The sequence below is a fragment of the Neoarius graeffei genome, chromosome 6 (assembly GCF_027579695.1).
Source record: "Neoarius graeffei isolate fNeoGra1 chromosome 6, fNeoGra1.pri, whole genome shotgun sequence".
Lineage (NCBI taxonomy): Eukaryota > Metazoa > Chordata > Actinopteri > Siluriformes > Ariidae > Neoarius > Neoarius graeffei.
In genome coordinates, this window is record NC_083574.1 from 40,840,446 (window position 1) to 40,912,534 (window position 72,089).

Consider the following 72,089-nt stretch of genomic DNA (forward strand, 5'->3'; position numbering starts at 1 on the left):
TTACGGCTCAGAAAACAGCAGGAGAATCAATAAAACCTTGCGGTAGGCATGTCCAAGTATACTGCTTCCCCCTGTGCGTGAATGCAAACAAAGGCTGTGTGTTTTCTTCAACAGGAACGCTGAAAAAGGCAGAACAGAGATCAATAACGGAAAAATAGCAATGATGAGCAGGAACTTGTGACATTACAGAGGAAACGTCAGGTACAATGGGTGCCACAGGGACAATCAGTTCATTAATCTTACGCAAGTCCTGCGTAAAACGCCAGGTACCATCAGGTTTAGGTACTGGATTGACAGGTGTATTGTACGAGCTGGTACACGGTCTCACCACGCCTTGCTCAAGAAGAGACTGTAGGATGACATCGATTCCTTTGGCCTTGTTTTCAGAGAGAGGATACTGTTTAACATAAACAGGAATCACGTGTTTAAGCTTAGCTTCATAAGGAACACAATGAACTAGGCCAACCTCGTCCTTGTGTTCAGCCCAAAGGGAGGAGGGGAGATCATTAAAAGGATCTGTAGAAGAAATAACAGTGTTTACAGAAGCCATGCAAACAGCAGAGATATCTGGAACGGTCATATGTGAAGAAAGATAAGATAAGGTGGGAGGCAGAAAGTCAGGAGTGCAAATAATCATTTTTGATCCCTGAAACGAAATGGATAAATGTAACAGAATCATTAGATCCCGCCCCATTAGATTAAAAGGACACTGTGGCATAAACACAAAAGAGTGATGTTTACGAAGTGCTGTGTCAGCGGGACAGGTTACCAATAACGGAGGAGTGCAAGGGGAGGAGAAAGGGAGCCCATCAATTCCCACAGAGCGAACAGTTTTGTTAGAAATAGGGCCCTCATAGAATTTTCCCACAGAGGACATCGTAGCACCAGTATCAATTAGAAAAGAAAGCGCCTTTCCATCTATGGACCCTTTTCACGTGACGTCATGACAAATGCGGCCGCCATTTTGGACATGTACTACCAGTAGTTTACCACAGCCAACACTGAGGAACGGCAGCAAAGAAAGTTTTTACTTTCAGCAAGACTTCCATCATGCCACTATATTGTTGTGCACCTGGATGTAGTAACCATCAACAAACAAGGCAAGGTTTATCATTTTATCGGATCCCGACGGAGAAGATGGATAGCGGCCATTAACAGGAAAGATTGGCAGCCCTCGGCATACCAACGCTTGTGTAGTGACCACTTTGTTGGAGGTAAGACGAATAAAATTAGCCAGAAAAGGCATTACATTGCTGTTAACATTCTGTGGCGGCGAATGTGTAACCAAATAGGTTAAAATAACCCATTGTAACCTCTTTGTTCTTCTATAGTAGCTATTGTTGACTAGCTAATGTCAACAACATATGTTACTGTAGCAATGTTTACGTTCAGTCATTTGGATGACTGTTAAAACCTTTCAGTCTCAAGTTTTTCCTTTACTGTATTTACTAGTTTACTGTAATTATGATCCGGCAGCTATTTACACCGGATCCAGTGTAAATAGCTGCCGGAGCCAACGTCCGAGGTTCCGGAGCGTGCTCCGGCTTGCTCCCCCTCAAATTAAGCAGCGTGCTCCGGAAGCTGGAGCGCGCTGCTTAATTTGAGGGGGAGCAAGCCAGAGCGTACGTCAGTGAACAATCCTGGTGGAAGCAGGTAAACGTCGTTCTCTAAGCCTGCTAACCTCAATTTTTGCAAATACCTCTCCCTCTGCTCGCCCTGTAAATGCCCTACGTCGCTGGATAGTGAAGGTGTTTTCTGCATCTCGCTCGTTTTTCTTTTATGTTTTTCGTTTGTCGCCTTCCTTGCATTCAAACTGATTCGAGCCGAAGTCCACTACATGTCCAAAATGGTGGTCGCGTTTACGAAGGTCACGTGACTGAAAAGGGTCTATAGCTAATTCTACGATAGGCAAATCATTGGCTAGATAAGAGTCGAAAGAACAATGTAGCATCACAGGGTCACAGCTCTGTAGGCGGCTCTAAGTTTCATATGGGCCTGTGGGACATTGCTGTGAGAAAGGGTTTGCCGTAGGGGCAGACAGATTAGGAGGAGGAAGGGGAAACATATCAGAAGACTGATGCTGCTGAAGATTAGGAGGAGGAAGGGGAAACATATGCTGTGAATTGTCTTCATCCGCCTTTTTCTTTCGACACTCATGTTGCCAATGTCCTTCTTTGCCACAATAGTAGCACGCTCCAGGGCGTACCCTATTCCAGGGTACCCTGGCTTGCAGGTGGGTGCTCAAATTCTGATTCCTTTGTTGTCTATTCATGTCCTCACGGGGCTGTGAGTAGCCACCAACCACAGAAAGGCAGGCTACCTGCTTACTATCCAGAATACCATCTCCCTCCATAGTTATAAATTTTTTCCCCTAGGGTTCTCACTATCATATTACTACGGTCACTTAAATGATATTTCAGAACCTTCTGTATATCAGGACGACAATTATTCAAAAATGTTGAAATAAAGAGTGGATTGGCTTGCTGCTGATTTAATTGCATGTTTCCCAGACAAGTCCACGTCTCGCTAAAACGCGTCAGAAACTTTGAAGTGAGTTCAGCCTTCTCCTGTTTACAATTAGTAACCTGTGAAAGATCACGGTTAGCCTGTTGTTGTGAGAGCAGATAACGCGTCAATTGTTCCTTTAATTCACTCATGGCTCTATTGGTATCTTTCCAGTAGAACTTAAGCTCATGCTTTATGGTGGTGCTGCCGTCTTCTTCTGCCTTAGTTTTACCTACTTCGTAGTCATCATTCTTAGGGTCTAAGTAGGGCAATGCAGCTAATAATGCAGCTTCATCATAACTATCGCTTAGAACGGCATGCAGGATAAAACGGTAATCTGCTCCGACCAGCTGGGAATGTCGACACATTTTTACGAGCATGTCTACAAAGCTAAGTGGTTTGTCTACCGAAGGCAACAGCTTAATAATATCTTTTAGGTCTGATGCCGAAGGCGGAGTGATCTTAAGTCCTCTTCCCTTCCGAACCCATACACAAGCGGCATTCACGGGGCGAGGCAACGGAGGGGAACCCACATTATCATCGTTATCATCATCAGAGTCATCGTCTGTATTGGAATTGTTAGTCTCGTTTTTTTGTAACAGCGTGTTTGAGCTTACAGAGGGTTTTTCTTTATCTGCTTTAGGTTTATGAAGTTTAGCACCTGTGTCAAGAGATACAGGCGCGCTAGGAACGCTATCAGCGGGACATGAAGTATTAGTTAACTCCGGATATAGTTTTGCAGGTGTGTATGCAGGAACGTTTTTTGATCCCTCGTACATCAGCGGGAGAGCAGAGGCTGTATGTGTAGATCTAGACAAAGCAGGTTTTGCTTTATCGTCAGGCTTAGGGCATGGTAGTGACTTCTTTTGCTCTTTAGTTTCTTTAATTCCCTGAAAATCGTCCTATATTGATTTCATTTTGACCCATTCTAAATAGCCTTTTGTCATGTAATCATAATCCCATTCTTGGTTGCCAAATCCTTCATATATCTGTTTATGTGCCGAAGCGAGGTAGTTTGATTTAAAAGTTCCAGCACGAGGATAAATCAAAGACTGAGGCTGTGATTCTGTCCAGCTGGCTAAATTATCTAACCATGGAGTGGTGTATAATTCTAAATCACATCGATTCATCTAATCCTGTGGAGTTTCTTCAGGGTCGGGTCTGAATACTTTATCACAATTAGCCCCCATAATGGTTGCACGAAGGAATCAGTCTCGAGATTAATTATTATGTGTTTAACTCATAAAGCGCGCTCGTCCCGTGACAGCCTATTCACAAGGATAAACAATCTTCCCGTGGCTCTCCACGAGGATAAACAATTTTCCCGTGGCTCTCCACGAGGATAAACAATCTTCCCGTAAAACCAGTCACGAGGATAAACAAATCAATCTTCCCATGAAACCAGTCACGAGGATAAACAAATCGATCTTCCCGTGAAACCAGTCACGAGGATAAACAAATATAAACAACTCGTCCCATGGAACTATCCACAAGGATAAACAAATAAACAAATCGTTCCGTGGCAACTTCACTCACACACGGAGATAACTGGGTTTTTCGGATACTACCAACCAGGCGGAAGTCCCTTTTAAAAAAAATAAATAAAAGAGATTTCTTACCTGATTGAAAGTATTCCCCGTATGGGCCACCAAATTGTAAAGGTTCCCTCAGCCGGAACGGTCAACCTCTCGAGATCAATGCCTTCGTGCCACCTGCAGAATTCTGGGGCAAAAAAACACTGCGAAAAACAGACCAGAAAAAAACAGAGATTGGTTTCACCGTTGTTTATTCACAGTTTTTTCACCAAAGATAGAGCATCCAAAAAACCCTTTATAATTAGGGCCCGAGCACCGTTCGGTGCGAGACCCTATTGTTTTTCAAAGGATTATTATTATTATTATTATTATTATTATTATTATTATTATTATGGCCCGAGCACCGTTCGGTGTGAGACCCTATTGTTTTTCGAAGGATTATTATTATTATTGTTATGGCCCGAGCACTGTTCGGTGCTAGACCCTATTGTTTTTCGAAGGATTATTATTATTATTATTGAAAGTTGAAAGTTTATTTATTTAACAAAGGGACAGCATATATTAATGACATTTAAAAAATGCAAAATATACAAGATTGTAGCCAAAAGGCTAATTTCCATCTTTTGTCCCTAGACAGGTTGATGGTCCCTAAGAAAATAAAAACAAGTATTGCACAGATTGTTAAAATAAATAAATAAAAAATATTGCACACTTTGATTAAGTAAATAATGTAAAATTAGTTAAAAACAAACAAAAAGAAAAAAAAACAAATGCAAATACAGACTATGCAGAGTTATGTTTGGCAGTGTTGATTATCCAATAGCCATAATTTTACCTGTTTACTAAATGAGTTGAACGTTTGTAGTTCTCTAATTGTGCTAGGAATGGTGTTCCAGGTGTGAGAAGCTCTGTATGAGAATACAGCTTGACTAAAAGCGCTCTTCCTAAGTGGAACAGAGCAATCACCCCTGGAACTGGCTCTGGTTGCCCTGTTTGTGCTTTTCGTAATAAATGTCTGTAGGGGAGGAGGGGCCAAACCATGAAGGATTTTGTAAATTAAAACAGCGTCATTGTATTTAACATTTAACATAGTTATTCCAGTCCAATAGTTTGTGTTTTTTCAATATATGACAGTGATGGTATGTTTTGTGTTTTCTGTCTAAAATTTTCAGTGCTTGTTTGTATAATGTTGTAATGGCTTTTAAAATTGTGACATTAGCTGATGCCCAACTGGTTAAACAGTAAGACATATGTGACATAATCATTGCATTAAAATACAATTTAGCTGACTCAATTGTTAAATTGTTCCTAATATACCTAAAATTAGATAAATAAAATTGTATTTTGGCAATAGTTTTCTTCACATGTTACCTAAAACCAAGTTGTGAGTCAATTATTACTCCAAGGTATTTAAATTCTTGAACAACGTCCAGTTTCTCACCATGCACCATGACGCTGGGATCAAGGTCAGTGCTAACTCTTTTTGAGAAATACATACAGACAGTCTTTGACACATTAAGATGAAGGTGTGAGTTTTGCAACCATGTACACACATTGTTCATGACTGATGTTAACTGTTGTGCTGCTACAATTTTGTCTTTTGCATGGACATACAACACTGCGTCATCTGCATATAACTGGCAGGTTACTGATGCAGGACAGCAACTTGATAGGTCATTAATATACAGGCTAAACAATAGTGGGCCTAGTATGGACCCTTGTGGTACTCCAAGATGGTTTGAACATGTTGTTGATGTTGTGTGTTACACTCTAACACACTGTGTCCTTGATGTTAGGTATGACTCCATCCATTTCAATGAGTCACTAGAAAAGTTAAAATGAGTGAGCTTTTGTAACAGTATCTGATGGTTGACTGTATCAAAGGCTTTTCTAAAATCGAGGAAAACAGCCCCAACAACAGCACCTGCATCAAGTTTATATTTAACATTTTCCAGAAAGAAGCAGACAGCTGTCTCAGTTGAGTGATGTTTTCTAAACCCAAACTGCAAGCTGTTAAGCATAAGACTATTATTTAGGTGCTGAATGAGTTGTTCTGCCACCAGTTTCTCAATTATTTTAGATATAGAGGGGAGTATACTAATTGGTCTATAATTACTAGTTATTATTGGATCACCAGATTTGAGGATTGGAGTAATTACTGCACTTTTCCAACAGTCTGGAAATACCTGCTGGATAATAGAGTTATTAATAATATTTGTAATCGGTGAAAGGAGGGGTTGCTTATAAGTTTTAATAAATAATGTGTCCATACCATAGGCATCTTTAGCTCTACAGCTTTTTAGCCCACAGATCACCTTGTCGACCTGTGACTGCGACACCATATGTATGTTAAAAATTGGTGCTGTGGTGCTGATGGGCATCTGGCTTATCTGACAAATTTCAGGACCTGAGCTCTGTATTAGATGTGTTATAGAATCAATAAAATATACATTTAATGCTGTTGCAATATCCTTAGGATCCTGGACTACAGTGTTATTTATCAACAACTCTTTAATTTCTCTGTGTGTGTTACTGTTATTTGTCATTTTTTTAATGTTAGTCCATATTTCTTTAGCATTCCCCTTAGCATTACTGATTACATTGATGAAAAAGTTTGCTTTCGCAACTCTGAGAGCCTTCACCACCTTATTTCTCAGTGATACAAATATCTGTCTGTCATGCACAGTTTTTGTTTTAAGAGATGTCTTAAAGGATATGCATATGTCTTCCGATATGCATTTTTTGCAACCGGAAGAGCCGCTGTCACGTGATCATACGTAACAAAAACTTTCGGGCACAGCACAAGCGGGTAGATGAATGGAGAAGTGGATGACAAGAAAATTGTTTTTATAGTCTTTAAAGTACATTGGACATCATGGTGTATTGTGCTGCTTATGGTTGCAATAATTCCAATGGGAAATGCCCTGGAGTAAGTTTTTTTGCATTCCCCAAGGACCCGAAGCTGAGGAAAGTGTGGGCTCACCTGCGCATGCGCAGTAGGCTTTGCACATGCGCAGTAGGCTTGGTAGGACAAATCCAAGAGGTAGGATAACTTTACAGAACACCTGTTGAAAAAACTTTGCACCTACTGTTTCCCACAGACTGTGTTCGGACCATTTCATTGAGGATTCTTTCAACATTAATACTCAGGTACTGAGCGATATTAATTCATGAAACATGAAACAGGAAGTATAAGGATGAGAAAAACAAAAACAGTTTAAATCGGGAAGCTGCGCACATTTGCGCCAGGTTGCACAAATGTGCACAGCTTCCCAATTTAAACTGTTTTTTTCTCATCCTTATACTTCATGTTTCATGAATTAATATCGCTATTTTTTTTAAAAAAATCGGATCTGCGCGATTCAGCCGCGAAAAAGGCGGCATCCGCCGAAAGGCGCGCTGTTTGCATCCCTGCACGGAGGCCAGGGGACAGGGCAGGAATATTTTTGTTGATATGAGTGATCCGGTGCGATTTCACGACCCCCCTGTTGAAGACCTCTGCGCTAAGCGACTGAAAGCCGAGGTAAGAATTAGTATTATAATTTTGGGTGTATCAGTTATTGATTATCATAATTCTGACTCGTTTCGCCATTTTGAATGTTTTCATCTTGGACTCTGGAAGCATTGTATCTCAATCGATCTCGAAAAATATCAGCAAAAAAAAAAAACTAGCTTGCAACGGACTTTAGCTAGATCTGTGATGAACTTTCAATGTATGATACAAAAATAATACTTCTTTCAACAGATCATTAGCCTTTGAGCAGAATTGTTTTTAACTTACCAGGAAGTGTTATCGAGCCGACCACTTTCAGTTTCATGAGGGCTGAATGAACTCTCACTCTCAGAATCATCTGACCCGTCAGAGTAAAGACAAGATCCATGTTCATGTGAATTTCCAGCTATCGGTTCGAATTGATAGGGTCTAACTTCACATCTCTGTGAAACATCGGGAATGTCACTGTCGATGGTGTCCATTTCGGTAACCTGTTTACATTAGATTCCCAAGCGCTGGCTCCTTGAAAAGTTTTTGTTGCGTCACGGGTCACGTGACCACCTAGCTCATTAACGAATCCTTGTTTTACGCTGATGTATAAAAAAACTTGAATAATGTGATGATTTTCACATTTTTGACGCCCTGCAGTGATTTAGATGGCATTTCTTATGTCCTTTATACATAATTATGCCCAGATAAAAATCCATGTCCCATATCCTTTAAGTGTGTAGTCTCTCTGTTTCATCAGTGTCCATATGTTTTCATCAAGCCATGGTAGATGGTTCTTTTTGTGAGGTTTTTGTTTAACCTTTTTCATAAACTGCGCCATAGTGTCCTTTATCACCCTCATAAACTCCTCACAATTTTTGTTTGCATCACTATTGACCAGATGGTCACACCAGTTTATTTGATTTAAGGCTTGTTTTAGGTTTTCAGTCTCACTCTTGGGTATCCTTACATGTCCATTCATTTGAGTGGGTGGGCGTAACAGTCTGTTTTTAGACAGTTTCCTTGAAAACAGAATCAGGTTGTGGTCTGACAAACCTGTAAGCAGACTGTATGTTTTCTGAATCCTATCACATTTATTACTAAAAACCAGATCTATACATGTTTGTGTTGTGTTAGTTATTCTACTAGGACATATTATTAACTGAGACAAGTCAAACTTTGCTGCAAGAGTTTTCAGAGGCCTTCGTTTCGCTTTGTCAAACCAGTTTATATTAAAATCCCCAAGTAAAATAGTTTCAGTTTTTGAATTGCATTCTTTCAGTATGTCCTTTAGTTCATCATAAAAACCATTGCAGGATGATGGTGGCCTGTAGATTCCTACCAGTACAACAGACATTTCTGGAGAGAGGATTATTTTCAAGCCAATACATTCCAGGTTGTTTACAGAAACCCATTTTAACTGATTGTATTTGAGGTGTTCCTTCACATAAAACATTACCCCTCCACCCCTTCCCACAGTCCTGTCCAGTCTGAAAATGTTGTATCCTGGTATATTTAAGCCAGCCATTGGAGAGTTGCTGTGTAGCCACGTTTCAGAGATAAATAAAAAATCCAAGTTTGAGTCACTTAACAAATGCTGAACTTGATCACTTTTTGGTATAATGCTTCGGATGTTTATGTGACCACCGAGTAGTCCCTTGGGCTTACATTTTGGGTCCCAAATAATCTTGGCATGATTGAGAGTATGATATAGCTTTATAGAGTTCTGTTTTTTAAAAATGATCTTAAGTGAAACTCTAGGTGTAATGCCATTATCATATAAACATTCTGACCTGATAGGATGTGCTTGATCTGGAGTCACAGTGCGCTCTGCTTGGAATTCGCTGACACGATAATCCATTTGCTGATATGTGGAGAAATGTTGGGCTTGGTGACTTACAGGGGAGCACATAAATCCTCCAAGTACTGGAGCTTGGTTGTTGTCATTCACCGACCATGAACGCCTCAGGTGTCCAGTCCGATGCTGCCGCTTACTCCCCCTCGCCTGTGAGACAGCTGGCATCCCGGTGCCAACCCGCGCCGTTCCTGCTTTGATGTTCTCTGGTTGTGGAAATCTCTCCACCGGTAGGACTAATTGCACCACCTCGCCTCCACTCCGTGGCCCCGGGTCGCTGCTGGTTTGCCTCCCCTCCACTGCAAGGGAATACCACTTCTTCTAGCATCCTAGCTGCCAGCACTTGAATGTTTTGGCCAAGTTGTTGTACTGAGCTGAGACCCAGTGACCCGCCGGTCTGAGAGATCCCCACAGGCATACCTCCAATGCCATCCGATAGTCCCGGGTTTTCAGCTGGTGGTAATGGGCCCAGGTTTAGCTCCGGGTCACTGTTGGTTAGCCGTCGTCTGGTTACCAGCTGAGGTCGCCTGATCTCCGCTGCATAGGAGGCCCCAGCTAGCATCCTGGTTGCTAGCGCTTGAGTGTTTTGGTCTGGTTGCTGTAACAAGCCATGTCCAAGACCCCCGCCCGCCGGATAATTCACCTCAGGTATTCCACCCCCGCCATCCGATAGTCCAGTGTTACCAGAAAAGGTAAAGGGCCCGGGTTTAACTCCACATCGCCAGCCAGAAGCAGTGTCACCACAAAATACACATTTCTGATAAAAGTCCGGTTTGGGCCGGTGTCCCATTAGATGGTGGGAACCCTGGCACTGCCATTTTTCAGAAAAGTTGAGTATAGTAGATGTTGACTACCATTCGCAGGAGAGCAGAGTGAGGTGCCGTTACCGGTGGTAACTCGATGTTTGGTAGCGCACACGAGTACAGCTATGCACAAACCTACACAAAAACTGAAAATTATTCGCTGGTTAAGTTTCAGTTTTTGTACCCCTGTTGAGTTATTAGGAGGCTGACAAGGCAGCTTTCGCGGTGCATTCTTAGCACCTGTCCAACTACGAACGCACCGACCCTGGATACCTGCCGCCATCTTGCTCTCACACACCCCAAAAACCAATTTTCGAAGGATTATTATTATTATTATGGCCCGAGCACCATTCAGTGCTAGACCCTATTGTTTTTCGAAGGATTATTATTATTATTATTATTATTATTATTATTATTATTAGGGCCCGAGCACCGTTCGGTGCGAGACCCTATTGTTTTTTGAAGGATTATTATTATTATTATGGCCTGAGCACCATTCGGTGCTAGACCCTATTGTTTTTCGAAGGATTATTATTATTAGGGCCCGAGCCCTATGGGCGAAGGCCCTATTGTTCTTGTAAGAGTTCACTATTATTATTCTTCCGTCTTCTTCTTCTTCCGTCTTCTTCTTCTTCTTTATTTTTCTCCGCTGTTGGGACATTTTCGGGGCGCTTGCCATGGGCGAAAACGCACGAAATTTGGCACCAGTTCCAAGAATTGCCACCGCTACTCAGAACCAGAAGCCCAAACTTGGCCGGGGCTCAGGGCCTCCATAGCGCCCCCTAAGTCGTTGTGATTTTGGCCTCCCGCATTAAGGTGCCTGGTTGCCTTATAGTTTGTATTAGTGGCATGCAATTTGGTACGCATATGTATCTCACTAAGCCGGACAAAAATGTAATGCCAATGCATTAGCCACGCCCAACAGGAAGTGAGGTAATTTCACTTTTGTGTGAAATGCATGGCCACGAAGACGGCGCAACTCCTCCTAGACCGTTCATAGGAATGTCACCAAAATTGATACACATCATCTACAGACATGGCTGACAAAAGTTACTAAATACGTTTCACGTAGGATTAACCGTTCAGAAGTTATACGTCAATCAATTTTCGATGCAAAATTTTACATGCTTAAAAATTCATACCAAATCTTCTGATTGCTCAAAACTGCTCATACTTCACACGCAAATCCCTCATTGGGCTTCTGACATGTTACCCAATTTCTGTGATATTTCGCCACTGGGGGCGCTATTTTTGGGCAAAAATTCCACTCTTTCCTCAATTTTGGTCAAACTTCACGGCCACCCTCTTACTACCTCCCATGTCATGTATACCACGTTTTGGAAATTTTCGTCCATGGGGGGCGCTCTTTTTGGCCGACGCAATTGCTCCAAAACGGGTTTTTGGTAAATAATTCCATAATGCTTTTCCTTCACACCACTTCCTTGTGATAGTACGTTGCTGTTGTAGACACTTATTTTTCCTACTCATAATCGCTCATGTACAGCATAGCGCCACCTACTGACATGGGAAAAACCAAAAAATTTATTCTTCAAAAATCTATATCTCATCTTCTATTTACTCAATTGTCATCAAACTTCATACGCAAACTCTTCATAGCTCACCTGACGTCTACGCCAAATTTTGTGCACTTTCGCCCCTGGGGGTGCTGGTTATGGCAAAAATGATATTGCAGCTTCTGATTTGTCAAACTTGGCAAGCAAACTCTTTACAAGACCCTTATTGGGGCGCTTGCCATGGTCGACAACGCACGAAATTTGGCTCCTTTTTCTTAGACTGCCACCGCTACTGAGAACCAGAAGCCCAGATCCAGGCGGGCCTCAGGGTCTCTATAGCGCCCCCTAACTCGTTGTGATTTTGGCCTCCCGCATTAAGGTGCCTGGTTGCCTTATAGTTTGTAGTAGTGGCATGCCATTTGGTACGCTTATGTATCTCACTAAGCCGGACAAAAATGTGATGCCAATGCATTAGCCACGCCCAACAGGAAGTGAGGTAATTTCACTTTTGTGCGAAATGCATGGCCACGAAGACGGCGCAACTCCTCCTAGACCGTTCATAGGAATGTCACCAAAATTGATAGACATCATCTACAGACATGGCTGACAAAAGTTACTAAATAGGTTTCACGTGGCATAAACTGTTCAGAAGTTATACGTCAATCAATTTTCAATGCAACATTTTACATGCTTAAAAATTCATAGCAGATCTTCTACTTGCTCAAAACTGCTCATACTTCACAAGCAGATCACTCATTGGGCTTCTGACATGTTACCCACTTTCTATGATATTTCGCCACTGGGGGCGCTATTTTTGGGCAAAAATTCCAGTCTTTCCTCAAATTTGGTCTAACTTCACGGCCACCCTCTTCCTACCTCCCATGTCATGTATACCACATTTTGGGAATTTTCGTCCATGGGGGGCGCTGTTTTTGGCCGACGCAATTGCTCCAAAATGGGTTTTTGGTAAATAATTCCATAATGCTTTTCCTTCACACCACTACCTTGTGATAGTGCGTTGCTGTTGTAGACACTTATTTTGCCAACTCATAATCGCTCATGTACAGCATAGCGCCACCTACTGACATGGGAAAAACCAAAAATTTTATTCTTCAAAAATCTATATCTCATCTTCTATTTACTCAATTGTCATCAAACTTCATACGCAAACTCTTCATAGCTCACCTGACATGTACGCCTAATTTTGTGCTCTTTCGCCCCTGGGGGTGCTGGTTATGGCAGAAATGATATTGCAGCTTCTGATTTGTCAAACTTGGCAAGCAAACTCTTTACAAGACCCTTATTAGGGCGCTATTATTATTAGGGCCCGAGCACCGTTCAGTGCGAGACCCTATTGTTGCCATGTGTCCAATTCTGTTCTTTGTCGCCATTGCGGGAGTAATGTCTCTTGCCGAAGAAGCTGTGGAAGGTATTTCGCGGGGACGCATGCCCCCGCCCCCCTTGGCCGCTGGCGCGAGGGCCCGTCGAGGCCGCTTGCGGCTTTAATTATTATTATTATTATTATGGCCCGAGCACCGTTCAGTGCGAGACCCTATTGTTTTTCGAAGGATTATTATTATTAGTGCCCGAGCACCGTTCGGTGTGAGAGCCTATTGTTTTTCGAAGGATTATTATTATTATTATGGCCTGAGCACCGTTCGGTGCTAGACCCTATTGTTTTTCGAAGGATTATTATTATTATTATTATTATTATTATTATTAGGGCCCGAGCACCGTTCGGTGCGAGACCCTATTGTTTTTCGAAGGATTATTATTATTATTATTATTATTATGGCCCGAGCACCGTTCGGTGCGAGACCCTATTGTTTTTCGAAGGATTATTATTATTATTATTATTATTATGGCCCGAGCACCGTTCGGTGCGAGACCCTATTGTTTTTCGAAGGATTATTATTATTATTATTATTAATATTATGGCCTGAGCACCGTTCGGTGCGAGACCCTATTGTTTTTCAAAGGATTATTATTATTATTATTATTATTATTAGGGCCCGAGCACCGTTCGGTGCGAGACCCTATTGTTTTTCGAAGGATTATTATTATTCATCTCATGTCATCTCATTATCTCTAGCCGCTTTACCCTTCTACAGGGTCGCAGGAGAGCTGGAGCCTATCCCAGCTGACTACGGGCGAAAGGCGGGGTACACCCTGGACAAGTCGCCAGGTCATCACAGGGCTGACACATAGACACAGACAACCATTCACATTCACACCTATGGTCAATTTAGAGTCACCAGTTAACCTAACCTGCATGTCTTTGGACTGTGGGGGAAACCGGAGCACCCGGAGGAAACCCACGCGGACACAGGGAGAACATGCAAACTCCACACAGAAAGGCCCTCCCCGGCCCCGGGGCTCGAACCCAGGAACTTCTTGCTGTGAGGCGACAGCGCTAACCACTACACCACCGTGCCGCCCGAAGGATTATTATTATTATTATTATTATTATTATTATTATTATTATGGCCTGAGCACCGTTCGGTGCTAGACCATATTGTTTTTCGAAGGATTATTATTGTTATTATTATTATTATTATTATTAGGGCCCGAGCACCGTTCGGTGCGAGACCCGATTGTTTTTCGAAGGATTATTATTATTATTATTATTGCTCGAGCACCGTTTGGTGCGAGACCCTATTGTTTTTCGAAGGATTATTATTATTATTATGGCCCGAGCACCGTTCAGTGCTAGACCCTATTGTTTGTCGAAGGATTATTATTATTATTATGGCCCGAGCACAGTTCGGTGCGAGACCCTATTGTTTTTCGAAGGATTATTATTATTATTATTATTATTATTATTATTATTATTATTATTATTATGGCGCGAGCACCATTTGGTGCGAGACCCTATTGTTTTTCGAAGGATTATTATTATTATTAGGGCCCGAGCACCGTTCGGTGCTAGACCCTATTGTTTTTCAAAGGATTATTATTATTATTATTATTATTATTATGGCCCAAGCATCGTTCGGTGCAAGACCCTATTGTTTTTCAAAGGATTATTATTATTATTATTATTATTATGGCCCGAGCACCGTTCAGTGCTAGACCCTATTGTTTTTCAAAGGATTATTATTATTATTATTTTTAGGGCCCAAGCACCATTCAGTGCTAGACCCTATTGTTTTTCAAAGGATTATTATTATTATTATTATTATTATTATTATTAGGGCCCGAGCGCCGTTCAGTGCTAGACCCTATAGTTTTTCAAAGGATTATTATTATTATTATTATTATTATTATTAGGGCCCGGGCACCGTTCGGTGCGAGACCCTATTGTTTTTTGTAGGATTATTATGATTATTATTATTACGGCCGGAGCACTGTTCAGTGCTAGACCCTATTGTTTTTCGAAGGATTATTATTATTATTATTATTATGGCCCAAGCATCGTTCGGTGCAAGACCCTATTGTTTTTCAAAGGATTATTATTATTATTATTATTATTATTATTATTATTAGGGCCCTAGCACCGTTCGGTGCGAGACCCTATTGTTTTTCGAAGGATTATTATTATTATTATTATTATTATTAGGGCCCTAGCACCGTTCAGTGCTAGACCCTATTGTTTTTCGAAGGATTATTATTATTAATAGGGCCCGAGCACCGTTCGGTGCGAGACCCTATTGTTTTTTGTAGGATTATTATGATTATTATTATTACGGCCCGAGCACCGTTCAGTGCTAGACCCTATGGTTTTTCGAAGGATTATTATTATTATTATTAGGGCCCAAGGATCGTTCGGTGCGAGACCCTATTGTTTTTCGAAGGATTATTATTACGGCCCGAGCACCGTTCGGTGCGAGACCCTATTGTTTTTCGAAGGATTATTATTATTATTATTATTATTATTATTATTATTATTATGGCCCGAACACCGTTCAGTGCTAGACCCTATTGTTTTTTGAAGGATTATTATTATTATTATTAGGGCCTGAGCACCGTTCGGTGCGAGACCCTATTGTTTTTCGAAGGATTTTTATTATTATTATTATTATCATTAGGGCCCGGGCCCCGTTCGGTGCGAGACCCTATTGTTTTTTGAAGGATTATTATTATTATTATTAGGGCCCGAGCACCGTTCAGTGCTAGACCCTATTGTTTTTCAAAGGATTATCTCATCTCTCATCTCATTATCTGTAGCCGCTTTATCCTGTTCTACAGGGTCGCAGGCGAGCTGGAGCCTATCCCAGCTGACTACGGGCGAAAGGCGGGGTACACCCTGGACAAGTCGCCAGGTCATCACAGGGCTGACACATAGACACAGACAACCATTCACACTCACATTCACACCTACGCTCAATTTAGAGTCACCAGTTAACCTAACCTGCATGTCTTTGGACTGTGGGGGAAACCGGAGCACCCGGAGGAAACCCACGCGGACACGGGGAGAACATGCAAATTCCGCACAGAAAGGCCCTCGCCAGCCACGGGGCTCGAACCCGGACTTTCTTGCTGTGAGGCGACAGCGCTAACCACTACACCACCGTGCCGCCCCAAAGGATTATTATTATTATTATTATTATTAGGGCCCAATCATCGTTCGGTGCGAGACCCTATTGTTTTTCGAAGGATTATTATTATGGCCCGAGCACCGTTCAGTGCTAGACCCTATTGTTTTTTGAAGGATTATTATTATTATTATTATTATTATTATTACGGCCCGAGCACCGTTCAGTGCTAGACCCTATTGTTTATTGAAGGATTATTATTATTATTATTAGGGCCTGAGCACCGTTCGGTGCGAGACCCGATTGTTTTTCGAAGGATATTTATTATTATTATTATTATTATTATTATCATTAGGGCCCAGGCCCCGTTCAGTGCGAGACCCTATTGTTTTTTGAAGGATTATTATTATTATTATTATTATTATTAGGGCCCGAGCACCGTTCAGTGCTAGGCCCTATTGTTTTTCGAAGGATTATTATTATTATTATTATTATTATTATTATTAGGGCCCGAGCACCGTTCGGTGTGAGACCCTATTGTTTTTCGAAGATATTATTATTATTATTATTATTATTATTATTGTTATTAGGGCCCGAGCACCGTTCAGTGCTAGACTCTATTGTTTTTTGAAGGATTATTATTATTATTATTAGGGCCCAAGCATCGTTCGGTGCGAGACCCTATTGTTTTTCGAAGGATTATTATTATTATATTATTAGGGCCCGAGCACCGTTCAGTGCTAGACCCTATTGTTTTTCGAAGGATTATTATTATTATTATTATTATTATTATTAGGGCCCAAGCATCGTTCGGTGCGAGACGCTATTGTTTTTCTAAGGATTATTATTATTATTATTATTATTATTATTAGGGCCCGAGCACCGTTCAGTGCTAGACCCTATTGTTTTCGAAGGATTATTATTATTATTATTATTATTATTATTATTAGGGCCCAAGCATCGTTCGGTGCGAGGCCCTATTGTTTTTCTAAGGATTATTATTATTATTATTGTTATTATTATTATTAGGGCCCGAGCACCGTTCGGTGCGAGGCCCTATTGTTTTTCTAAGGATTATTATTATTATTATTGTTATTATTATTATTAGGGCCCAAGCACCGTTCGGTGTGAGACCCTATTGTTTTTCAAAGGATTATTATTATTATTATTATTATTATTATTAGGGCCCGAGCACCGTTCGGTGCGAGACCCTATTGTTTTTTGAAGGATTATTATTATTATTATTATTATTATTATTATTATTAGGGCCCGAGCACCGTTCAGTGCTAGACCCTATTGTTTTTCAAAGGATTATTATTATTATTATTATTATTATTAGGGCCCAAGCATCGTTCGGTGCAAGACCCTATTGTTTTTCGAAGGATTATTATTATTATTATTATTATTATTATTAGGGCCCGAGCACCGTTCGGTGCGAGACCCTATTGTTTTTCGAAGGACTATTATTATCATTATTATAATTATTATTATTATGGCCCAAGCATCGTTCGGTGCTAGACCCTATTGTTTTTCAAAGGATTATTATTATTATTATTATTATTATTATTAGGGCCCGAGCACCGTTCAGTGCTAGACCCTATTGTTTTTCAAAGGATTATTATCATTATTATTATTATTAGGGCCCTAGCATCATTCGGTGCGAGACCCTATTGTTTTTCGAAGGATTATTATTAGGGCCCGGGCACCGTTCGGTGCGAGACCCTATTGTTTTTCGAAGGATTATTATTATTATTATTATTATTATTATTAGGGCCCTAGCATCGTTCGGTGCGAGACCCTATTGTTTTTCAAAGGATTATTATTATTATTATTATTATTATTATTATTAGGGCCCGAGCACCGTTCAGTGCTAGACCCTATTGTTTTTCAAAGGATTATCATTATTATTATTATTATTATTATTATTATTATTATTAGGGCCCTAGCATCGTTCGGTGCGAGACCCTATTGTTTTTCGAAGGATTATTATTATTATTATTATTATTATTATTATTATTATTAGGGCCTGGGCACCGTTCGGTGCGAAACCCTATTGTTTTTTGTAGGATTATTATTATTATTATTATTATTATTAGGGCCCGAGCACTGTTCAGTGCTAGACCCTATTGTTTTTCGAAGGATTATTATTATTATTATTATTATTATTAGGGCCCTAGCATCGTTCGGTGCGAGACCCTATTGTTTTTCGAAGGATTATTATTATTATTATTATTATTATTAGGGCCCTAGCATCGTTCGGTGCAAGACCCTATTGTTTTTCGAAGGACTATTATTACGGGCCGAGCACCGTTCGGTGCGAGACCCTATTGTTTTTCGAAGGATTATTATTATTAATAGGGCCCGAGCACCGTTCGGTGCGAGACCCTATTGTTTTTTGTAGGATTATTATGATTATCATTATTATGGCCCGAGCACCGTTCGGTGCGAGACCCTATTGTTTTTCGAAGGATTATTATTATTAATAGGGCCCGAGCACCATTCGGTGCGAGACCCTATTGTTTTTTGTAGGATTATTATGATTATTATTATTATGGCCCGAGCACCGTTCGGTGCGAGACTATTGTTTTTCGAAGGATTATTATTATTATTAGGGCCCGGGCACCGTTCGGTGCGAGACCCTATTGTTTTTTCCAGGATTATTATTATTATTATTATTATTATTATTAGGGCCCGAGCACCGTTCAGTGCTAGACCCTATTGTTTTTCGAAGGATTATTATTATTATTATTATTATTATTATTAGGGCCCTAGCATCGTTCGGTGCGAGACCCTATTGTTTTTCGAAGGATTATTATTATTAATAGGGCCCGAGCACCGTTCGGTGCGAGACCCTATTGTTTTTTGTAGGATTATTATGATTATCATTATTATGGCCCGAGCACCGTTCGGTGCGAGACCCTATTGTTTTTCGAAGGATTATTATTATTAATAGGGCCCGAGCACCATTCGGTGCGAGACCCTATTGTTTTTTGTAGGATTATTATGATTATTATTATTATGGCCCGAGCACCGTTCGGTGCGAGACTATTGTTTTTCGAAGGATTATTATTATTATTAGGGCCCGGGCACCGTTCGGTGCGAGACCCTATCGTTTTTTGTAGGATTATTATTATTATTATTATTATTATTATTATTATTATTAGGGCCCGAGCACCATTCAGTGCTAGACCCTATTGTTTTTTGAAGGACTATTATTATTATTATCATTATTATTATGGCCCAAGCACCGTTCGGTGCGAGACCCTATTGTTTTTCGAAGGATTATTATTATTATTTTTATTATTAGGGCCCGAGCACCGTTCAGTGCGAGACCCTATTGTTTTTCGAAGGATTATTATTATTATTATTATTATTAGGGCCCGAGCACCGTTCGGTGCGAGACCCTATTGTTTTTTCCAGGATTATTATGATTATTATTATTAGGGCCCGAGCACTGTTCTGTGCTAGACCCTATGGTTTTTCGAAGGATTATTATTATTATTATTATCATTATTATTATTATTAGGGCCCGAGCACCGTTCGGTGCGAGACCCTATTGTTTTTCGAAGGACTATTATTATTATTATTACTATTATTATTATTATTATGGCCCAAGCATCGTTCGGTGCTAGACCCTATTGTTTTTCAAAGGATTATTATTATTATTATTATTATTAGGGCCCGAGCACCGTTCAGTGCTAGACCCTATTGTTTTTCAAAGGATTATTATTATTATTATTATTATTAGGGCCCTAGCATCGTTCGGTGCGAGACCCTATTGTTTTTCGAAGGATTATTATTATTATTATTATTATTATTAGGGCCCTAGCATCGTTCGGTGCGAGACCCTATTGTTTTTCAAAGGATTATTATTATTATTATTATTATTATTAGGGCCCGAGCACCGTTCAGTGCGAGACCCTATTGTTTTTCGAAGGATTATTATTATTATTATTATTATTATTAGGGCCCGAGCACCGTTCAGTGCGAGACCCTATTGTTTTTCGAAGGATTATTATTATTATTATTATTATTATTATTAGGGCCCGAGCACCGTTCAGTGCTAGACCCTATTGTTTTTCGAAGGACTATTATTAGGGCCCGGGCACCGTTCGGTGCGAAACCCTATTGTTTTTTGTAGGATTATTATTATTATTATTATTATTATTATTATTATTAGGGCCCGAGCACTGTTCAGTGCTAGACCCTATTGTTTTTCGAAGGATTATTATTATTATTATTATTATTATTATTAGGGCCCTAGCATCGTTCGGTGCAAGACCCTATTGTTTTTCGAAGGACTATTATTATTAATAGGGCCCAAGCACCGTTCGGTGCGAGACCCTATTGTTTTTCGAAGGATTATTATTATTAATAGGGCCCGAGCACCGTTCGGTGCGAGACCCTATTGTTTTTTGTAGGATTATTATGATTATCATTATTATGGCCCGAGCACCGTTCGGTGCGAGACCCTATTGTTTTTCGAAGGATTATTATTATTAATAGGGCCCAAGCACCATTCGGTGCGAGACCCTATTGTTTTTTGTAGGATTATTATGATTATTATTATTATGGCCCGAGCACCGTTCGGTGCGAGACTCTATTGTTTTTCGAAGGATTATTATTATTATTAGGGCCCGGGCACCGTTCGGTGCGAGACCCTATTGTTTTTTCCAGGATTATTATGATTATTATTATTAGGGCCCGAGCACTGTTCAGTGCTAGACCCTATGGTTTTTCGAAGGATTATTATTATTATTATTATTATTATTATTATTATTAGGGCCCGAGCACCGTTCGGTGCGAGACCCTATTGTTTTTCGAAGGATTATTATTATTATTATTATTAGGGCCCAAGGATCGTTCGGTGCGAGACCCTATTGTTTTTCGAAGGATTATTATTACGGCCCGAGCACCGTTTGGTTCGAGACCCTATTGTTTTTCGAAGGATTATTATTATTATTATTATGGCCCGAGCACCGTTCAGTGCTAGACCCTATTGTTTTTTGAAGGATTATTATTATTATTATTATTATTATTAGGGCCCGAGCACCATTCGGTGTGAGACCCTATTGTTTTTTGAAGGATTATTATTATTATTATGGCCCAAGCATCGTTCGGTGTGAGACCCTATTGTTTTTCGAAGGATTATTATTATTATTCTTAGGGCCCAAGGATCGTTCGGTGTGAGACCCTATTGTTTTTTGAAGGATTATTATTATTATTATTATGGCCCGAGCACCGTTCAGTGCTAGACCCTATTGTTTTTTGAAGGATTATTATTATTATTATTATTATTATTATTATTATTAGGGCCCGGGCCCCGTTCGGTGTGAGACCCTATTGTTTTTCGAAGGATTTTTATTATTATTATTATTATTATCATTAGGGCCCGGGCCCCGTTCGGTGCGAGACCCTATTGTTTTTTGTAGGATTATTATTATTATTATTATTATGGCCCGAGCACCGTTCGGTGCGAGACCCTATTGTTTTTCGAAGGATTTTTATTATTATTATTATTATTATTATTATTATTATCATTAGGGCCCGGGCCCCGTTCGGTGCGAGACCCTTTTGTTTTTTGTAGGATTATTATTATTATTATTAGTGCCCGAGCACCGTTCAGTGCTAGACCCTATTGTTTTTCAAAGGATTATTATTATTATTATTATTATTATTATTATGGCCCGAGCATCGTTCGGTGCGAGACCCTATTGTTTTTTCCAGGATTATTATGATTATTATTATTAGGGCCCGAGCACTGTTCAGTGCTAGACCCTATGGTTTTTCGAAGGATTATTATTATTATTATTATTATTAGGGCCCGAGCACCGTTCGGTGCGAGACCCTATTGTTTTTCGAAGGATTATTATTATTATTATTATTATTATTATTAGGGCCCAAGGATCGTTCGGTGCGAGACCCTATTGTTTTTCGAAGGATTATTATTACGGCCCGAGCACCGTTCAGTGCTAGACCCTATTGTTTTTTGAAGGATTATTATTATTATTATTAGGGCCCAAGGATCGTTCGGTTCGAGACCCTATTGTTTTTCGAAGGATTATTATTATTATTATTATGGCCCGAGCACCGTTCAGTGCTAGACCCTATTGTTTTTTGAAGGATTATTATTATTATTATTATTATTAGGGCCCGAGCACCGTTCGGTGCTAGACCCTATTGTTTTTTGTAGGATTATTATTATTATTATTATTATTAGGGCCCGAGCACCGTTCAGTGCGAGACCCTATTGTTTTTTGTAGGATTATTATTATTATTATTATTATTATTATTAGGGCCCGAGCACCGTTCAGTGCTAGACCCTATTGTTTTTTGAAGGATTATTATTATTATTATTATTATTAGGGCCCGAGCACCGTTCAGTGCTAGACCCTATTGTTTTTTGAAGGATTATTATTATTATTATTATTATTAGGGCCCGAGCACCGTTCGGTGCTAGACCCTATTGTTTTTTGTAGGATTATTATTATTATTATTATTATTATTAGGGCCCGAGCACCGTTCAGTGCTAGACCCTATTGTTTTTTGTAGGATTATTATTATTATTATTATTAGGGCCCGAGCACCGTTCAGTGCTAGACCCTATTGTTTTTTGAAGGATTATTATTATTATTATTATTATTAGGGCCCGAGCACCGTTCGGTGCTAGACCCTATTGTTTTTTGTAGGATTATTATTATTATTATTATTATTATTAGGGCCCGAGCACCGTTCAGTGCTAGACCCTATTGTTTTTTGAAGGATTATTATTATTATTATTATTATTAGGGCCCAAGCATCGTTCGGTGCGAGACCCTATTGTTTTTCGAAGGATTATTATTATTATTATTATTAGGGCCCAAGGATCGTTCGGTGTGAGACCCTATTGTTTTTCGAAGTATTATTATTATTATTATTATGGCCCGAGCACCGTTCAGTGCTAGACCCTATTGTTTTTTGAAGGATTATTATTATTATTATTATTAGGGCCCGGGCCCCGTTCGGTGTGAGACCCTATTGTTTTTCGAAGGATTTTTATTATTATTATTATTATTATTATGGCCCGAGCACCGTTCGGTGCGAGACCCTATTGTTTTTCGAAGGATTATTATTATTATTAGGGCCCAAGGATCGTTCGGTGCGAGACCCTATTGTTTTTCGAAGGATTATTATTATTATTATTATTATTACGGCCCGAGCACCGTTCCGTGCAAGACCCTATTGTTTTTCGAATGATTATTATTATTATTATTATTATGGCCCGAGCACCGTTCAGTGCTAGACCCTATTGTTTTTTGAAGGATTATTATTATTATTATTATTAGGGCCCGGGCCCCGTTCGGTGTGAGACCCTATTGTTTTTCGAAGGATTTTTATTATTATTATTATTATTATCATTAGGGCCCAGGCCCCGTTCGGTGCGAGACCCTATTGTTTTTTGTAGGATTATTATTATTATTATTATTATTATTATGGCCCGAGCACCGTTCGGTGCGAGACCCTATTGTTTTTCGAAGGATTTTTATTATTATTATTATTATTATTATCATTAGGGCCCGGGCCCCGTTCGGTGCGAGACCCTATTGTTTTTTGTAGGATTATTATTATTATTATTATTAGTGCCCGAGCACCGTTCAGTGCTAGACCCTATTGTTTTTCAAAGGATTATTATTATTATTATTATTATTATTAGTGCCCGAGCACCGTTCAGTGCTAGACCCTATTGTTTTTCAAAGGATTATTATTATTATTATGGCCCAAGCATCGTTCGGTGCGAGACCCTATTGTTTTTCGAAGATATTATTATTATTATTATTATTAGGGCCCGAGCACCGTTCAGTGCGAGACCCTACTGTTTTTCGAAGGATTATTATTATTATTAGGGCCCGAGCACCGTTCGGTGCTAGACCCTATTGTTTTTTGAAGGATTATTATTATTATTATTATGGCCCAAGCATCGTTCGGTGCGAGACCCTATTGTTTTTCGAAGATATTATTATTATTATTAGGGCCCGAGCACCGTTCAGTGCGAGACCCTATTGTTTTTCGAATGATTATTATTATTATTATTATTATTAGGGCCCGAGCACCGTTCGGTGCTAGACCCTATTGTTTTTTGAAGGATTATTATTATTATTATTAGGGCCCGAGCACCGTTCAGTGCGAGACCCTATTGTTTTTCGAATGATTATTATTATTATTATTATTAGGGCCCGAGCACCGTTCAGTGCGAGACCCTATTGTTTTTCGAAGGATTATTATTATTATTATTATTATGGCCCAAGCATCGTTCGGTGCGAGACCCTATTGTTTTTCGAAGATATTATTATTATTATTAGGGCCCGAGCACCGTTCAGTGCGAGACCCTATTGTTTTTCGAATGATTATTATTATTATTATTATTATGGCCCGAGCACCGTTCGGTGCTAGACCCTATTGTTTTTTGAAGGATTATTATTATTATTATTATTAGGGCCCGAGCACCGTTCGGTGCGAGACCCTATTGTTTTTCGAATGATTATTATTATTATTATTATTAGGGCCCGAGCACCGTTCAGTGCGAGACCCTATTGTTTTTCGAAGGATTATTATTATTAGGGCCCGAGCACCGTTCAGTGCGAGACCCTACTGTTTTTCGAAGGATTATTATTATTATTAGGGCCCGAGCACCATTCGGCGCGAGACCCTATTGTTTTTCGAAGGATTATTATTAGGGCCCAAGCACCGTTCGGTGCTAGACCCTATTGTTTTTTGAAGGATACTTATTATTATTATTCTCCGGTGTTTGGCCTTATTTGAGGCATTTCCCATGCACGAAAAGTCGTGACATTTGATACACACATCAGTCATTGTCACCACTACTCAGCCACAGACTTTTGGCCCCGGGCATGGCCCAGGACCTTCATAGCGCCCCTTTTTCCATTTCCCATTGAAATGAATGGGTAGAACTTTGGAATGATGATGTCATAAGGCCATTTGGAGTGAAATTACACATGGCCATTTTTAACGTACTCCTCCTAGACCAGGGGTTTTCGAAGTGTGGTTGAGTCAGCCCCCCCTCAGAGAGCAAATAAACAACAGCGCCTCCCCCACAATTTTTGTTGTTGCTATACTTAATGTTCCATTCGTATTTAAAAAAAAAAAAAGGTTGTTGTACACATTTTTATTTATTTATTTTACACATTTTAAACATCTGTGCTTTTTGAAAACATATTTTTTTTACACATTTAAAACATATGAGCTTTCTTAAAACATTTTTTTTTTTACACATTTTAAACATCTGTGCTTTTTTTTTAAAAACATCTTGTTTTACACTTTTTAAACATCTCATAGCATCGTTAGCTAGCACCTCTTGGCAGACAGCACACTGTGGCAGTGGAGCATCTTCAGATACAGTCCATGAAAATCTCATCATCTCATCTCATTATCTCTAGCCGCTTTATCCTTCTACAGGGTCACAGGCAAGCTGGAGCCGATCCCAGCTTTAAATAATCGTGGTCATACTTCCTTCTTTTTTTGCTTGGCCCAGACTCTGTCTCCTCACTCACTGTAGCTTTTGGTACTAAAAATCAATCCATTTTGTCTCTGGCACAGGCTAGCTGACGTTTGCTAAATGTCCGCAATAGTAACTTATTCTGGTTTATTTTTCCTTACGTTGCGCCCCCCCCGAAGAACTCTGGCGCCCCCTAGGGGAGGCACACCCCACACTTTGAAAAGCCCTGCTATAAAGGTACTTTAAAAACTCACATCAAGTTGTCTTCGTATTAAAAATTGTATACACTTGCTTGTCTGAACATTGTGTGCTTTTTTTTTTTTTAGATCTCTCTCTCTCTCGCACTCCCACACACACACACACACACACACACATAAATAACATCAAATGACCCAAGTCTGTAGTTTGAGGAGCAGCATTATAAAAACAGAGAGCATCACAAAAGTCTGGTTCATGATCAGTGTGAACCTGATCCTAGGTACCACAGATTACATAACTGTGCATGATGAGTAACTTGTTTTGCACGTCACCTATACCGGCATCTCTTTGATGGAACATAATCAGAATCATCAGAGTCCTGTGTGTCCGATTCAGAATCTGAATACAGTAAATTAACATCAAACAACACATCTTCATCTTCCTTTTCCTCTTCAGATGACTGTTCTGGAGCACGATTTGGCAGTATGGCTTGGTGACATTCATGCTGGCTCAGTCTGTAGAGCTTCACTTCAGGCTGCAGCCACTTACACACCAAGAGGAAAGCCTGAGTCTCTAAAGAAAGCCTCAGTTTGCCTGCTGAGTCACTGCTTGGCTCTAAAATTACATGTGACTTAAAAGAGGCCTGTGTATCATTTTGGCTTGAAGTTGGAGTCACTGCTGGAGCTCCAGAGAATGGTAATGGTGAACGAGGCTGATGGTATGAAGATTTCGCAAACATTTTCTTAAAGGACAGTATCTGTGAGGATTCCTGCTCAGATGATTCTTGTGTGATTCTGTTTTCTGGAAATGGTGAAATATTGGTTGAAGAAGAAGATGTTTGAGATAAGGATGGCTGAACTGAACGTGGTGATGAAGGGGTAACGAGTTTTACTGAACATTCCAGAGAAGGTGATCCTTCTAATGTCAATGCGATGGTTTTTTGGCCTGAAAAAAGACTAGAAATATTTTCTTGTTCTGGAGATGTCTGTGAAGAAGCCATCAGCTGTGAAGGGACAACCTGTCGCTCTTCATCCACTGAAAGATATGAGAAAGACTCTGGCTGTGAAGACTGAGAAATATTTGTAGAAGAGGAGTCATGGAGAGGAGATGCTGAGGTCATTCTGGGAGGCGTGGACTGGCAAAGTGGAGAGTGAGATGATAGGGGAGTGCATTCCACCTGCATCAGGGATGTTTCGCTGTCATGACTCCTCTGCTCCTCAGAGCATTCTTGGAGGATACTCTTCATTCTCTTGCCATGTCTGGAGCACAGGTGCTCCGTTAAGTCATCTTCAGCTTCCTTCTCGTCGGCAACAAGTCCGATCTCAGATGTCTGAAGACGCTGTTCTTTAAGCATACCTGGATGTTTGCCAGTCTGATCTAAAACACACTCCTCCTTCAACCTTGTCATCTCTTTTTCCAAACTCTTATCTCTATTCAGCCAGGAGTTCTGAGAGGACACCTGGGACAGCCAGTCTTCTTCTGCCTCTTCCAGAGATGGCCTGACAGCTACACAAAGGGGCCCAAACACTGGTCCATCAACTTGAGCTCCTTTTTGTTGTTTACACATCTCTGTACTTTTACAATCCATGTCGCGTGCCGTAACTGGAGAAAAGGAAGAATATATAATGCAATATGTTGAATGCATGGTCAACTATTTATACTGAGACAAACTTGAGTCAAACTTACCACATCTTAGCAGTTTCTTTAGAGCTGTGGCTGGAGACACACTATTACAGGTAAATAACTGCTGCAGTAACTCCTCTTGCCCCTTCAATGGCCCTGATTTTTTTAGAACCTAAATGTGATCAGACATTCAACTGTATTTGGGTAGCAATTTTAACAAAAGGCATTGTCATAAAGCAGCTTCAATCTAGATGGAGATTTATACTTCGACTGCTAATGAGCAAGCCAAAGGCAACAACGCTCTTCTGAGTGACACCGGATAAAGTCATTACTCTTCCACAAATGTATAATTATAAAGTCAAAACTAAATGTGTTGGAAAGATGTTCAGTATGACAATCATGGTGTTTATAACAGCAGTTTTTAGGCACAAATGTAGGTGAGACTGAATATCTGAGAAGTGAAAGGCTTTAGAGTATCCATGCAGGACAGGGGTGTCAAACATCCAGCCCACACAAAGATTCAAAACGGCCCTCACGTCGTCCAAAGATTCTACAATCTTTGCGTCAACCATTACCACGAAACGCAATTCATCCTCCATCCACTAGGTGGTGAGAACCTATTTCAAGTAAACAGCTAGTCATTCGTGACTAAAGAAAGATGGTGAGCTAGCTTCTTGTTGTCAAGTGTAAAGATGTTGTCTAGAAAAGGAAAGTTGAGAAAGAGTCAAAGCTTTCAGGAAAAGTGGATGAAAGCCTATTGTTTTGGGAAGCTAAGAGTAAGCAAACATGAGTGTGCGAATGAAACGTGAAAGACCGACTACAGTAACGGAAAGCGTTAGTTTGGTCCTGGGTTTCCTTTCCTTCGCAACATAACATCTTTTCTTCTCGCTTTCCGTTACTGTAGTTGGTCTTTCACGTTTCATTCGCACACTCACGTCCTCCATTTTTCTCTCCTGTTTCAAATTTGTATCCCACAATGCCTTGCGCGAACGGGGAAAGCCCAACACGTGATGCATGATGTGGTATCTTGAATTGGGTCATGGTGAAGCAGGAAAAAATAGCGGAGAATTTATGGCCACGTGGTCCTAAATTCATTAACTGTTCTATTTTTAAAAAAGCTAATAAAATTGGAAGTCTGTGATTCGAATTCAGTAGCTTTCAGTCCACTAAACAAATAATTAGGTGTCAGGGAAAATTCTTTTTATGACCTACACTTGAAAAATCTGAAAGGCAGTCTACCTTTATGGAATCAAATTTTGTGCCAAAATGTTCATACAATACTTTTGAAATATCAAACAAAAACCACAAATCAAAATACAAAAAAAGAAAAAAAAGTCAAATTTTTTAGACTGGCAAACAAATTATTCGTGTAATCGTGCAAAATATCAGTCTATTCCTCTTCAGAAACCTTTTATTTTTGTTCCGCGTCTTTCTCAGTTTTGTTTGACGTAATTTATTTTGGTTGCGATTCCAGCTTTCTCGTTTGCACTCCCTGACTTTTTGCTTGCAGTTTTGGCACAAACTTCACGTGTGGGTGGGCTGTCCAGGAATGCATTCCCATTGGCTAACTTGTGTTTGACTGACAGCTACACTCAGCCATTCCCTACTCGGATTCTGGCGGACTGTTTGACGAGTGATCGATCCATTGACGGTACACAAGGATCGAGTGGACTTCAGTGGCGACTATGATATTGAATTAATTCAACAAAGTGTAAATTCAATATCATAGTCGCCACTGAAGTCCACTCGATCCTTGTGTACCGTCAATGGATCGGTCACTCGTCAAACAGTCCGCCAAAATCTGAGTAGGAAATGGCCGCAACAGCCTCCGGGGAATGGCTGAGCGTAGCTGTCAGTCAGACACAAGTTAGCCAATGGGAATGCGTTCCTGGACAGCCCGCCCACACGTGAAGTTTGTGCCAAAACTGCAAGCAAAAAGTCAGGGAGTGCAAACGAGAAAGCTGGAATCGCAACCAAAATAAATTACGTCAAACAAAACTGAGAAAGACGTGGAACAAAAATAAAAGGTTTCTGAAGAGGAATAGACTGATATTTTGCACGATTACACGAATAATTTGTTTGCCAGTCTAAAAAAATTAACTTTTTTATTTTTTTGTATTTTGATTTGTCATTTTTGTTTGATATTTCAAAAGTATTGTATGAACATTTTGGCACAAAATTGATTCCATATACCTTTAACGTTAATAATTCTACTGTATGTTTCATGTTAAAAACATCAAACAAAACACACTGGAATATACTTGTATATACTGGGAATTAATTAATGAGCGGGAAATGTATGGAAATTGAATTTTAAAGATGTTCCTATTGAAACCAAACTGTTACGTTTTTATTGCCACACGAGTTTATAGCCTATTGACAGACTGAATGTAAATTGTTGACTGCACTCATTTTCATGTTTCGATGTTAAAAGATATCAAGCAAAAAGTTGGAAATGTATTGAAATGGAATCAAATGAAATGAATGGGAAAATTAGCCTCGTAATTGTTTTAATCATTCCCAATGAAACAGTGTTCAAAACTTCTTGAATAAACTAATCATTCTGCCGTGCAGCTTTCACAGTTGCCCTTTTTAAATGGATGCTCAGTGATTATTTGGCCCTTGATGACCTAGAAATTTGATGACGTGGCCCTCAGTGAAATGAGTTTGACACCCCTGATGTAGGATATTCTACATAAAATAAGGAAGGACAAATAGACAAGAATACAAATGAGATTTTCATACTTGTGACACACACACACACTTACCTGGTCAATGTAGGTGGGTTGTGGAAGGGCTTTGTTCAGTTCTTCTAAATAATGCACCGACCGCTCTTCCAACTTCATGATGTAGTGTTCACCATACTGCTCTTCCATCAGATTCTACACAGCATGATCATAAAAATGTTAAAGATATCAAGGAAATTAAAGACTTTAACCTTTATTCTTTTTATTTTTGCTCATTTTTACAAAAAAAAAAAAGCTTCTTAAGTAGGGCATTTTCCCTGAAACGTCCTGATTTCAAAATTATTAGCACCCCTACAAACATTTTGTTTCAATCTGTATTTTACTGTAAATGTTCTTTATAGACCCCTTCGCAGTAAACGTCATTCATACGTAAGCGGAAATTGCGCGCGCAGCCTGGACCCAAAAAAGACTCAGAAATGCCTAGTTGTGTTGTCGGGTGTCAGAATCGTAGCAGTGATGGGGTTAAAATGTTCAGAATTCCAGCAGGATCTCACCCATTCCAAAAAAAAAAAAACGCCAACATCTATGACTACAAGCCATCAAACGTGTAGACTGGGATGAAAGCACCATCAAAAATGCGCGGGTTTGCAGTGCCCACTTCATCACAGGTAAGATCAGGCTATTTATTAAATCTTTCTTTTTTATTCTTTCTAGTCTTCATTTATTGATGTAGCAAAATACTTTGGTAACGTTTGTCTGATTAGCTGGGTCATAGTTACACAATGTAATGAATATTGTTAGCATGTTAACTTAGCTTTGCATGCAATTTTGTTTGTAGGAGAGCTCTCGCTTGACTCAAGCAGTCCAGATTTTGTGCCATCATTATTTGTGTATGCCGAAAATCACAATTTTAAAGCGAGGATGGAAAGGTAAAATTGTGTGCCCTCACTCTAAATGCCAACTTACGTTGACTGCTCTAACCTAGCTCCCGCCCCGTTCAGTTTCATTTCTGCTCTCTGCCTCTCGCTTTTTACGCAGCTCTGATTTCTCTTAGCTGCACTCTTTACACTATCATTCCTTTCATGCCATTACCTCCTGCAAATTGCTGTTTAGTGTTGGGATTTGCTGTTGTAGCTAAAGCCACATTGCCATCACATCACTGGCATAATTTGATTAAAACAAAATGAATATGAATGTCCCATTGTTAATCAAGTTGTACATGCCCGCACATAATCATATGCGTCTAAAGACTTGTAGGCACGAAGTTTTTCGTGGGTGTACACTGAAGTCTTGTCAATAAGGTACGAGTATATATCTGGCCATTGTAGACCAGGGAACTTACTAACATCGTCTGTCCACTCTTTAATTAAATACGGATCCGGTAGGCGATGTCCACTTGTTAGAGTTAACTTATTTATGTAGCATTCTCGATCTTGTAACGACAATTGTTTTGCATAATCTGACAGCTCATAATGCCGGTCTATGGGCAGCGCCATTGTTTCTGAGTCCAGGCTGCGCGCGCATCCTGGAAACGGTCGGTTTGTTTACAAACATGCGAAGGGGTCTATAGGTACCAAATTTTCATTTCATTTTAAGGGGGATAGAATATTGAAATACTTTCCCATTTTCCTGAAGGTTGTCAATAATTCTGAAGCAGACTGGGTAGAATTAAACACTACAACAACAAAACGCATTTACACTCACTCTAATGTAATTTTTGCGCATTTCTGGGTTTCTTGTCAGTAATTGAACAAAATTCCTAAAGTCCCGCTGGGCCTTCTGCATCAGCTCCATATGCCTGTGACTCTGCAATTAGAAAAGAACAAATTCAACCATCCTCAAATGCAGTACACATGTTGGTCTGAAAAACTTGGTCAGTTCTTCTTATGTTTGAACAAATAAACAGACTCTTAAGCAATATAAATTGACCATGATATAATACTTTTTTTTTTTTGCAAGTCTTTTCACTGAATACCATATAAAGCTGTCTTATCAAAATATTGTAGAAATGAGAAGCCATGGCCTAATGGATAGAGAAGCAGTTTTGGGACCAAAAGGTTGCTAGTTTGATTCCCTGGACCAGCAGGAATGGCTGAAGTGCCCTTGAGCAAGGCACCTAACACCCAACTGCTCCTCAAGACTGCTCTGGGTATGCTGTATGTTGCTCTGGATTAGCGCGTCTGCTAAATGCCATTAATCTATCATATAAATATGTGGTTTACTCGTTAAAAAAAAAGTGTAATGTTTATAATAAGAGTCTCTGCATGCCGTTTAGGCTTGGAAGAAAATGATCTTTCTTCCTACTGTGCATGGCATGATTTAATATTACAGAAACAGCCGTACACTCACTGATAACTTTATTAGAAACACTTGTACCCCAGCTTATTCATGCGGTTTTCCAAATCAATCATTCATCAGGGATGAGAGTGGGTGGTCACCAAAAAAGCAGAAAACAAGATGGCGCCCGAAGCCGGGGGTCTGGGAGGGATACCCCCCCCAGGAAAATTTTGAAAAATAAGGCCTTACAAACCACTTTTCCTGCAATCTGAGCTCATCTCATCTCATTATCTGTAGCCGCTTTATCCTGTTCTACAGGGTCGTAGGCAAGCTGGAGCCTATCCCAGCTGACTACGGGTGAAAGGCGGGGTCCACCCTGGACAAGTCGCCAGGTCATCACAGGGCTGACACATAGACACAGACAACCATTCACACTCACATTCACACCTACGGTCAATTTAGAGTCACCAGTTAACCTAACCTGCATGTCTTTGGACTGTGGGGGAAACCGGAGCACCCGGAGGAAACCCACGCGGACACGGGGAGAACATGCAAACTCCACACAGAAAGGCCCTCGCCGGCCACGGGGCTCGAACCCAGACCTTCTTGCTGTGAGGCGACAGCGCTAACCACTACACCACCGTGTACAATCTGAGCTGTAGTAGATAAAAAAATCTGTTGTCTTTTTTATACATTTACATGAAAATATGTTTCAAATCAATAGGAGTATTGTTTGAATTCAAAATAAAATCACATTCTACATTCAAGGGTATGGTTATAATTTATGATCAACAAAAACGACAAACTAAATTCACATTAAACGTAAGTTTTATTAATTATCAAAATGTTCATATATTAAATAAAATTTCTTAGGGAGAAAAGGTCAGTCACCCTATGTCCTCATTAGTTGCATATGATTTCAAAAAGTCTTTTGAAATATTTAAGTTTTCAAAACTGTCAGCATTAATTCAGATTTACTGACCATCATATACATGTTCAATGTATTAAATCAAACGAATGCTAAGTTTATGGGATAATGTCTATGTACACTTTATACAATTATTTATAGTTCACAGTCACTTCTCATTTTCATTTGATCATTTCGACGACTTCTTCAGCCTTTTGGCCAAAGACAAAAGCTTGTCAGTCCTCTCAATGTTTTTTATACCAGCATCGATTTCACGTACCTTCGCTTCGTCTCGCTTGTCAATTGTATTCGGCATTTTGAGTAAAAAAGCCGATACGAAAGAGAAACGTATTTTTGAAGCGCAGCGACGATGAACATGTGCAAGTTTCGATAAAATAGAACGATGCGGGTACTTTTGTAAGAACTGTTATGATTGGCTTTTGTTCTCTCCCACACTCTTGTAAGAACTGTTATGATTGGCTATCATGCTCTCGCCAGCGATGTTTTGGCCAATTACATTGTAGAAAACACGTATTCTACCGCGAGACTTAGCGAGACTAAAGATGGCGAAACTGTAAACATGTAACATCGTCGTACGCTTGAGTATCACGAAGGAACATACCCCAACTCCCCTCAATGAAAAAAAAAAAATCTCAACGGATTTGGCATAATATCGATTTTTGCTCAGAAAAAGTGGAAATCCGCCAAAAAGCGGAAAACTCTCATCCCTGATTCATGTGACAACAGCTACAGGTCAAGAGTTTCAGTTAATGTTCACATTAAACATCAGAATGGGGGGAAAAAACATGGGATCTCAGTGACGTCTACCATAGCATGGTCACTGGTGCCAGACTGGCTGTTTTGAACATTTCAGAAACTGATGATCTCCTGGGATTTTCACCCACAACAGTCTCGATGGTGCTAAAACATCCAGTGAGCAGCATTTCTGAAAGCAGAAATGCCTTTTTTGATGTAAGAGGAGAAGAGCCGAACTGGGCCTAGTTAACAGGAAGGCTGCAGTAACTCAAACAGACACTCTTTACAGCTGTGGTGAGCAGAAAAGCATCTCAGAACACACAGCATGCCAATCTTTGAGCCGGATGAGTCACAACAGCACATGATAATGTCCACATCAGGTTCCACTCCTGACCGCCAAGAACTGGAATCTGATGGCGTATTCACACCTACGTTGTTTGGTCCGGACCAAACGAACCAAATTTCCCTTGGTCCGGACCTTTTGGGTTGGTCTGAATACAAACCACCGAACTCTGGTCCGGACCAAACAAGCGGAACGAGACCGAGCTGCAAGGTCGGACTCGGTCCGGACCAAAGGAACCCTGGTGCGGATCTTTTGGAGGTGTGAAAGCAGACCGGACCTAATCCGACAGTTTTGCTTTTTTGTACCTCGGGAGCTTCCGTCATTTGTCGAGCATTATGGGAAACAGAGTCTTGACACTCCACCGCAAAGTGCAAACACTGTTTTGGTTGTCAAGGGAACCTTACAACAGTCGTTCAGTCATTCAGACCAGTGGTAGGCTAGACTACAGAGTACAAAAAATGAGTAGGGGGCAAACGTGGGCCGAGGAAGAAACGCGTACCCTTGTGGATATATGGGCAGATGTCCACATATCTGAGCTTTTGGAGAGAACACACAAAAATGCCGACGTGTTTGCTGTATTCAGTGAGAAAATGAAGGAGAAGGGGTTCACGCGCTCCCCAGAACAACGTCGGCTAAAAGTGAAGAAACTCCGTCAGACCTACATTAAAATCAGGGACATTCTTTCAAAAAGTGGCGGTACTAGCGACGCAAAAAAGAAATTCATCTATTGCGTGAAGAGCCAGAACTGTCACAACATGATGTGCGCTCATCAGCGCTATCCTCCGTAGCCGCCTTGCCCTTTGTCGTCGTCGTTGATAAATTACTTGTACAACAGCATAGTAATCGCACAATTGTGAAAACAGTAAAAACTGGAAAAAACATATAGCTTTGATGACATTAAAAAGAATAACAGCACGGAAAGCCTCCATGACTACTTTTGAACTTAACGCTTTGTGCGCGTGTCGTCTCTGACCAATAGCTGAACGACCTCAGGGCGCGTGGCTTTGTTGACAGATTTTGGTCCGCTTACTAAAATGTACAGTGTGAAAGCGAACCGCACCAAAATGAAAAAATAAAAAAAAACATCTGGTTCGGACCAAAGCAAGTGAACTATCGAACTATCCTGGTCTGAATACACCCTGAGTCTACAGTCACTACGTTTACATGCACATAGAGAATCGAATTTCTGCCGTTGCTCGACTGAAATCGAAGTTCAAAATGCCATGTATACACCTTAATTCGGCTGAAATTGAACCGAACTTGGTTTCTTGGAATCGAGCTACACGACCTAGATTATGCGATTGTAGCCGAGCTACTTAGTGCATGTAAACCCTATTGAGCTACGTATTCAAGCTACTTACTTCAGCACTGCCCCTTCCGGAAGTGACGAGTGACGAGACCACAAGCGGGAAACACAACAGCCTCGGTCGGCATGACAACGAATCATGACAACGGCATGAATCTTTTCTTTTTGTGGCATTGTTTGCACTGTTAAAATTTAGCTCACTTACTGTATCACCAAATACATCTGTACAGCTGTTGCATAGCTGTGAATTGTGTACATAAACAAGTCATTGTATTTGTGTGTATATATATCTCCAACATCTGAAGAATGTCAATAAAAACAAAACAATTGAACTTTGTGTGTTTATTAAGACATAAGTTAAATTGTAAGCAAAAAAAAAACAAACATTTTTTTGTAAGCAAAAAATGGACTTTAAAAAAATATTATTGTGCAAAATAAGTTGTCTTACAAAACAGTGGTCTGCGCCGGACAGTTTGTAGCCATACAGTCTGTTAGAGCAAGCCTAACAGCTTGAACACGGAACTGCAAGTGTTGCCAGATTGAGGGGTTTTAAGTGCATTTTAGCGGATTTGAACATGTTTTGGGCTGGAATACGTCAGCAGTATCTGGCAACACTATAGCTCTTCTTCATGACGACAACCGGAAGTGTACCAACACGATGGGGCGTGTAGCGCCACGTGTGGCTCGGGTGCACAATGCACCTTGCACAATAGCCCGATTTCACTTGTGCATGTAGGATTGGATTTCTCTGGCACCCCTGCTGGGACCCTTTGCTCGATTACCGACAGCAGCTCGATTTGGACGTGCATGTAAACGTATTGAGTGTGTACAGGCTCAATGAAACTGGCCAAGTGAAGACTGGAAAAAGACCAATTGGATGATTGGACAATTGCACGAAAGTGCAGGTGTATGGGTGTTCGTAATAAAAGTGTATACCACAGTGATATGAACTGGAACAAAATGATTTGCATATTTAAATGCATGTTTGTGGTAGTGACCATATTAGGCATATCTTGAGAAGAACCTGAATCCAGAAGAACCTTTACTTTTCAGACTTTCTTACTGATGAAAAGGTGAAAACATCAGCATGTGAAGGGTTTCACAGGCTGTGCACATGTATGAACGAAATATATTGTTTTATGTGTGTTGTTCTTTGTAGCTTTAGCGTCCCCAAGAGGAGAAAAATCCAACGTCTACTTACACTTCTATGATACTGTGAGAAGCTGTCAGGAAAAAACTTTACAATCTTGTCGGTGATGCTTTCTATAGACCGGTCCTCCCACAACATCCACATAATAACCTGAAACATACACGGAGCCATAAAAATGTCAGCACTACATTAGTTAATATTTTGATCTTACACTGTGTTCCAAATTATTATGCAACAAGTGTTTAAGAGTGGTAAGGTAAGATATTTTTTGTTTGTCAGTTAAACTCATGAATGGTAATGTGCATCAGGGCTCTGTATATCACTGAAACCAATTGAAGACACCTGTGCTAATTAGTTTGGCAGGTGAGTCCAATTAAAGGGGAAACTACTAAAGAAGGTTGTCCCACATTATTAAGCAGGCGACCATTTTCAACCAAAATGGGCAAGAAAAAGGACCTGTCGGCTGCTGAAAAGCAACAAATAGTTGAATGTTTGGGTCAAGGCATGGCAACAATCAAAATTGCCAAGAGACTTCATCGCGATCATCGCACTATCAAGAAGTATGTAGCTCAGCGGTCCCCAACCTTTTTTGCGGCACGGACCGGTTTGATGTCAGACAATATTTTCACGGACCAGCCTTTAAAGTGTGGTGGATAAACTGTGGTATTTCCTAAATATAGTAATAAACGTGAATCCACTGTCTACTCGTATGCAACTTTATTAGCAGCATCCTCGTAACATCGCGTCAGCAACATAACATGAGTCATGTCCTCTCTCCAACATTCTTGGTCGCTGAGATAAGTGTCTTGACATGCGTCAAGAGCAGAGCATGTGAGCGGAGCGGACGAATTTTGAAAAGAGCGCGGAGCGGGATTTTTTTTTCAAGGATGGGAAGGATGGAGCGAGGCAATGGCCCGCTCCAGTTTCGCCCCGTTACCGCTCACATCACGAGTCTGAAGCATGCCCAACGTGGCTCAGAATGAACGACAGCGGTGTTTGTTTGCCACCTGCGCTCCGCCTGCTCATGATGCGTTTAGAGGCGGCTCGGAAAAACACGTTTCCACGTGTTAAAAATTAATTAAGTGGTTGTAATGGCTGTAAAAAGCGCGGGGGACAGAGGGCAGAGATACAGGAAGTGCTCCACGTCCGCTACGCGCATGCGTGCACATATTTTTTGAGCGAGCGTGGAGTGGAGCGGGATGCAATCTTGGTGGAGCGCTGAGCGGTAACGGGCGAAGCGGCATGGTGCGACATTGAGCGGGGAGCGAGCGGAGCGACCACCTCCGTGAGCGAGGACCGAAATTCTCGCCGCTCCACTCCGCTCACATGCTCTGGTCAAGTGTGAGTTATAGACGGATGTAACGGAGAGAATCCGGTCATTTTTCAAAATCAAACATCGTTCAGACTCAGATAATGAATGAAACGGAAATAGTGCAGGTTATTTATTCTTTCTGTGTGGCCCGGTACCAAATGACCCACGGACCGGTACCGGTCCGCGGCCCGGGGGTTGGGGGCCGCTGATGTAGCTGATTCAGAGCACACACGTGTGCGTGCTGATAATGGAAAATCCAGGACTCTTTCCTACAGGCAAATACGTTGGATCAAAAGAGCAGCTGTAAAAATGCCCTGTCATAGCAGCAGACAAGTTTTTGAAACTGCTGGTGCCTCCAACGTGCCCCAAACAACAAGATGCAGGGTCCTCCAGGGGTTTGCAGCGGTGCGTAAGCCATCGTTTCGACCTCCCCTATCCATTGGACACAAGCAGAAACGGCTCCAGTGGGCCAAGCAATACATGAAGACTGACTTCAAAACTGTTCTGTTCACCGATGAATGTCGTGCAACCCTCGATGGTCCAGATGGATGGAGTGGTGGATGGTTGGTTGACGGCCACCCCATGCAAACAAGGCTACGGCACCAATAAGGAGGTGGTGGAGTGATGTTTTGGGCTGGAATCATGGGGAGAGATTGTCGGCCCTTTTAGGATCCCTGACAGTGTGAAGATGACATCCATAATGTATGTGGAGTTCCTCAAAGAACACTGCCTGCCATGGTTCAAAAGGAAGAATCGTGCTTTTCGAAACAAGATCATTTTCATGCATGACAATGCACCATGTCATGCTGCAAAGAATACATCTGCATCTCTGGCTGCAATGGGCATCAAAGGAGACAAACTTATGGTGTGGCCCCCATCCTCCCCTGACCTCAACCCTATTGAGAACCTTTGGAGCATCATCAAGAGAAGTGTTTATGATGGTGGGAGGCAGTTCACATCTCAACAACAGCTCTGGGAGGCTATTCTGTCCTCATGCAAGGCAGTTCCAGCAGATACTATCCAAAAACTGACAAATTCAATGGATGGAAGACTTGAGAAGATTCTTTTCAACAAGAGGTCCTATGTTCAGATGTGACTTCACTTGTGATAATGTTTTGATTTAAATAGTGTTTGATTTCAGTTACATTTCAGTTAGTCATGACCTGCTCATGTTTCTAATTTCACACATGACCATTTTTTGTTCTTTATGACAATAAAATGTTTGGAAACTCAATTGTGCGTAATAATTTGGAACATGCATTTTGGGTGCATTTGTGTTTTTTATTTCTTAAAAATTTACTGTTATCATTGGGAGGTTCGTTCAAAAACATTTGAATTGTACTCTAATGGTTGATGACTGGAAAATCATGATGACTGCCATTAATATAGATAATTTAGGAAAATCTGAGAAAATATGATTTGCATAATAATTTGGAACACAGTATATGGTGTTAATTGATTCATTAGGCTTGACTACAAATACCTGACAAGCTCTATGAGGAATGCATCTTTGATAATTGCAAATCACCATCACATCATAAAACCACACTTACCAAAGTTTTCAGGCCGAACATTATCTTCATGTGCTTGATGGGGGTCACTAGCTGAGGTAGTAAAGCGTGTGTAGCATTAAAGAACTCCATGACTTGTTCAAAGTGTTTGATGTCTCTGGCCCGGATGACCGCCCGGGACTCAGCCGCCGCCACACGGATACTGCATGGATCCTTAAGCGTTAGGCTGCTCCGGTCACCTTCCAGCCAAAGCGGGGGCCCTAAAACTTTTACACAAGATAACATCAGTCTTCAGTGGATCCCCTTATCTAAACTGGTCTGTATTAGAGTCTGACTGGTAAATCGGCATGTTATTATCGGCCGATATGAGCTAACTGTTGATAAATCAATAGCAGCATTTATAACAGCCAATAAATGACAATTAAAAGACAAATGGAGAGACGGAAGATGGATTTTTCAACTGTTATGAGTGATGTAATTGTTTAGTTTGTCCACCGGAGGGCACAGTTAATCTCCACTGTTGGCTGGAAAGCCACAAATCATAATCAGCGGACCCAAGCAGAGTCGAGCAGAAGAGCAAGGACATGTCAAACAGATGAAAACATTCAGCTATTTTTAAGTCAGTTTTTGTTGCAGAGCCTAATCTAGGGCGCGTAATACGCGATAATACGCGTTTTTTATCTGTCTGTCGCACATCCACTTTTTGGGCGCGAGAGTGATATCGTGTATCTATTCATTATGTCGCGCATTTATAAGTAGAGAGCGTGTAGTCGCATGTTACTGAATCTTGTGCGCATCAATTTGTCAGCACCAGCTAGCAAGCACTGCAGTAAATATAGCGTTGTTTACACACTGTAGCGCGGACGATGCGTGGGTGGAGCACAGAGGACGGCAGGACAACGTTTGGGAGGTAGTAACAGCGTATTTTATTAATAAACTTTTCAGTCTAAAAGAACTCGCAGCACACAGACACACTCTCAGCCTCCACTCCCGGGTCGCGCTCCCTCTGCTCTCTCTCAGCCTCTTAAAATAGGGAGCGGTTTACTGGGAAAACACACACAAAACACAGGTTAATTACCGTCAGGTGTAGCGAATCTGCCACTCACCTTCCCCGGCTCCACCCTCCTGTCACAGACCGATGCTTGACCACGCCCCCGCTGCCACATACCCCCACCGCCCGACTCAGGCCGGGCGCCCGTCCGGCCCGCAGCCGACTCCCCCCCCCCCCCTTGACGGGAGAGGAAGTCCGCCACGACCATCTGCGCCCCCGGCCTGTGGACCACCTTGAAGTTGAAGGGTTGGAGTGCCAGATACCAACGGGTGATCCGCGCGTTGGCATCCTTCATGCGGTGGAGCCACTGGAGGGGCGCGTGGTCCGAACAGAGGGTGAAAGAGCGCCCCAGCAGGTAGTAACGGAGGGCGAGGACCGCCCACTTGATCGCCAGGCACTCCTTCTCAATGGTGCTGTAGCGCCCCTCACGCACTGACAGCTTGCGGCTGATGTATAGGACTGGGCGGTCCTCCCCCTCCACCTGCTGGGACAAAACGGCCCCCAGCCCTCTGTCCGACGCATCCGTCTGCAACAAAAAAGGGAGAGAGAAGTCAGGGGAGTGTAAGAGTGGCCCCCCACACAGTGCAGCCTTTACCTCAGAGAAAGCCCGCTGGCACTGCTCCGTCCACTGGACCGGATCTGGTGCCCCCTTTTTAGTGAGGTCAGTCAGCGGGCTGGTGACGTCCGAATAATTAGGTATAAACCTACGATAGTAGCCAGCCAGCCCCAGGAACTGTCTCACCCCCTTTTTGGTCTTGGGCCTCGGGCAGGCCGCAATCGCTGCAGTCTTATTAATTTGGGGATGCACCTGCCCGTTGCCCAAGTGGAAGCCCAGATACCGTACTTCCACCCGCCCAATCGCACACTTCTTCGGGTTGGCTGTGAGCCCCGCTCGCCTCAGCGACCTAAGGACGGCCCTCAGGTGTTGCAGGTGCCGCTGCCAGTCATTGCTATAAATGATGTCGTCTAGGTACGCGGCCGCATAGGTGGCGTGCGGCCGGAGGACTCGGTCCATCAGCCGCTGAAACGTAGCGGGCGCCCCAAACAGCCCAAACGGAAGTGTGACGAACTGGTGTAAGCCGAACGGTGTGGAAAAGGCCGTTTTCTCTCGGGATAATGGAGTCAAGGGGATCTGCCAATATCCCTTCGTCAAATCCAGTGTCGAGTAAAAGCGAGCCGTGCCTAGTCGATCGAGCAGCTCATCAATACGAGGCATTGGGTATGCGTCGAATTTAGACACCGCGTTGACTTTTCTATAGTCCACACAGAACCGGACCGACCCGTCGGCCTTGGGAACCAAGACCACTGGGCTGCTCCAGTCACTGTGGGACTCCTCGACGATGCCCATTTCGAGCATGGCCTGAAGTTCTTCCCGAACCACCTTTTTTTTGTGTTCGGGTAGTCTATAAGGGCGGCTACGCACTACCACCCCCGGGGGCGTCTCTATGTGGTGTTCTATGAGGTTCGTGCGACCGGGCAGGGGCGAGAACACATCCGAAAACTCGGCCTGCAACTGGGCGACCTCCGCGAGTTGGGTCGGGGAGAGGTGGTCTCCACAGGGGACCGGAGAGGTACGTGATGCCAATGACCCTTTGGGGACCTCCGGCCCCAGCTCCGCCTTCTCCGGAACTACCGACACCAACGCCACGGGGACCTCCTCATTCCAGAGTTTCAGCAGATTGAGGTGGTAGATCTGTAGCGCCCCCTCCCTGTCCGTTCGCCTAACCTCGTAGTCGACGTCCCCGACTCGCCGTGTGACCTCAAAGGGTCCTTGCCACTTGGCGATTAATTTGGAGCTCGATGTGGGCAACAGGACGAGTACCTTCTCTCCCGGAGTGAACTCTCTAAGGCGCGTGCCCTTGTTGTACAGGCGGACTTGCCGTTCCTGGGCCTGCCGCAAATTCTCCTGAGTTAGGTGGGTGAGCGTGTGGAGTTTTGCGCGCAGATCCATAACGTACTGAATTTCGTTTTTGCTCTGTGAAGGTCCCTCCTCCCAATTTTCCCGCAGTACATCTAAGATGCCGCGCGGCTTACGCCCGTATAATAATTCAAACGGGGAAAACCCCGTGGAGGCTTGGGGGACCTCTCGCACTGCAAACAACAAGGGTTCGAGCCACTTATCCCAGTTACGTGCGTCCTCACTTACGAATTTTTTAATAATATTCTTGAGGGTGCGATTGAACCGTTCAACTAAACCGTCCGTCTGTGGGTGATAAACGCTGGTGCGGATCGGCTTAATACCTAGTAGCCCATACAGTTCGCTCAGTGTTCGTGACATAAACGAGGTGCCTTGGTCAGTCAGAATCTCTTTCGGGATTCCAACCCGGGAGATGACGTGGAAGAGGGCCTCCGCAATACTGCGTGCTGAGATATTGCGAAGAGGCACCGCTTCCGGGTATCGCGTTGCATAGTCCACCAGGACTAATATAAAGCGGTACCCTCGTGTTGACCGATCTAATGGCCCAACGAGATCCATCCCAATTCTTTCGAACGGGGTCTCGATTAATGGTAGGGGGCGCAAGGGCGCTTTTGGAATGGCCGCTGGATTTACTAACTGGCATTCGCGGCACGCCGTACACCACTTACGGACGTCGCCGCGAATCCCCGGCCAATAGAATCGGGCCATTATCCGGGCGAGTGTCTTATCCTGCCCGAGGTGTCCAGCCATGGGATTAAAGTGGGCCGCCTGGAATACCAATTCCCGGCGGCTCTTGGGAATTAATAACTGGGTGACTCGCTCTTTCGTCTGAGTGTCCTGCGTCACTCGATATAATCTATCCTTCAAAATGGAAAAATAGGGGAAGGACGGGGTGGCGTTCGGCTGGAGCGTTTGACCATCGATTACTCTCACTTGGTCAAACGCGTGTCGCAGAGTCTCGTCTCGCGATTGTTCCAGTGGGAAATCCACGAGGGATTCCCCAATAGAAAGAGGAGGGGCCGGCGGCTCCTCCCCCTGTCGCGGAGGTGATGTAGACGGCTCTGCGACCGCCGCTCCAGCCAAAGCGACACCGGGACCCTCCCCCGTCAACCGGCAGGACCCACTCTTTACTAGGCGTGCCATTAAACCCCGAAATCCCGGCCAATCGGTCCCCAAGATCAAAGAGTGGGTAAGGCGAGGATTAACCGCCGCCTTCACTATAGATTTTTCCCCTCTAAAATATATGTGGACTGACACCAACGGGTAGCTGTGAATATCCCCGTGCACACACAACACCTTCACCCCTTGTGCTCCCCCCAATGCCTCGTCTTGCACCAGGCTTTGGCGGATCGAGGTCTGATTGCAGCCTGAATCCACCAACGCCTGATATGTAGCCCCTTGTACACTTACCGGTATGCGATACGCTCCGGCCCGATCGAGGGCAGCCTCTGGCGCGTCGGGGATCCGCACCACCGCCCCCACCTCCATCGCTGCACATTGTTGCTGCAGGTGGCCCGGTTCCCCGCAGCGCCAGCAAACCGGCCCGGGCCTCCCCTCTGCAACTGTGTTCTGGGGCTCACTCACCTGAGGGGGGGGAGAGACAGACACAGAAGGGAGAAACGGGAGGGCACCACGGGTGCGGCGGGCCGGCTGGGGTGGGGCCGGCCCCCGCCTCCGTGGTGGGGGAATGGGGCGAGGACGGGACACGGGAGGAGGGGGGGGAAGACAGAGAGAGAGGGGGGGAAGACAGAGAGAGAGAAGAGGAGACAGAAGACGATGTCATCCGTTGTCCTGCCGCCGGTACAGCCGCCAGATGATCCTCCGCCAGTCCTACGGCCTGATCCAGCGACGCCGGGCGGTGGCACTGGACCCACTCCGCGGTTCCGGCTGGTAAGCGGGCAACGAACTGTTCCAGCGCCACCTGGTCGATGATTCCCTCGGCGTCGCGATCTTCGGCCCTCAGCCACCGCCAGCAGGCGTCCCGGAGCTGCTGGCCAAACGCGAACGGGCTGCCGGCTTCCTCCATCCGCAGCGCGCGGAAGCGCTGGCGCTGCTGCTCCGGCGTGCGCCCCACGCGCTGGAGGACGGCCCGGCGAAGGTCAGCGTAGGCCAGCCGGCGGTCGGCGGGGAGCTGTAATGCGGCCAGCTGCGCCTCTCCAGTCAGGAGGGGGAGGAGGCGCGCCGCGCGCTGCTCCATCGGCCACCCCGAGGCTTCGGCGACCTGCTCGAACAAGGTGATGAAAGCCTCGGGGTCGTCCTGCGGGCCCATCTTGGTCACAGTGAGGGGAGACGGGCCCGCGGCCGGGGCGCTGGTGGACCCCGCCGACGCGAGGAGCCGCCGGAACGCCTCTCGATCTTCCTGTTGAGCCAGCACCAGGGCTTCGAAGCGGCGCTCCTGCTCCGTTCGGAGCGTGACGAGTGCCTGGTGCTGGCTCTGCTGAGCCGTGGCGAGGGCGTGGACCAAGTCCGCGAACGGGGAGGATTCCATGGAGCTGTAGCACTGGTGCTCCACCTTTTCCCGGGTTTCGGCACCACTGTAGCGCGGACGATGCGTGGGTGGAGCACAGAGGACGGCAGGACAACGTTTGGGAGGTAGTAACAGCGTATTTTATTAATAAACTTTTCAGTCTAAAAGAACTCGCAGCACACAGACACACTCTCAGCCTCCACTCCCGGGTCGCGCTCCCTCTGCTCTCTCTCAGCCTCTTAAAATAGGGAGCGGTTTACTGGGAAAACACACACAAAACACAGGTTAATTACCGTCAGGTGTAGCGAATCTGCCACTCACCTTCCCCGGCTCCACCCTCCTGTCACAGACCGATGCTTGACCACGCCCCCGCTGCCACACACACCAATCGGAAAATATCGGAAAGGACCGAAGTATTCCGAATGGTTTATTTAGCGGGTAAAACAGTTTTGTGAACTATTGTATCATTGGTCACTGAACCGGAAGACAGTGTATCTCAACCAATCGTGTGAAGTGTTTTAAAAATACCCAAAAGCACATGGCATATCGTTCTGTCTCATCCAAACATAACATTCAGAGCCTCCAGGATTTCACGATTTGCAACATCAACGCAAATTCAACCAATCCCCGCGAATTCAGGGCGGCGTTGCAATTCTATCCAATCACCGCAACTTTCCCGCAAATTTGACCAATCGTTGGCGTCGTCTTGCTGTGACGTCGACAAACTACCTTCCGCCTTACTTCCGTGTATACGTTCAAGAGAAGCAGCATGTGCGCAGTGTTGCCAGATTGGGCGGTTTTAAGTGCATTTTGGCGGGTTTTGAACATATTCAGGCTGGAAAACGTCAGCAGTATCTGGCAACATTGCATGATGTTTACAGTGAAGGACTGTGTGCACTTTTTTTTTTACTTAATACAAGAAATTCATGGATGCCAACATTTTTGCCAAAATGGTATTTTATTTTTCATTGTTTAGGGAGCTTCAGCATCATACTGTGAGATCCTGTTCAAATTGTTTTTTTTCTTCTATGAAGCCTGAGCCATTTATTTTATTAGTTTATAATTATTGTTTAATTTAGTCTTCAGGAGAGACTGCCTGCACACAGTACTAGTATTAATAGTTTTTTTTCTTACATGAAAGCTGAGGCATTTATATTATATTTGAAGGTAACTTCATGTTGTGCTGTGAGGTTCTATGCACTTTAACTTTTGAACCAACAGGTGCATTTGGATAAGTAAAGCCTATTTTTCTGCATTTTTGTAGTCCTGGTAATCTTACACATTCTACATGATTGCTAGTTGGTTTTTTTGAGTAATTTGTTTAATTTTTCTTGTTGAAAGTTCAATTTAGTATTATGTTAATGATATTCTAAAAGTAAAGATTAATAAACCTGTTCTGTTTATAGATGTACTCTTGAAAATATCTACCAATGTATTACTTATTTTTCTGTCCCCACTAACTGGAACAAATGAGGGATATTTTTACCCATGTTAATATTTTCTGTCCCCTGTTTCTACAACTAGTGAGGGATCTGTCCCCTATTTTCAAATTCCTAGATTAGGCTCTGTTGTTGTACTCATAAATTAATGGCATATACATACAAATTGTATTTTTGGGTTTTAAAAAATTATTTTTTGCACAGTCCCTATATAAATAAATGAATAAAGTATCCTGAAGTATTTCGTAGTTATATTAACTATATACCTTGAAGACACACAACTAATAAATGTCCATGATTCTAAACAAATATTTGTTATGTACACAGTAGGCATATCAGACGCTCGCTGGCTGTGCTGTGAAAATTCTACATGCAGACGCTCATCGAAGTTTCCAAGCCTGTCATTGCTTAACTCTTGAATATTTTCTATCGTGAATATGATCATTAAAAAGCTTATAATCTCTGCTTTCCAAAGAAACATATCTTGTTAAGATCTGTTCAGTACTTTGGGAGTAGCAGCAGGTTGAAGTTGGTACAACAGAGTTCACTCGCTGCTCGCGGGACGTCGGGAAACTGCTGGTGCTTTTTGAGTCATGGGAAAGCGGTCAGGCTTGCTCTCTCTCTTCTGATCAGTTTCCGACTGGATTACTCGTGAATATCAATCAGATAACTTTTATAGGGATGTTCTCTCGCTCTTACTGTTTCTGATGAAGTGTTCAGCAAAATCTTCTGTCAGCTAGTTTTGACGTTATGATTCACGGGAGACTTTGAAGTGAGTTTTCATAGCTTTACCTACTTATTTTTTTCAAATCAAACTGATTCATGGAAATAAATAACTATTTTAGAATATAACTGTAGCTGTTTTGATGAAAAATACTGAGATCTTAGTGGTCAGAATGATCTTTAAAAAAAAAAAAGGAAGTTAGAAACACGAGGGTCAATTTCAGTTCAATTAACTGGAATTATTTATTGGATAGGGGCGGCACGGTGGTGTAGTGGTTAGCGCTGTCACCTCACAGCAAGAAGGTTCTGAGTTCGAGCCCCGTGGCCGACGAGGGCCTTTCTGCGCGGAGTTTGCATGTTCTCCCCGTGTCCGCGTGGGTTTCCTCCGGGTGCTCCGGTTTCCCCCACAGTCCAAAGACATGCAGGTTAGGTTAACTGGTGGCTCTAAATTGACCGTAGGTGTGAATGGTTGTCTGTGTCTATGTGTCAGCCCTGTGATGACCTGGCGACTTGTCCAGGGTGTACCCCGCCTTTCGCCCGTAGTCAGCTGGGATAGGCTCCAGCTTGCCTGTGACCCTGTAGAACAGGATAAGCAGCTACATGGATGGATGGATGTGTATTGGATGTGGATAACACGTTTTTTTCAAGGTTAGCCTTGAAAGCTGCAAATATTAATCTAAATACAAATCATTTATATTCTTTAATATAAAAACTAGTAGGCCCTACTTCTGAGAAATACAAAGGCCTACAGAGCACAAAAAGGGTATCAGAAGTAATCTTTCATTACTTTTTTATTTTGAAAGAGAATGGTAAAACATCTGATCTCATTCGTTAATGAGGCCCATTTTGGACCATGTTATCCTAATACATAATATTACGTCAACTTTCTAAAAATTAAGCCATTTCCTCAAGTTTCAATTTATAATGTCTCAAGAAAGGATAAACATATTTTAATTCTGTAAAAAGTATGTTGTTCAGCATTCAATTCTGAATTCAATGAGACCAGTTTCAAGTAATTTGGATCGAATTCGAGTTTTCACCTGATCTGCTAACATACAGTTAATTTTCTTCATGTACATTTCGGTCTGCTGGACTATTTTTGTACTATTCACAATATTTTAATACATTTATATTTGAATTAAAGGAGAACTGAAATCATTTTTAAACTTGCTTTATTTCTTAATTAATATAATGTGTTATTCAATTATGTTTTCGGTTTTAGTAACCTTATATAGTGACTAGTATTGGCAACTAATTACAATTAAATATGATACTTATCGGCCTATTCGGTTTTTGGCCGTGTTGAATTTAGTTCGTTTGGTCCATGACAGGCATCACTTATCCACGCAATCTTCACCAGACTTGTGCGAGACTTCAAAACGTGAAGTGTCAGCCAGGTGTCAGTGCCACCATTTTGAAAACTGGTTTCCCAAACAAAATATTGCACAAAAACGAGTTTAAATGACGATTCCTGCCTACTTTTTTCAAACTTTCCTGATTGCTATCAAAACAAACAAAACTTCCGGCTTGATTACATCAGCATTCGAAAGAGGGCACGCGCGTCTTTTGACAACGTTGGCAGATGTCTGTTGCTTTGATTTCCGCTGTATGTTTTACTTCCATCCTACGATGTCTCGCACAGGTCTCAACGAATCTTGTTTACGGCCATTGCTTTGACAAATGGACTGATATATTACAGAGCATATTTCAAAACACTCATAACTTGCTACAGCAGCGACAAAATAGCGATAAAAAATGCATTCCTATATTTAATAAAATGAGAAATAGAATTTTGATTTTTTTAAAAATTTGCCTTCAGTTCTCCTTTAAGACATGTTTTGTCCTTTTTTTTTTTGGATGGTGGATGTCAGCTGATGATATTCCTTCCATTCATCATCTGTAGCTGCTTATCCTGTTCTACAGGGTCACAGGCAAGCTGGAGCCTATCCCAGCTGACTACGGGCGAAAGGCGGGGTACACCCTGGACAAGTCGCCAGGTCATCACAGGGCTGACACATAGACACAGACAACCATTCACACTCACAATTCACACCTACGGTCAATTTAGAGCCACCAGTTAACCTAACCTGCATGTCTTTGGACTGTGGGGGAAACCGGAGCACCCGGACACGGAGAGAACATGCAAGCTCCACACAGAAAGGCCCTCGAACCCAGGACCTTTTTGCTCTGAGGCAACAGTGCTAACCACTACACCACCGTGCCACCACTGATGATAATATTGGTTATCGGAAATCACAGATCCTTTTTGTCGTTGCCGGTATCAAAAAAAACTTATTGTTTCCAACTCTGGTCTGTATCATCCTGGCTGCTGTTGAAGCTATGGATTATTTACCATGATAACTGTAAACGACTTTCACATTATTATAAGATCTGATAGCAGTACAGTATTTGTGACAGGAAAGTCCCAGCAAAAGTGAAAGGTAAGATGTATAAGGCAGTAGTGAGACCAGCTGTGATGTATGGATTGGAGACCGTACCCTTAACGAAGAGACAGGAGGCAAAGTTGGAGGTGGCAGAGTTGAGGATGTTAAGGTTTGTGATGGGAGTGATGAGGTTGGACAGGATAAGGAACGAGGACATGTGGAGAGCTTGGGAATTAAGCTAAGAGAGATGAGACTGAGATGGTACGGGCACATCCTGAGAAGAGATGCAGAGCATGTGGGAAGGAGAATGTTGAGGATGGAGCTGCCAGGCACACGAAAACGAGGAAGGCCAAAGAGGAGATACATGGATGTGGTGAGAGAGGACATGAAAGTGGCAGGTGTGGTAGAGAAGGATGCGGAAGACAGGGAGCAATGGAGATGAAAGATCCGCTGTGGCGACCCCTAATCAGGAGCAGCCAAAAGAAGAAGATGGCAGTACAGTATATCTGAAGAGGATATTAAATAGTATACTAATTAATTTCTAAGTAATACTGAACTGTCCACCTGTAAGGTGCACTAACCATAAAGTGGGCGTGGTTATAAGTCAGGAACACAGCTGTACCGGATATCAGCAACAAAAACACACAACACATAACACACACCCTGTAAGACGTCCATCATGCGGTTCGTCCAGGCATATTCAATAATCCACATGGGTAAAGCGGATATGACGCCGGAGGAGGTTTTCTCACACCACAAACTGTCGTCCATCCCAGAACCACTCGAGCATTCTCTCTCTCTCAGACCCACACTCCACTCTCCGCTCTGCGGGCAGTGATCTGTCTCGGCTTTAACCGCCCCATCCCGGATGTTGCTGTAGTGTCCATCAGCTCGCGCTCTGTCTGCACGCATGAATATTCATTTCCGGTGGACATGTACGGGCAAGTTCTGACAGCAAAGACAAAAGAAAAGAAAGAAAAAAAGAAATAACTTTTAAAAGGTCATCATGCAACAAAACAAATCTAGGTCCAGCAGACAAAATGATAAAACTAGATCTCATTAATCTTCCACCGAAAAGTTCCACTAGTTTTGCCTCTTTATGCATTTCCCCTACCTTATACAGTCCATGAAAGACGGAGGCTGAAATACAAATGACTCGCTGTTCCCTACACAAGTGCACTACACAGGGTAGGAAATAACGGCTCCCACATGCTACATAGTGCACTTTAAATCCATTATGCAGCCATTAAGGAATCAGCCTGAGACAAGGACAATGCTAACGGCTAACCAAATACAGTAAATTAAAAAAAATGGCAGCCAATACCGGACAATTTTCATAATTAAAGACTCTTTAGCTTATGCTATTCAGACAGCAGAGACAAAATAAAAGAAATATTTTGTCTCTGACAGCAGACAAAAGAAAGAAAGAAAGAAAGAAAGAAAGAAAGAACTGCACTTTAAATCCATTATGCAGCCATTAAGGACTCAGCCTGAGACAAGGACAATGCTAACGGCTAACCAAATACAGTAAATTATTATTTTTTTTTAAATGGGAGCCAATACCGGACAATTTTCATAATTAAAGACTCTTTAGCTTATGCTATTCAGACAGCAGAGACAAAATAAAAGAAATATTTTGTCTCTGACAGCAGACAAAATAAAAGAAAGAAAGAACTGCACTTTAAATCCATTATGCAGCCATTAAGGACTCAGCCTGAGACAAGGACAATGCTAACGGCTAACCAAATACAGTAAATTATTTATTTTTTTAAATGGCAGCCAATACCGGACAATTTTCATAATTAAAGACTCTTTAGCTTATGCTATTCAGACAGCAGAGACAAAATAAATAAATAAATAAATATTATTTTGTCTCTGACAGCAGACAAAATAAAAGAAAGAAAGAAAGAAAGAAAGAAAGAAAGAACTGCACTTTAAATCCATTATGCAGCCATTAAGGAATCAGCCTGAGACAACGACAATGCTAACGGCTAACCAAATACAGTAAATTAAAAAAAAATGGCAGCCAATACCGGACAATTTTCATAATTAAAGACTCTTTAGCTTATGCTATTCAGAAAGCAGAAACTAAATAAATAAATAAATAAATATTATTTTGTCTCTGACAGCAGACAAAATAAAAGAAAGAAAGAAAGAAAGAAAGAACTGCACTTTAAATCCATTATGCAGCCATTAAGGAATCAGCCTGAGACAACGACAATGCTAACGGCTAACCAAATACAATAAATTAAAAAAAAAAAAAATGGCAGCCAATACCGGACAATTTTCATAATTATATACTCTTTAGCTTATGCTATTCAGACAGCTATAAGAAATACTGTACTTACAAAATGTATAGTCTAGTTCAGAGGGTCTCAACCTTTTCTACTTTAAGGCCCTATTCATACTTGTAACGAGTCGGGGCCCATTAAAAAAATTCCCAATTATTTTGGCTCATCTATTCGATTACACTGCAAAAAGTAAAATCTAACCAAGATTAAATATCTTAAATCAAGACAAAATATGCTTGTTATTTGTCTGCCAAGATAATTCTCCTTTCCAGGCAGGTTTTGTGTAAGAGTATTTCACTTACTTTAAGCATTTTTTCCCTCAATTATCTTAATAAGCCATTATAACTTGTTATTGAGATTTTATTACTGGTTATGAGTAAGTTCTGTCTTAAAGGAACAGTCCACCGTACTTCCATAATGAAATATGCTCTTATCTGAATTGAGACGAGCTGCTCCGTACCTGTCCGAGCTTTGTGCGACCTCCCAGTCAGTCAGACGCAGTCAGACGCGCTGTTACTCCTGTTAGCAATGTAGCTAGGCTCAGTATGGCCAATGGTATTTTTTGGGGCTGTAGTTAGATGCGACCAAACTCTTCCACGTTTTTCCTGTTTACATAGGTTTATATGACCAGTGACATGACAAAGTTCAGTTACATAAATTGAAACGTGGTGATTTTCTATGCTATGGAAAGTCCGCACTATAATGACAGGCGTACTAACACCTTCTGCGCGCTTCGACAGCGCATTGATACCTTCACTCGGAGTTGTACCATTTTTTTTTAGACAGGGCGGACGGACCAGGGCATTCGCCCACCTGGCCGTGCCCAACGAGGAGCGCTCTCGGCCGGCTTGGGAGGCAGACGGCAGCCCCTCCTGGAAGTGTGGTTTTACCATGGGCCTCATGCGGAAAAATGACAAAGTCCTAGTTTTACCATGGGCCTTAGGCTGAAAAAATGACAAAGTCCCAGTTTTACCATGGGGCTCGAGTTGTACCATTCTTTTTAGACAGGGCGGACGGACCAGGGCATTCGCCCGCCTGGCCGTGCCCAACGAGGAGCGCTCTCAGCCGGCTCGGGAGGCAGACGGCAGCCCCTCCTGGAAGTGCAGTTTTACCATGGGCCTGTGAAGGTATCAATGCGCTGTCAAAGCGCGCAGAAGGTGTTAGTACGCCTGTCATTATAGTGCGGACTTTCCATAGCATAGAAAATCGCCACGTTTCAATTTATGTAACTGAACTTTGTCATGTCACTGGTCATATAAACCTATGTAAACAGGAAAAACGCGGAAGAGTTTGGTCGCATCTAACTACAGCCCCAAAAAATACCATTGGCCATACTGAGCCTAGCTACATTGCTAACAGGAGTAACAGCGCGTCTGACTGACTGGGAGGTCGCACAAAGCTCGGAGAGGTACGGAGCAGCTCGTCTCAATTCAGAGAAAAACATATTTCATTATGGAAATACGGTGGACTGTTCCTTTAAAATGAGAATTACCATAATTTCATCGGTGTTATATTAACCATGACAAGTTTGTCAAAGTCAGAATTTCTTATTTCAAGCATCTTATCCTTTCTTTTAATCTCTTAACACAAAACAGATAACTAAATTAAATGAATTGTTGTATTGTCAATCTGGCAACAAAAATAGGCTACAAAATGGAATGGTTTGTTGTTTTGATTTTTGATTTATTTGGCGGTCTCAGTTGGTATAAACACTTAAACAGAGCACACCAATATGCCCAGATGAAATAGTCAAACTGTTGGTTGGGGGACAAAGTATCTAGCATGTTAAAATGAGTAGTACAACTTTACTTGTTTATAAATACACTAGTTTTAAGACATCTGTGGGGTTTCTAAAGCTAGATATATTTACTTGTTTTTAAAAATCTTGCCAAGTCAAATTTTCTTGTTCTGTTGGCAGATAATTTTGCTTATTTTAACTAAAATATTCCTAATTTTATTACTTTTTTTTTCTTGTTTTTGTAAGCCGGGTTTTTGCAGTGTAGAATCTAATAATATATTATAAAGTGTATTAAAGGGATGCAACATCACTCCCTGTTACAGATGGGAGCCCAGGAATTAAATAAATACAATAAAAACAAGCTGTTCTTAATTGTAGGTATTGTATTTAAAACTGTATGGATGTGCCATAAATAAAATAAAACCATGCATGCAGGGCATCCATTATCTGTAACTGTCGCAGGAGCTTATCCCTGCTGACTATGGGCAAGAGGCAGGGTACACCCTGGAGAAGTCACCACAGGGCTGACATACAGAGACAAACAACCATTCACACTCACGGTCAATTTAGAGCCACCAGTTAGACTAACCTGCATGTCTTTGGACTGTGGGGGAAACTGGAGCACCCAGAGGAAACCCACGCAGACAACATGCAAACTCCACACAGAAAGGCCCCCATCAGCCGCTGGGCTTGAACCCAGAACCTTCTTACTGTGAGACGACAGTGCTAACCACTACGCCACCTGTATGCAGGGCATTCTCAGCCAAAAGGGATTAATGATCCAAAAGTGGAACCTGGTTGATTAACACAAGAACTTATTGCCATGGGCGGCACGGTGGTGTAGTGGTTAGCGCTGTCGCCTCACAGCAAGAAGGTCCGGGTTCGAGCCCCGTGGCCGGCGAGGGCCTTTCTGTGCGGAGTTTGCATGTTCTCCCCGTGTCCGCGTGGGTTTCCTCCGGGTGCTCCGGTTTCCCCCACAGTCCAAAGACATGCAGGTTAGGTTAACTGGTGACTCTAAATTGACCGTAGGTGTGAATGTGAGTGTGAATGGTTGTCTGTGTCTATGTGTCAGGCCTGTGATGACCTGGCGACTTGTCCAGGGTGTACCCTGCCTTTCATCCGTAGTCAGCTGGGATAGGCTCCAGCTTGCCTGCGACCCTGTAGAAGGATAAAGCGGCTAGAGATGATGAGATGAGACTTATTGCCATGTTTGTGTAGAGCAAACAAACAAGTTATTAAAACCAATTAGTACACTTGAAAGAAGTGGATATAGAAGCCACTCAATGGGATTAGATCCTTACACGTTAACAAAGAAGGATTTTTCCTATGAGTTGGAAAATTATCCGTCTACTGAGTTCCCCGACATCTCAAACTACTGTACCTGGTGCTGCAGACATCATTCTACATAGACAAACAGATGAAAACCTGGAAGAGCATGGAGGCATACAACTTTTTATATGTGGCTGGGTTAAAAATCTGGGGAGCAAGACACGACAAGATTGACAGTGGTAGACGGATCTACAGTGCCTTGCAAAAGTATTCATACCCCTTGAGCTTTTTCACATTTTTCCATCTTACAACCACGAACTTAAAAGTTTTTTATTGAGATTTTATGTAATAGACCAACACAGAGTAGCACATAATTGTGAAGTGAAACAAATGGTCTTCAAAATTTTAAGCAAATAAAAATCTGAAAAATGTGATGTGCATTAGTATTCAGCCCCCCTGCATCAATACTTTGTAGAGCCACCTTTTGCTGCAATTACAGCTGCAAGTCTTTTGTGGTATGTCTCTACCAGCTTTGCACATCTAGACACTGAAATTTTTGCCCATTCTTCTTTGCAAAATAGCTCAAGCTCAGCCAGATTGGATGGAGAGCGTCTGTGAACAGCAATTTTCAAGTCTTGCCACAGATGCTCAATGGGATTTAGGTCTGGACTTTGACTGGGCCATTCTAACACATGAATATTCTTTGATCTAAACCATTCCATTGTAGCTCTGGCTGTATGTTTAGGGTCATTGTCTTGCTGGAAGGTGAATCTCCTTCCCAGTCTCAAGTCTTTTGCAGCCTCCAACAGGTTTTCTTCCAGGATTGCCCTGTATTTAGCTCCATCCATCTTCCCATCAACTCTGACCAGCTTCCCTGTCCCTGCTGAAGAAAAGCATCCCCATAGCATGATGCTGCCACCACCATGTTTCACAGTGGGGATGGTGTGTGCAGGGTGATGAGCAGTGTTAGTTTTCCGCCACACATAGCGCTTTGCATTTAGGCCAAAAAGTTCACCTTTGGTCTCATCTGACCAAAGCACCTTCTTCCACATGTTTGCTGTGTCCCCTATGGCTTCTTATGCCTGTCTTTCAACAATGGCTTTCTTCTTGCTACTCCTCCAAAAAGGCCAGATTTGTGGAGTGTACGACTTATAGTTGTCCTGTGCACAGATTCTCCCACCTGAGCTGTGGATTTCTGCAGCTCCTCCAGAGTGATCATGGACCTCTTGGCTGCTTCTCTGACCAGTGCTCTCCTTGCTCGCTCTGTCAGTTTAGGTCAGACCTGGGCATTTTACGGCCCAGAAGTAAAGATGGGAAGAGGATCACCAATCCCCCTAATTCTGCGCCGACAAATAGTGGAGCAATATCAGAAAGGAGTTCGACAGTGTAAAATTGCAAAGAGTTTGAACATATCATCATCTACAGTGCATAATATCATCAACAGATTCAGAGAATCTGGAAGAATCTCTGTGTGTAAGGGTCAAGGCCGGAAAACCATACTGGGTGCCCATGATCTTCGGGCCCTTAGACGGCACTGCATCACATACAGGCATGCTTCTGTATTGGAAATCACAAAATGGGCTCAGGAATATTTCCAGAGAACATTATCTGTGAACACAATTCACCGTGCCATCCGCCGTTGCCAGCTAAAACTCTATAGTTCAAAGAAGAAGCCGTATCTAAACATGATCCAGAAGCGCAGACGTCTTCTCTGGGCCAAGGCTCATTTAAAATGGACTGTGGCAAAGTGGAAAACTGTTCTGTGGTCAGATGAATCAAAATTTGAAGTTCTTTATGGAAATCAGGGACGCCATGTCATTCAGACTAAAGAGGAGAAGGATGACCCAAGTTGTTATCAGCGCTCAGTTCAGAAGCCTGCATCTCTGATGGTATGGGGTTGCATTAGTGCATGTGGCATGGGCAGCTTACACATCTGAAAAGACACCATCAATGCTGAAAGGTATATCCAGGTTCTAGAGCAACATATGCTTCCATCCAGACGATGTCTCTTTCAGGGAAGACCTTGCATTTTCCAACATGACAATGCCAAATCACATACTGCATCAATTACAGCATCATGGCTGCGTAGAAGAAGGGTCCGGGTACTGAACTGGCCAGCCTGCAGTCCAGATCTTTCACCCATAGAAAACATTTGGCGCATCATAAAACGGAAGATACGACAAAAAAGACCTAAGACAGTTGAGCAACTAGAATCCTACATTAGACAAGAATGGGTTAACATTCCTATCCCTAAACTTGAGCAACTTGTCTCCTCAGTCCCCAGACGTTTACAGACTGTTGTAAAGAGAAAAGGGGATGTCTCACAGTGGTAAACATGGCCTTGTCCCAACTTTTTTGAGATGTGTTGTTGTCATGAAATTTAAAATCACCTAATTTTTCTCTTTAAATGATACATTTTCTCAGTTTAAACATGAGATATGTCATCTATGTTCTATTCTGAATAAAATATGGAATTTTGAAACTTCCACATCATTGCATTCCGTTTTTATTTACAATTTGTACTTTGTCCCAACTTTTTTGGAATCGGGGTTGTAGTTCAAGCTCCTTTTGTTCGACTATTTCTGTAGAGCCATACTGTTTACCTCAAGAGGTGGGATATTCGGTCCCAAAACAGAGGAAAGCGACCCTCAACACATCAAAATAATCATGTCTAATCCACATGATATTGTTCTTGTGGGACATTGGAAAATACCATGCACAATAAAAAAATAATAATAATAAAAAAATTCAGATGACTTTGCAGTCAGCACCTTTAAGTATTGGGAAAACTGCAGTAGTTTTATTTTAAAGTGCATATCACGGGTAAATTCAGGAGCAAGATCAATGTAATTCTCCTATTTTATATTAAACTTTGGTCAAATATCTGTCATATTTTGCGCAATTTTTTTTACCTTGCGCAATATCAGAAAAATTCAGTTGAAATCAAGCCATTTGAGGTGAATTGGTCCGCCTCTGAAAAAACTTGGCATTTGGATTTCCCGGCAAACACTGATTTTCGTGACGTCGCGTGCGGGACGCCTCCCTCTGAATCCTACGTCAGCGCTGGTTTGTTTATGAGAAAACGACCTGGTGGTTTTCTGCAAATTTCTTCAACGTTATCGCGTAATTATTAAAATGGTTAACAGATGTATCGTAGGAGGGTGTAGCAACACCAATCTTGATGGGATTAGTACTCATCGTTTCCCAAAAAACCAGATAATGAGAGAGAAATGGGAGCGCTTGGCAGTGGCGGCTCCTGAATTTTTTTTCGGGGGGGCAATTTTCCCCCGTTATGTCTACACGGACCATAAATGTCCACAGGACTGAAGTAAATTGACCTAGGTAGCAAATCAATTGGCCGAACTTGTTTTTGCCTGGTAAATTCAGATATCAATTTCGACAATATCTCTTCTCTCCACTAGGTGGCAACACTGAACAAGTTAAAGGTGGCAAACTAAGGTAGCCTAGTAAACTAGACCCACCCGCCTAGCGGCCAAAAATATTTTTGCCTACGAGTGGCAAATATTCACATTTAGTCTGGCTTGCCAGGCTAAAACTAAGGAAGATTCATTGTGAAGCCTTCAAAGCAAAACATTTGGCATCACAATCAATTAATATTACATTACTCATTTATTTTCTCATATTATTCCAGTATTCTATAATAAGTAGACACAAATTCTTAATTATAAACATATTCTAATTTCTTCATTCTAAAGAATGCAGTTAAAGTGGCAGGATATAAATCCAAAACAAGTGTTTATTTAAGTTTTGAAAAAGATGAAGAAAAGCATAACCATCAAACAAACATGTGCAGCTTAATTATGTGTTTTTTTTTTATATGGAATTGCACCATTTTAACAACAAATAATAATTCTAAATAAATTCTGCAGTTTTTTCCCCCAAGAATTCCTCCAGAAAGCCATGCCTTAAAAGGAAATTTAAAGTATTACAAGCATGTCAATGAACACAAAAGGCTTTAGTTATTTAGCTATATACACACAAGGTTACACAAGGTTTTGTAGTCAGTGCAACTTGGCTTAACAAGTTGGAAAAAAGGTAAGGTGCTGCTGGCTCCAATGAACACATATACTGTACAATATATAAAAACTGAAAATATGCTTAATTTACACCAAGTCAGAGAGAACTTGAGGCTACTGAAATATTCCAAGCATGTCAATGTTAAACTGCCATTGGTAAAACAAAAACATGGCAATGTTAAACTGCCATTGGTAAAACAACTGCCATTGGTAACACACACACACAAAAACAACTTTTGCCTAGTAAATTCAAATATCAGATATCACTGTACCGTCTGCTGTGCTACTTCCAGGGTGGAAGAGAACGCAAGGGTAGCAAAAAAAGAGCATTGACTACATCACAGCCAGCTAGCCAAGTTTTCCGGTGGTACCAGTTCTTGTTAAAACCTCTTGAGTAGGTCTTCTCCCCCTTCGTAGACGCTTGATGTTTAAATTCGGTCTAGGAGGTCCTAGGCTAGCTGTTTGATTGCCGTTTTCTCCTCATTGGTACGACGACTAAAGGGAACTTCTTTCAGAGATGCTATCGTATTGTTGCACTCAACACTCGCCATCTTCTTCATAGAATGTTCACACATTTCCCACGCAAGTTGCGTTTTCCAGCCCAAAATTATGTTCAAAACCATCCAAAATGCACTTAAAACCGCCCAATCTGGCAACACTTGCGCGGTGCAACAGGCGTATAACGTAAGCACGCTGCTTGTGCGAGCACATAAAACCTAATAGAAAATGCATTGGGAGCATGATTTTCGAAAAAAACGTACGTACCATTAGTGTCAATGGGAGATTTTGGGGCAAATCTGAACCTGACAGAAATCGCCCCAAAAGGGTGTGGCTACACCAGGCGCGACCTTAGCCTGGTTAGACAATGACATTACTGTTGCCGTGGTAGTAGGAGTAGATAAAAAAAAAATCTCCCTCCCTGTTTGGGAGTGCGTCGCCCAAATCGCCCCTATTAACGAGCCGCCAGTGGCGCTTGGTCTACACAGGCTGTGCACTGAAACCGTGCAAAGCTCGCGCAGCCTGCTGGCGCTTCCGCAGGTGACGTCACAAATCTGGCTCCAGACTACCTTGGGATTTTGACGCGTTTTGTTATTTTTTTTTTCTGCTGTAGACAGATGGCCTTGTGCAAAATTACCCTTCTGGATGAGTGTGTAAAGGGACATACTTTCATATATATATATTTAAAAAAAAAAACGAAATTGGTCCAGAATATGCACTTTAAGGCATCAAGTCGTTCGTGGCTATGTGACTTTTATTTTGAAATAATCTTTTACTCCTGGCCATTGCTGCAGATTTCGTGTCTATCTTGCTGAACAGTGCGCATGCGTTAATTTATTTCCAGTGGTTATTTTGATATAGGACACTGGAAGCTACGATGAACAGGGTTTTCGTTCATTTACAAATAAATGTCTGAAGGTTGAATTCAAAAGGTATGTGTTTGTTTGATTTATTAATTTATTATTGTGTGTTGTTCTGTGTAACTCTTATAAACTCATTATTTTACAGTCCTTTATTAATTTATTACTCTAGGAGGCTGTGGCCTATGTTAGGTCACGTGGTCCTGTGTGGTGCCTCTATTCTTAGGGTTGATCATCTAATGAACATTTCCCATGGCCTGTTCTTTCAAATGCTCTGCTTTGTTCTCAAAGTGTACTGATGACTCAACATGTCTACCCGCATTGATGACGTCATGAAGCTATGTTGTGAGCTGTCTGTAAATCAGCAGATAAAGACTACAGTAAAGCATTCTGGGAAGGGAGCGATGACTGCTGGAGGACTTGCTTTTGCTGGAGGATTGGTTGGTGGACCACTTGGAATCGCTGTAGGTAAGTATCAGTAAATTGCACCAAGATAAATATTTCAACAACAACAAAAAAGAGAATAAAACATGATGAGGTCTAATGTTTCTAGGAAAATAATCCACAATTGAGTGGCGTGGATGACGATGTAGCCTGATGCCAAGCGGCTTCTTTTGCTAATGTTTTTATTACTCTTATACCACATTAGCCTGTCAAAGATCTCATCTCATTATCTCTAGCCGCTTTATCCTGTTCTACAGGGTCGCAGGCAAGCTGGAGCCTATCCCAGCTGACTACGGGCGAAAGGCGGGGTACACCCTGGACAAGTCGCCAGGTCATCACAGGGCTGACACATAGACACACAACCATTCACACTCACATTCACACCTACGCTCAATTTAGAGTCACCAGTTAACCTAACCTGCATGTCTTTGGACTGTGGGGGAAACCGGAGCACCCGGAGGAAACCCACGCGGACACGGGGAGAACATGCAAACTCCGCACAGAAAGGCCCTCACCGGCCACAGGGCTCGAACCCGGACCTTCTTGCTGTGAGGCGACAGCGCTAACCACTACACCACCGTGCCCCCTGTCAAAGACTAGTTTTAATTTATTAATGAAGAAGAAGCCTTTATTTTTGTCACATGTCCACAAGCACAGCGAAATTCTTCCTCTGCATTTAACCCATCTGAAGTAATGAATGCGCACACACACACATATATATCCAGAGCAGTGGACAGCTATGCTACAGCGCCCAGGGAGCAGTTGGGGGTTTGATAACCGTGGTACAGAGGAGGGGGGGAAGTGCTGTTCATTCACTCAAATCCTCTCACGTTTTTTGTGCCGGTCCCAGGAATCGAACCCTTTGGTCCCAGAGCTACGTCTCTAACCTTCAGGCCATGGCTGCCCCCATAGTCAAGTCAACTTTATTGTCAAATATGCTATATGTGCTCGACATACAGCACAGGTGAAATTTCAGTCCTCTCTGACCCACGGTGCAAACAGGCAATGCAATAAATAAATAGAATAACTGAAATAAACAATATAAACAGTATAAACACTCTGGATAAGAAATAGACATAGACTAAACACTCACAGGTCAAGGGCACTTGAGGTATAGCAGGTAAACATGAAATAAGCAGTATAAACAATAAACTAATAGCTGTTTAGGTGAGGTAGTGTGGAATATGACCTATTGTGCTTTTATCCATTTTGAATGTTGAACATCTGAAGAAAAGTTAGTCTCTGTTCCCTTGTACGGTATTATAGTAGCTATAAACATTAATTCCCTCACTAGTTCTTGTTCTCTTAAAGTTACCCGGACAAAAATGCATCTTGTTATATTTCCAAGAAAGCAGAAAGTGCAAAGTCCTGAAGACTTTCCCATGGTAGAAAGCCTAATAACTGTTACAAAACAAAGTGCTGACACTGAAGACTCCTTCCATTATTTAAAAACTCCTAATCTTTAAAAACATTACAAATCTTATTAGGGGTGGCATGGTGGTGTAGTGGTTAGCGCTGTCGCCTCACAACAAGAAGGTCCGGGTTCGAGCCCCGTGGCCGGCGAGGGCCTTTCTGTGTGGAGTTTGCATGTTCTCCCCGTGTCCGCGTGGGTTTCCTCCGGGTGCTCCGGTTTCCCCCACAGTCCAAAGACATGCAGGTTAGGTTAACTGGTGACTCTAAATTGACCGTAGGTGTGAATGTGAGTGTGAATGGTTGTCTGTGTCTATGTGTCAGCCCTGTGATGACCTGGCGACTTGTCCAGGGTGTACCCCGCCTTTCGCCCATAGTCAGCTGGGATAGGCTCCAGCTTGCCTGTGACCCTGTAGAAAGATAAAGCGGCTAGAGATAATGAGATTAGATGAGACAAATCTTATTACAGAAAACTTTTTTATTAGTCTTAGATTACGGTAGCCATATGCATCCCTGTAAATGAGTTGTTGCCATAGAAACAATAACATTAGAATGACTGCATTAATATGAATGCAGTGTTTGGATTGCAGCTGGGACGACTATCAGAGCTGCTGTTATAGAAAATTAATCAACACCTTCTGTGGTCGAATTTCCTACAGAGTTTCGGTTGTGTCCAAATTCTTTGTTATGAAATTGATCTTTGTTCCTTGTTAAAAGGCGGTGCTGTTGGAGGACTTCTGGGATGCTGGATGACAAGTGGTCAGTTCAAACCACTTCCTCAGGTCATCATGGAACTGACACCAGAGCAGCAGCAGAAGCTGTACGCGGACGTCGTGGCTATCTTGGGGTCGATTGATTGGACTGATGTAGCTCAGTTAATTGCCATAGTCACAGGAAGCGTATCGCTTCAGCAGCAAGTAACTGCAGCTTTACTGAGCTACATTCACAAAGAGCTTCAGGCTGAGGTTCATTATGTGGACTGAACCAAATGATCAGTGCCGAGTTTCCCAAAAGGATCGTAGCACAAAGATCATCATTATTTATTATGTATAGTTTGGAGCATGTTATTTTTAATGTTACCTTTTATTTATTTATTTATTGTTTTGTTTCATTTGATGTTGATAGTTTATGTCTGGGGTTTTTCCCCCCAGGGCACATTGAAAAACGCCGGTAGGCGATATGTTTCCCCTGGTGAAATAAATAAATAAACAAACATGCATCATTAAATGGTAGCGTGAGCAGCACAATGAATGCTCTCTCTCCTAGTTAAGATGCTCTTAGCGTTAAGAGGCTTTTGGGAAACCCACCACTGATCACTCCTTTGGACAATGTATTTAATGAATGCTCTAATGAAGGTAACGTATTCTACAGTGTGTCGAAAAAGACTCCATACGTAGGGGAAATGAACTTTTTTTTTTTGAGCAAAATGTCTTCCAAAATTTTTCATACTAATTTTATATTATTTTTTTCTAATACGTATTGATTACAATACAGTATGTATTAACATACTGAAATGATTGATACAGCACAAAGATTACTTAAAGGAACACATTCAAAGTGCAATTACGGAACCAGTTAAAAGTTTGTACACCCCTACTCTACTCATTCACAGGTCTTTCTGTACTTGGACTATTTTCTACATTGTAGAACAATACTGAAGACATCAAAACTATGAAATAACATCTGGAATTAAGTGGAAAACTAAAAACAAAGGCTATTTCATATTTTAGATTCTTCAAAGTCGTACCTTGATGATGCTTTGATTTAGAATGGTTATTCAGAAGACCTACGTCATACAGTATGATTTTCAGTGCAGCTCTGGAAAAATTGAAAAAATTAAATGTGTACATATCATTAAAGACTACAGTAAGTCATTCTAATAAATATTATAAAGAGCATGATAATGACAAAAAAACAATGTCAATGAAATATGTTAAAAATGAATTATTTACGATAAAATAACTTTTCACCGCTCTTTTAAACTTCGTAATAGGTGACAGCGATTGAATTCTTAACAGATCCCAGTTTGTGTTGGATTTAAATGTTCTCAGCATATTGTACTTGTGGAAATCTGTGCCTTTAGTGAAACTTGATGTATCTTCAGATACTTTGCTTTGTACACTATTGGCATCATCTAAAAGTGCACATCACGGGTAAATTCAGGAGCAAGATCAATGTAATTCTCATCTCTCATCTCATTATCTCTAGCCGCTTTATCCTGTTCTACAGGGTCGCAGGCAAGCTGGAGCCTATCCCAGCTGACTACGGGCGAAAGGCGGGGTACACCCTGGACAAGTCGCCAGGTCATCACAGGGCTGACACATAGACACAGACAACCATTCACACTCACATTCACACCTACGGTCAATTTAGAGTCACCAGTTAACCTAACCTGCATGTCTTTGGACTGTGGGGGAAACCGGAGCACCCGGAGGAAACCCACGCGGACACGGGGAGAACATGCAAACTCCACACAGAAAGGCCCTCGCCGGCCACGGGGCTCGAACCCGGACCTTCTTGCTGTGAGGCGACAGCGCTAACCACTACACCACCGTGCCGCCCCCCAATGTAATTCTCCTATTTTATATTAAACTTTGGTCAAATATCTGTCACATTCTGCATTCTCTGCAATTTTTTTACCTTGCACAATACCAGAAAAATTCAGTTGAAATCAAGCCATTGGAGGTGAATTGGTCCGCCTCTGAAAAAACTTGGCATTTGGATTTCCCGGCAAACATTGATTTTTGTGATGTCGCGTGCGGGACGCCTCCCTCTGAATCCTACACTACCGTTCAAAAGTTTGGGGTCACCCAGACAATTTTGTGTTTTCCATGAAAAGTCACACTTTTATTTCCCACCATAAGTTGTAAAATGAATAGAAAATATAGTCAAGACATTTTTCTGGCCATTTTGAGCATTTAATCGACCCCACAAATGTGATGCTCCAGAAACTCAATCTGCTCAAAGGAAGGTCAGTTTTATAGCTTCTCTAAAGAGCTCAACTGTTTTCAGCTGTGCTAACATGATTGTACAAGGGTTTTCTAATCATCCATTAGCCTTCTGAGGCAATGAGCAAACACATTGTACCATTAGAACACTGGAGTGAGAGTTGCTGGAAATGGGCCTCTATACACCTATGGAGATATTGCACCAAAAACCAGACATTTGCAGCTAGAATAGTCGTTTACCACATTAGCAATGTATAGAGTGGATTTCTGATTAGTTTAAAGTGATCGTTATTGAAAAGAACAGTGCTTTTCTTTCAGAAATAAGGACATTTCAAAGTGACCCCAAACTTTTGAACGGTAGTGTACGTCAGCGCTGGTTGGTTTATGAGAAAACGACCTGGTGGTTTTCTGCAAATTTCTTCAACGTTATCGCGTAATTATTAAAATGGTTAACAGATGTATCGTAGGAGGGTGTAGCAACACCAATCTTGATGGGATTAGTACTCATCGTTTCCCAAAAGACTAGACAATGAGAGAGAAATGGGAGCGCTTGGTCTACACAGGCTGTGCACTGAAACCCTGCAAAGCTCGCGCAGCCTGCTGGCGCTTCCGCAGGTGACGTCACGAATCTGGCTCCAGACTCCCTTGGGATTTTGACGCGTTTTGTTATCTTATTTTTTTCTGCTTTAAACAGATGACCTTGTGCAAAATTACCCTTCTAGATGAGTGTGTAAAGGGACGTACTTTCATCTCATTATCTCTAGCCGCTTTATCCTTCTACAGGGTCGCAGGCAAGCTGGAGCCTATCCCAGCTGACTACGGGCGAAAGGCGGGGTACACCCTGGACAAGTCGCCAGGTCATCACAGGGCTGACACATAGACACAGACAACCATTCACACTCACATTCACACCTACGCTCAATTTAGAGTCACCAGTTAACCTAACCTGCATGTCTTTGGACTGTGGGGGAAACCGGAGCACCCGGAGGAAACCCACGCAGACACGGGGAGAACATGCAAACTCCACACAGAAAGGCCCTCGCCGGCCCCGGGGCTCGAACCCAGGACCTTCTTGCTGTGAGGCGACAGTGCTAACCACTACACCACCGTGCTGCCACGTACTTTCATACCGTATAAAAAAACAAAATTGGTCCAGAATATGCACTTTAACCAGCTTCATGAGGTAGTCACCTGGAATGCTTTTCAGTTAACAGGTATGCCTCGTCAAAAGTTAATTAGTGCACAAGTTGCCGCCTTAATGCGTTTGACACCAAATAGTAAATAATAAAAATACAGCAAATTTCCCTTTTCCACAACTGTAGTAATCCATATTACATCAAGAACCGCTCAACTAAGTAAAGAGAAACGACATCCATCATTACTTTAAGGCATGAAGTGTCTTTTAATTAATAAAAATGAAGAAAAACATTTAATTAGAAGGTGTATCCAGATTTTTGACTGGTACTGTACATACATAACGCCAGGTGTGTTAACCCCAGTTCATCATAAGCGGGAGAGATGATTCTGTGTGATTTGCCATTTCTTTGTAATCATGTAGAAGATGTCACAGTTACATTTTGCTTAAAAAAAAGTGTTAATTTTCCCTATGTATGGAGACTTTTGGGACATCTTTTATTTAAGTGAAATGATTATATTTTATAGAACGGTTTAGTATGTTTTAATTTCAGCACTTTTTGGAACAAACTGCAAATGACGCTACATTGTTGACCATGACAAATAAAATGAACTGCTGACTGTCACAAGATGACTGCGTTCCTCCTTACCAATTTCTGTAAAACACTACTTACAGTGGTGCTTTAAAGTTTATGAACCCTTTTGAATCTTCTATATTTCTGCATAAACATGATCTAAAACATCAGATTTTCACACAAGTTTTAAAAGTAGACAAAGAACCGAATAAAGCAAATGAGACAAAAATATTATACTTGGTCATTGATTTATTGAGGAAATCGATCCAATATTATGTGTCTTTGTGGTAAAACTATGTGAACTTTTACTCTCAGTGTCTGTTATGACCCCCTTGTGCAGCAATAACTGCGATTAAACGTTTCTGGTAGCTGTTGATCAATTCTACACACCAGCTTGGAGGAATTTTATTTCGTTCTTCCGTACAGAACAGCTTCAACTCTGGGATGTTGGTGGGTTTCTTCACAGGAACTGCTTGCTTCAGGCCCTTCCACAGCATTTCTATTGGATTAAGGTCAGGACTTTGACTTGGACTTTCAAAACATTAATTTTAGTCGTCTTTAACCATTCTTTAGTAGAGCGACTTGTGTGCTTAGGGTCGTTGTCGTGCTGCATGACCAACTTTCTCTTGCAGTTCACAGACACATGTTCTGATATTTTCCTTTAGAATTCACTGGAATAATTCAGAATTCATTGTTCCATCATTGATGGCAAGCCGTCCTGGCCCAGATGCAGCAAAACAGGCCCAAACCATGATACTACCACCACCATGTTTCACAGATGGGATAAGGTTCTTTTTTTTTTGGCTTTTTCCACCTTTATTAGATAGGACAGTGTAGAGACTGGAAATGAGCGGGAGAGAGACGGGGAGGGATCGAACCCGGGTACCCGGATTTATGGTATGGCACCTTATCCACCTGAGCCATGACGCCCCGGGGATAAGGTTCGAATGGTGAAAGTCGTTTCCTTTCACCAAATATAACTCATTTAACCATTAATTTTATTTTGGTCTCATCTGTCTGCAAAACATTATTCCAATAGCCTTGTCCATGTGATCTTTAGCAAGCTGTAGTCAGGCAGCAGTGTTCTTTTTTTTTTTTTTTGGACCAGTCTCTTTCTCCTTGCAACCCTGATATGCCCAGCATTGTTGTTCAGTGTTCTTCTGATGGTGGACTCATGAACCTTAAAGGAGATACGCAGAACCATGGACTCACTTTTTGTTTATAAATGCCTTGAGACCTCAAGAATGGCATAGGAATAGTTTTAAGTCTCTCATCTCATTATCTCTAGCCGCTTTATCCTTCTACAGGGTCGCAGGCAAGCTGGAGCCTATCCCAGCTGACTACGGGCGAAAGGCGGGGTACACCCTGGACAAGTCGCCAGGTCATCACAGGGCTGAAACATAGACACAGACAACCATTCACACTCACATTCACACCTACGGTCAATTTTAGAGTCACCAGTTAACCTATCCTGCATGTCTTTGGACTGTGGGGGAAACCGGAGCACCCGGAGGAAACCCACGCAGACACGGGGAGAACATGCAAACTCCACACAGAAAGGCCCTCGCCGGCCCCAGGGCTCGAACCCAGGACCTTCTTGCTGTGAGGCGACAGCGCTAACCACTACGCCACCGTGCCGCCCATAGTTTTAAGTGTTAACAATAAATCTAATATAGTCATTTTTACGATTAAAATGATTCATATAGGTAGCGGTCTGAGTGAATGACCTTGACATCTGTGACGTCGCCACAGGAAGGCTATCGGTCTCGTCGCCATTTCCGCTATACTAAAACACAGAGCTAACTGCAACTTCAAGCTTCCATTTTGAGCTAATTTATCGCCATGCCATGTAGATGTGTTGCTGGCGGGTACAGCAACACGACAGAAGGTGGATTTACGTTGCATTCATGGCCCAAGAATGTTCAAACTGCAAAGATTTGGATGCGTTTTGCGAGAAGTTCACGGACACATTGGGCGGCTGTGACGTGGCCTCTCCTCTGCTCTGCACATTTTACTGAAGACTCGTATGAGACCTCTGATCTGTTGAGGAGCGTTGGCTATAAGCCCGTATTGAAAAGAGGGTGCAGTGCCAATAATTAAAGAAAAAGAAAACTACAGGAAAAGGAAAGTAAGTTCAGTTGCACTAGTTCTCCCGGAGTGTGAGCCGAGTGTTGTTGCTAAAACATGGGACGGAACGGGACGGGACATATTATCGCTCAGGCAGTGACCTCCCCACGGTTGTTGCTAAAACCGGTGACGTCCCGACCAGTCCCGGGTTTTAGTAATTGCTTGAGTCGAGCAGTAATGGCGGAGTAATCACTATGGAGAAAATGAGGAATGAGTGGTGCAGCCGTCTGATTTCTCTGCTGGAAATGCTTGCCTCAGCAGCAATATCTCTCCCTTACGTGGAAGAAGTGAATGAATGGAGAACTGAACGAACAACTGAAAGTCAGATTGTTTCAAAACAATCGGCCACAAGATCGGCCTTCAAGAAGCGAGAACACAGCCGGGTAAGCTCCGACTCTCATTTGGATACAAAACAACAACACTTGTTGTTTACCTGCATTTAGATTAATCCATGTAACTTGTATTGTGTGTTTAAGTTACCGGTATAAGATTATTTAATTTGCTTCAGAATGTGATTGACTCAGTTCATCTGATTATTTAATTAGCCTTTTACGTTTTATCAGTGAAAATGCATGCATGTACATGTAGCATAAGTTATAACACCCAGCCTGTTTTAATGAGAGTCAACCCACAATGAGTTAAATCAGTCTTAGCTGAGCGAGTCGGTAACGCTATTTCTTACTTTCACCATAAATTTTTATTTATATGACTTTGGTCTATAGCTGTCAAAGGCCTTAGCCTTAAAACCAGTTACCGCTGTGACGTCACACACTCAGGGCTGGCTGGCTCAGCGGGGCAGGTCGAATCCCAACTTTGCGGTCGATTTTAACTCTCAAAAAAATATATTTCTTTAAATTCCCATTTATGCAGCATACAAGAGTCAAGGATGGAGATACTATCCACTCAGAAATGTATTTAAAAATAAAGGTTCTGCGTATCTCCTTTAAGGAGACCTTTAGTTGCTTAGACGTTACCCTGGGTTCCTTTGTGACCTCACAGATTACTACATGCCTTGCTATTAGTTATCTTTAATATCCTCTATGTGTATGCAATCTGTTTTATTGGTAGATTCCCAGTCTGTGGATTGGTAAAGTCTCAGTGGCGGCTGGTAGTCTTTCAAACAGGGGAGGCTGGTCGGTTACGATATTTCCAGATTTTAAAAGAAAAAACATCAATTTTGCCCATACTCTTGCCTCTGATCTGGCTGATTGTTGGCAGCGTCACAAACTGTGAAATAACAGGTTCTTTTGGCCCATTAGTCTACTGTCCAATATACATGATGGTGGTGTTGGGGGGCGTATATTTTAACATTTTATATTTTAAAATTGTGGCATGTTGTTTAAAAATTGATCATTATTGAAAGCAGCTCTTTGTCAGGAACCTCAGCAGTAGAGCTGGGTGCCACACATTTCATTCAATGACACTTTCCCTATATTTTACTTATTTTGACTGAGAAATGTTTTATTGACAATTTTGATAACCCTTCACTTTTAATCCAGGTCTGTAGTGTGAAATGTTCTCGGCTGTGTTTTTGTTTAAAAATGTTTTCCAAATTGTAGCTGTGTTTAATTCATATCCAGAGAAATATATATTCCAATATAGCTGCAAGCAGCAATCCGGGGCCAAGCAGGGTGACCCAGCCTAAGTTGCCATGGCAACAGAAAGAACTGACCAGGCAGACGGTCATAGGCACGCACAGGAAGTGTTTACAAGCAGGAATGTACCTCCAACCAGACGGTTAGAGGCATGCACGGCTTCACCGTCAAATTCGATTGACTGTGATGGCTGAAATTACTTCCAGTGTACTAGGTGTGTGTGTGTGTGTGTGTCTGTGCTAAAAGACTGCTGAGATATGAGCTCAATGATGTAAGAGCCAAAACACATTTTGGAAAGTTATAGCGCCCCCTAATGGCCAATGTGCACCAAATGTGGTATGGGCCATTTTGGAGGGGTGGTGCATAATCCCACCAAGTTTGGTTAAGAAAGGTCAAAGGGCTGCCGAGATATGAGCACACTTCCAGTTTCGCGTCTGCACAGCCAAATTTGATTGGCAGCCACGGCCAAACGCTTATGAAATTCGAAAAACCGGGTAAGTTTTTAGTGCAGCTTAGTCCAAAGTTGCCATGTACCAAGTTTGGAAGGAATTGGTCAAAAATTGAGGGAGGAGAAGCATTTTAATTGATTTTCACAAAATTCAAAATGGCGGAAAATATACCAGGCGGAATATGACGCCATAGGGTGCGTTGGATTCGGGTTGACCCAAGGATTCCAGCCATACTAAGATTTTGACGATCAGACATACGGTTCAAAAGTAACAAGCAGAAATGTACTTGCAACTTTGACCTGTTGTTGGCGCTAGAGAGTTTGAGATGCTGAGTTGAAATTTGCTGACAAGAACCGTGAGGCAGCCTAGAATCAGTGTGCCAAATTTGAAAACCTGTCGTCAGACGGTTCTATGGGTTTCCATAGAATTTCATTGATTTTAACAAAATTCAAAATGGCGGAAAATCCTCAAGGCAGAATATGACGTCATAGGGTGCGATAGATTCGACTTGACCCAAGGATTCCATAGGCAGTGGAATTTTGTTTCTAGCCAAAACGCATCATGAGATATGAGCCAAAAGACATTTTTCCTAGTTATAGCGCCCCCTAGCAGCCAATTTGTTCCAAATTTTTTGGGGTCCTTCAGCGAGGGGTATGGCATAAACTCACCAAGTTTCGTTAAGATACGCCAAAGGCCGGCCGAAATATGAGCACACTTCCTGTTTGGCGTCTGCACCGCCAATTTTGATTGGCTGCCACGGCCAAACGCTTATGAAATTCTAAAAACCGGGTAAGTTTCTTGTGCAGCTTAGTCCAAAGTTGCCATCTACCAAGTTTGGGAGAAATTGGTCCAAAATTGAGGGAGGAGAAGCATTTTAAGTGATTTTCACAAAATTCAAAATGGCGGGAAAACTATATGGGCGGAAAATGACGTCATGGGGTGCTTTGGATTCGTCTTGACCCAAGGATTCCAGGGATACCAAGTTTTTGAAAATCGGACCA

At 42.2% G+C, this 72,089-nt stretch overlaps 2 protein-coding genes across 6 annotated transcripts; one reads left to right on the plus strand and one right to left on the minus strand.

Annotated features, from left to right (window-relative positions):
- Positions 1-26,060: 26,060 nt before the first annotated feature.
- On the minus strand, positions 26,061-51,019 carry LOC132887891 (uncharacterized). 5 transcript variants are annotated; one of them, XM_060923656.1, is made up of 8 exons: positions 50,828-51,019; positions 50,376-50,661; positions 39,774-39,991; positions 36,960-37,058; positions 31,874-31,975; positions 30,251-30,364; positions 27,546-27,654; positions 26,061-27,461 (listed from the first exon to the last, which is right to left on the minus strand). In XM_060923656.1, exons 2-8 carry the CDS (start codon positions 50,623-50,625, stop codon positions 26,188-26,190), a joined length of 2,166 nt encoding a protein of 721 aa, XP_060779639.1. In that variant the 5' UTR covers positions 50,626-50,661; positions 50,828-51,019; the 3' UTR covers positions 26,061-26,187. The 5 variants fall into 5 exon arrangements, with proteins under 5 accessions (XP_060779639.1, XP_060779638.1, XP_060779640.1 ...); XM_060923655.1 differs by having other exon boundaries at positions 39,774-39,997; XM_060923657.1 differs by lacking the exons at positions 50,376-50,661; positions 50,828-51,019 and adding an exon at positions 49,828-50,273 and having other exon boundaries at positions 39,774-39,997.
- Positions 51,020-60,384: 9,365 nt separating this feature from the next.
- On the plus strand, positions 60,385-64,530 carry zgc:112052 (protein C19orf12 homolog). Its single transcript, XM_060922910.1, has 3 exons — positions 60,385-60,478; positions 60,698-60,874; positions 62,978-64,530. Exons 2-3 carry the CDS (start codon positions 60,715-60,717, stop codon positions 63,241-63,243), a joined length of 426 nt encoding a protein of 141 aa, XP_060778893.1. The 5' UTR covers positions 60,385-60,478; positions 60,698-60,714; the 3' UTR covers positions 63,244-64,530.
- Positions 64,531-72,089: the final 7,559 nt, after the last annotated feature.

Excerpts from the sequence above, each read along its gene's own strand:
- LOC132887891 (XM_060923655.1), bottom strand. The coding sequence starts at position 50,625 with ATGCGTGCAGACAGAGCGCGAGCTGATGGACACTACAGCAACATCCGG. Across the intron at positions 31,976-36,959 it reads TCTCACAGTATCATAGAAGT|AGTCACAGGCATATGGAGCT; the intron begins GTAAGTAGACGT and ends TTCTAATTGCAG. Across the intron at positions 27,462-27,545 it reads AAAGAAACTGCTAAGATGTG|TTACGGCACGCGACATGGAT; the intron begins GTAAGTTTGACT and ends CCTTTTCTCCAG.
- zgc:112052 (XM_060922910.1), top strand. The coding sequence starts at position 60,715 with ATGTCTACCCGCATTGATGACGTCATGAAGCTATGTTGTGAGCTGTCT. Across the intron at positions 60,875-62,977 it reads ACCACTTGGAATCGCTGTAG|GCGGTGCTGTTGGAGGACTT; the intron begins GTAAGTATCAGT and ends CCTTGTTAAAAG.